General features: G+C 55.4%; 5 protein-coding genes and 1 pseudogene across 19 annotated transcripts in view; 4 read left to right on the top strand and 2 right to left on the bottom strand.

Moving 5' to 3' along the window:
* Positions 1 to 14693: 14693 nt before the first annotated feature.
* Positions 14694 to 16379, top strand: CDK2AP2 (cyclin dependent kinase 2 associated protein 2). Of its 2 annotated transcripts, none has more exons than XM_002755588.6 (4): positions 14694 to 14855; positions 15167 to 15264; positions 15359 to 15491; positions 15855 to 16379. In XM_002755588.6, exons 1-4 carry the CDS (start codon positions 14774 to 14776, stop codon positions 15920 to 15922), a joined length of 381 nt encoding a protein of 126 aa, XP_002755634.1. In that variant the 5' UTR covers positions 14694 to 14773; the 3' UTR covers positions 15923 to 16379. The 2 variants fall into 2 exon arrangements, with proteins under 2 accessions (XP_002755634.1, XP_009006820.1); XM_009008572.4 differs by having other exon boundaries at positions 14694 to 14997.
* Positions 16380 to 17513: 1134 nt separating this feature from the next.
* On the top strand, positions 17514 to 31329 carry PITPNM1 (phosphatidylinositol transfer protein membrane associated 1). Of its 7 annotated transcripts, none has more exons than XM_035263497.3 (24): positions 17514 to 17689; positions 18669 to 18790; positions 20159 to 20373; positions 20463 to 20584; positions 20789 to 21013; positions 22457 to 22783; positions 22867 to 22962; positions 23049 to 23153; positions 24115 to 24176; positions 24270 to 24520; positions 24796 to 24985; positions 25093 to 25200; positions 25424 to 25581; positions 25667 to 25872; positions 26747 to 26917; positions 27494 to 27658; positions 27869 to 28017; positions 28134 to 28244; positions 28737 to 28853; positions 29017 to 29165; positions 29251 to 29400; positions 29493 to 29676; positions 30023 to 30151; positions 30800 to 31329. In XM_035263497.3, the coding sequence occupies exons 2-24, from the start codon at positions 18713 to 18715 to the stop codon at positions 31061 to 31063; spliced, it is 3732 nt and encodes a 1243-aa protein (XP_035119388.1). In that variant the 5' UTR covers positions 17514 to 17689; positions 18669 to 18712; the 3' UTR covers positions 31064 to 31329. The 7 variants fall into 7 exon arrangements, with proteins under 7 accessions (XP_035119388.1, XP_009006818.1, XP_035119386.1 ...); XM_009008570.5 differs by having other exon boundaries at positions 23046 to 23153; XM_035263495.3 differs by having other exon boundaries at positions 22855 to 22962.
* Positions 31330 to 32057: 728 nt separating this feature from the next.
* Positions 32058 to 40950, bottom strand: AIP (AHR interacting HSP90 co-chaperone). Of its 2 annotated transcripts, none has more exons than XM_002755586.7 (6): positions 40818 to 40950; positions 36791 to 36970; positions 34871 to 35059; positions 33334 to 33510; positions 32654 to 32795; positions 32058 to 32373 (listed from the first exon to the last, which is right to left on the bottom strand). In XM_002755586.7, the coding sequence occupies exons 1-6, from the start codon at positions 40914 to 40916 to the stop codon at positions 32168 to 32170; spliced, it is 993 nt and encodes a 330-aa protein (XP_002755632.1). In that variant the 5' UTR covers positions 40917 to 40950; the 3' UTR covers positions 32058 to 32167. The 2 variants fall into 2 exon arrangements, with proteins under 2 accessions (XP_002755632.1, XP_009006816.2); XM_009008568.5 differs by having other exon boundaries at positions 32662 to 32795.
* A 3980-nt stretch (positions 40951 to 44930) lies between these two features.
* Positions 44931 to 45550, top strand: LOC144578190 (large ribosomal subunit protein uL15 pseudogene; annotated as a pseudogene).
* Positions 45551 to 51552: 6002 nt separating this feature from the next.
* TMEM134 (transmembrane protein 134) lies at positions 51553 to 56404 on the top strand. 5 transcript variants are annotated; one of them, XR_013523535.1, is made up of 7 exons: positions 51553 to 51779; positions 52687 to 52751; positions 53203 to 53292; positions 53406 to 53482; positions 55570 to 55694; positions 55895 to 55948; positions 56059 to 56404. XR_013523535.1 is itself a non-coding variant. In XM_009008565.5 (7 exons), the coding sequence occupies exons 1-7, from the start codon at positions 51606 to 51608 to the stop codon at positions 56377 to 56379; spliced, it is 792 nt and encodes a 263-aa protein (XP_009006813.1). In that variant the 5' UTR covers positions 51553 to 51605; the 3' UTR covers positions 56380 to 56404. The 5 variants fall into 5 exon arrangements, 4 of the variants coding, with proteins under 4 accessions (XP_009006813.1, XP_002755629.1, XP_009006814.1 ...); XM_009008565.5 differs by having other exon boundaries at positions 55650 to 55694; positions 56093 to 56404; XM_002755583.5 differs by having other exon boundaries at positions 55650 to 55694.
* A 5286-nt stretch (positions 56405 to 61690) lies between these two features.
* Positions 61691 to 64244, bottom strand: part of CABP4 (calcium binding protein 4) — a 7182-nt gene continuing 4628 nt past the window's right edge. For 2 of the 3 annotated variants that reach the window (XM_035263494.3, XM_078341571.1), the window contains 3 exons: positions 63173 to 63282; positions 62681 to 62828; positions 61691 to 62567 (listed from right to left, as the gene is read on the bottom strand). In XM_035263494.3, the coding sequence (XP_035119385.3) occupies positions 62539 to 62567; positions 62681 to 62828; positions 63173 to 63282 (287 nt within the window). In that variant the 3' untranslated portion in view covers positions 61691 to 62538. The remainder of the gene's footprint in view (positions 62568 to 62680; positions 62829 to 63172; positions 63283 to 64244) is intronic. The other variant, XM_078341572.1, reaches the window with a different exon arrangement.

Genomic DNA, 64244 nt, shown 5'->3' with positions numbered 1-64244 from the left:
TCTCGGCATCCACCTCCTGGAGGACCCTGGACACGCACAGCATACCCCAGTCTTCAGGACCCTGTTTTCCAGATTGAAAAAATTGACAGGCTGAGTGCCCTCATGCATTCCTGCTGCTATAAGAAAATACCTCAGACTGGTATTTTATAAACCAAGCTCACAATTATGTAGGCTAGAGAGTCCAAGGTCAAGGTACTGGCAGTTGAGTGTCCGAAGAGGGCCAGGTCTCTGCTTCCAAGACAGGGCAGGAAGGGCAGGAGGGTCCAGCTACTCCCTTATCCCAATGCCACCCCTAGCCCTTCTATAAGACACTAATCCCATCTGTAAGGGCAGAGTCCTCGAGGCCTGATCATCTTCTGAAGGCCCCACCCCTTACTGTCCTTGCACTGGGGATTGAGTTTCAACGTGCATTTCAGACGGGACACAAACATCTAGGCCACAGCACAAGGGCTGGGCGCAGGGGCTCCTGCATGCAATACCAGCACTCTGAGGCCAGGAATCTGAGAACAACCTGGGCAACACAGTGAGACCCCATCTCTACAAAAATAAACATTAGCCAGGTGTGGTGGTGCATGCCTGGAGTCCCAGCTACTTAGGAGGCAGAGGTGGGAGGACCACTCGAGCCCAGGAGGTGGAGGCTGCAGTGAGCTGTATGATTGCACCACTGTACTCCAGCCTGGGCAACAGAACAAAACTCTGCCTCTAAAAAACCTTTTTAACTAAAACAATAATAATAACGCCAGGCGCGGTGGCTCATGCCTGTAATCCCAGCACTTTGGGAGGCTGAGGTGGGTGGATCACAAGTTCGAGACCAGCCTGACCAATATAGTGAAATCTTGTCTTTAAAAAAAATAAAATTATTATAGTATTAAAATAATAATAATAATAACATAAACAATAGCACCAAGTCCAAGTGACCTGCTAGAGGTCGCATGGCCTTACTGCCCTCTATCCCCACACACTGCCAGGTTATTCTTCCTAAAATGCCACTTGCATTTTGTCACACCCCTGTTCAGGACCTGGCCATGATTCTCCATTACCCCCAGCTTAATCCAGGGCTGTGCCTGCACCAGAGGCCCCAAGAGAACACGGGACTGACATAAAGCGACACACAATCAGGACGAAGGAAGGTGGGACTTGTACCCAGACCCAGGGACTCTAAAACCACAGTGCCGACCAGGGAGGGTGCCTCAGGGCCAGGACTGGCCAGGCCAGATCTCAGCCTCTTCTAGCTATGGCGCAGGCCTCATCTGCAGCTCCTGCCTGCTGAGAGCCAACGAGCCCTGACCTTCCTGGTCACGAAGGGGTCCCTGGGGAGCTCCCAGTGCCTGCGCTGGTGCTCACATTGCACCTGCAAGATGGCCCTCGGACAAGGCAGGCAGGCAGCCTGGGACAAGCCCTGCACGGTCTGGAGCCCGGCTGCCGAGGTGCCAGGGCTGGCTGCAGTGGCCTGAGCACCACTCTCCCGGCAGAGCTCAATTAATCCTTAATCCTCAATTAGGTGATCGCCCCTGCCAATCTGGCAGGCCTGGGGATGAGGATGAGTTGTTCCAGCCCCAGTGGCTTCTCTGGGAGCCAGGATCCACACTCCCACCCTCCCTTCCACCACCCTCACAGCTGGTACAGATGGTATTGCTGTCTGAGAAGATGTCTGTCCCCACCGCAGGGGCTGAGGGGTAGTGATGGCCCTGAGGAAGAGGGAAATCAGAACCCCACTCAGGGCCAGCCTCCCACCACCTCCCCAGCCCTCAGCCTGGCAGGCTCTGTGGCAGGAGAACTGGGAGTGGCTGTGGGGTGGTCTGAAGCGGGGCACTGTGTGTCCGCTGGCAAAAGAAGTGCTCCCAGCTCCCCCAAACCTCATACACACCCCAAACAGACAGCAGCTGGGGCAGGGGATCACTTGAGCCTGTGAGATCGAGGCTGCTGTGGGCTGGGGAAGGAACAGCAGGCAGGCTCGAAACCACGGCGAGTCCAGACCCCTGCCCCCGCCACAGGGGGCACCTACTACCCAACTCCTCCTACTCTTGCCAGTCAGAGCAGCCCCACGCTGTAAGATCTTCTGATTTAGACTGGGCACAGTGGCTCATGCCTGTAATCCCAGCACTTTGGGACACCAAGGCAGACGGATCACCTGAGTTGGGGAGTTCGAGACCAGCCTGGCCAACATGGTGAAACCCCGTCTCTACTAAAAGTACAAAAATTAGCCAGGCATGGTGGTACATGCCTGTAATCCCATTACTTGGGAGGCTGAGGCAGGAGAATCACTTGAACCCAGGAGGCGGAGGCAACAGTGAGCCAACATTGCGCCACCATACTGCAGCCTGGGCGACAGAGTGAGACTCTGTCTAAAAAAAAAGAAAGAAAAAAAAAGCTATACATTCGGATTCATGCTTTAAGTATTTTGAGTATAACATGCATTCAGTAAGCGTATAAATCCTAAGCTCACAGCTCAACAAATGTTACATGTGCATGCACCCAGGTAACCATCACCCAGGTCAAGACATTCCCTCCACCTACTTCATTTTAAAAGATTGTAGGAGCTGGGTGCAGTGGCTAATGCCTGTAATCCCAGCACTCTAGGAGGCCGAGGCAGGCAGATTACCCGAGGTCAGGAGTTCGAGACCAGCCTGACCAACATGGGGAAACCCCATCTCAAAAATTAGCCAGGCCTGGTGGCGGACATCTGTAATCCCAGATATTCAGGAGGCTGAGACAGGAGAATCACTTGAACCTGGGAGGCAGAGGTTTCAGTGAGCCAAGATCATGTCACTGAACTCCAGCCTGGGCAACAGAGTGAGACTCCATCTCAAAATAAATACAAATCAATCAATCAATCAACAAAAGGGCTGTAGACTTACAGAATGACTGTGAAGACAGCTCGGAGGGTTTCCAAATACCCCATACACAGATTCCCCTATGTATCAGTCAGCGTTCTACAGAGAAACAGACCAATAGGATATCTCAGTAGATGATTAATTGATTCATTCATTCATTCACTGAGATATCTACAGGGACTCTTTCAGCTGGCTTTGTGTCCCCATCATTGTGTGCGTTTGTTTGCTTTTAGCACACATCCTCTTGTATATTTCCTGCTCAAGTCCCAGAATCAGTCATTTCTCCAAGGAGCTCTGGTTCATTTTATCGAAGAATGGTATTAGACACCAAGATCTGGGGGATGGCATGGTGCCTAATGCCTGTAATTCCTACACTTTGGGAGGCCAAGGTGGGAGGATCACTTGAGCCCAGAGTTCAAGATCAGCCTGGGCAACATAATGAGACCCCCATCTCTATAAAAACATTTAAAAAATTAGCCAGGTGTAGTAGTGTGCACCTGTAGTTCCAGCTACTTGGAAGGCTGAAGTGGGAAGATCACTGGAGCCTGGGTGTTCAAGGCTTCAGTGAACTAGCCTAGGCAACAGAGCAGTGCCCTGTTTCTCTTTAAAAAAAAAAAAAAAAAAAAGTGGAGAGCTGGATGCAGTGGCTCATGCCTGTAATCCCAGCACTTGGGAGGCCCAGGCAGGCGAATCATTTGAGGTTAGGAGTTCGAGACTAGCCTGACCAACATGGCGAAACCCTGTCTCTGCTAAAAATAGAAAAAATTAGCCGGGCATGGTGGCATGTGCCTATAATCCCAGCCACTTCCCAGCTACTCCGCAAGCTGAGGCAGGAGAACAGCTTGAACCTGGGAGGCAGAGGTTGCAGCGAGCTGAGATCGCACCACTGCACTCCAACCTGAGTGACAGAGCCTCTGTCTCAAAAAAAAAAGGAACAAAAAAAGTAAAGTAAAAGAAACCAAGATCTGGGCACTACACGAGGCTGATTGTTGCCAGTAGGTGTGGGTGGGAAGGGAATGACTGTTTTCAGGTCTTCTCTGCTGATAGCATAAGAAGGGCATGCTATTCTGTGTATATTTACATTTATAAATATTCCTGTTTGTAAGCAACTCAATCTCTATTAAGCTGTACATGAGTTAATGCTGGTGCCTCCGACTCCAGTCCATTACCACACGGATCTGGTCCTCCCACTTGCTCATCTGTAACTTCTCATTCCAACAGTGACCCCATCATCCATCCTCTGTTTACCTAATTGTTCAATTTCAGCACAGGTGTGGTGGTTTTCGAAGTGCTAACGCAGCCTCCTGTGAGACGCCACCATGCAGTTCCTTCTGCCTTTAGACTTACAGACTCCCTCATTTCTAGGCCAGCACCTTATTCCCACAGCCCCCACAGTGAGGTTGTTACATACGTTTGTAATATAGCTAGTTTCTCTGGTCACATTCTGCATTCCATCCTGGTACCCACTGACTGTCAGGATGAAGGTTTTAAAATTGCTTAAAGTTTACTCAGCCCAGCACTACGGCTCATGCCCGTAATCCCAGTACTTTGGGAGGCCAAGGAAGGAGGGTTGCACGAGCCCAGGAGCTGGACGATGCAGTGAGCCATGATTGCACCACTGCACTCCAGCCTGGGCAACAGAGCGAGACCCTGAATCAAAAACACAAGTCAGCCAGGCATAGTGGCTCACACCTGTAATCCCAGCACTTTGGGAGGCCAAGGCGAGTGGATCCACCTGAAGTCAGAAGTTCGAGACCAGCCTGGCCAACATGGTGAAACCCCAACTCTATTAAAAATACAAAAATTGGCCAGGCATGGTGGCTCACATCTGTAATCCCAGCCGGGGCAGATGGACCATCTGAGGTCAGGAGTTCCAGACCAGCCTGACCAACATGGTGAAACCCTGTCTCTACTAAAAATGCAAAAGTTAGCTGGATTTGGTGGTGCACGCCTGTAGTCCAAGCTACTCTGGAGGCTGAGGCAGGAGAATCACCTGAACCCAGAAGGTGGCGGTTGCGGTGAGCCAAGATCACCCCATTGCACTCCAGCCTGGGCAACAGCAATGAAACTCCATCTTGAAAAAAAGAATACGAAAATTAGTTGGGCGTGGTGGTGCATGCTTGTAGTTCCAGCTACGGGAGAGGCAGAGGCAGAAGAATCACTTGAACCTGGGTGGCGGAAGTTGCAGTGAGCTGAGATCACACCACTGCACTCCTGCCTGGGCAACAGAGCGAGACTCTGTCTCATTTAAAAAAAAAACAGAAGACTTTCACTCCCCTATGCTTCACCTATTCAATTCTACTCCCGCCACCCCCAGATCCCCCACTATCAGTTGTATGTTCAACTTCTGTAGTTTTCCCTTTTCCAGAATGTCACAGAATTGGAATCATATAGTACGTAGCTTTTTCAGACCGCTTCCTTCACTTAGCAATACGCATTTAAGATTTAGCTATGTCTTTTCATGGCGAGATAGGTGATTTCCTTTCATTCCCAATAATATTCCACTGTATGGACATGTCAGTTTATCCATTCACCTTTGTTTTTTTGTTTCTTTGAGACAGAGTCTCACTTTGTCACCCAGGCTGCAGTGCAGTGGTGTAATCTCAGCTCACTGCAACCTCTGCCTCCCGGGTTCAAGCGATTCTCCTGCCTCAGCCTCCCGAGTAGCTGGGATTACAGGTGCCCACCACCACGGTCAGCTAATTTTTATATTTTTAGTAGAGACGGGGTTTCACTATGTTGATCAGGCTGGTCTCGAACTCCTGACCTCAGGTGATCCACCCGCCTTGGCCTCCCAAAGTGCTCGGATTACAGGTATGAGCCACCGCGCCCGGCCCCATTCACCTATTGAAGGGCATCTCGGTTGCCTCCAGTTTTGGAGATTATCAAACTTCTGTAAATATTCACATGCACATGTTTTTGAGTGTTCATACATTTTCAAATCGGTTGGGTCAACACCCAGGAACACAATTGCCGGATCATAGAGTAAGTGTATGTGTGGTTTTGGAAGAAACCACCCAACTGTCTTCCAAAGTTGGGGTGTACCATTCTGCACCCCCACCAACAGTGGATGTGAGTCCCTGCTGCTCACACCCTTGCCAGCAATTGAACATTGTCAGTTTCTGGATTTTAGCCATTCTAACAAGAACGTGGTGGTATCTTCTTGTTCACCCATTCATTTTTCAACATTTTATTGTAAAACTTTCCAAACAGGCCAGGCACGGTGGCTCCAAGCCTGTAATCCCAGCACTGTGGGAAGCCAAGGTGGGCAGATTACTTGAGGTCACAAGTTCCAGACCAACCTGGCCAACAGGATGAAACGAAAAATACAAATACTAGCCGGGTGTGGTGGCGCGTGCCTGTAATCCCAGCACTTTGGGAGGCCAAGGCAGGCCTGAGGTCAGGAGATCGAGACTAGCCTGGCCGACGTGGCAAAACCCCATCTCTACTAAAAATACAAATACTAGCCGGGTGTGGTGGCGCGTGCCTGTAATCCCAGCACTTTGGGAGGCCAAGGCAGGCCTGAGGTCAGGAGATCGAGACTAGCCTGGCCGACGTGGCAAAACCCCATCTCTACTAAAAATACAAATACTAGCCGGGTGTGGTGGCGCGCGCCTGTAATCCCAGCACTTTGGGAGGCCAAGGCAGGCCTGAGGTCAGGAGATCGAGACTAGCCTGGCCGACGTGGCAAAACCCCATCTCTACTAAAAATACAAATACTAGCCGGGTGTGGTGGCGCGCGCCTGTAATCCCAGCACTTTGGGAGGCCAAGGCAGGCCTGAGGTCAGGAGATCGAGACTAGCCTGGCCGACGTGGCAAAACCCCATCTCTACTAAAAATACAAATACTAGTCGGGTGTGGTGGCACACGCCTGTAGTCCCAGCTACTCAACAGCCTGAGGCAGGAGAATCGCTTGAACCCAGGTGACAGAGGTTGTAGTGAGCTGAGATTGTGTCATTGCACTCCAGCCTGGGTGACAGAGCAAGACTCCATCTCTAAATAAATAAATAAATTGGCTGGGTGTGGTGGCACACGCCTGTAATCCCAGCACTTTGGGAGGCCAAGGCAGGCCTGAGGTCAGGAGTTTGAGACTAGCCTGGCCGACGTGGCAAAACCCCATCTCTACTAAAAATACAAAAATTAGCCAGGTATGGTGACACATGCCTGTAGTCCCAGCTACTGGGGAGGCTGAGGCACAAGAATCGCTTGATCCCAGGGGGTCAGAGGTTGCAGTGAGCAGAGATCAAGGCACTGCGCTCCAGCCTGGCCAACAGAGACTACCATCTCAAAATGCAAAACTTTCAAACATGCGGCAGAGTTGAAAGGACCGTACAGAAATACAAGGCTGGTCACTAAAACAAGTTTTCATTCACTAAGCAAGCCGACAAGAGCCCATTCTATGGGCTGAATTTAGCCAGTGGGTCCCACTTTTCAACTTCTGATTTGGAGGCTTCAAGGGTGAAAGGCTCCAAAATCCAGGGGATGAGCTCTGGGGCTGGGGGCTGGGAGGAGGGGCGCCCTGAAGTGTTGTACCAAGGAATCTGTGCTATCTTCGCCTGAGGTAGACAGAGTCCTCTCTCTCAGACAGGCCACAGCTGTCACCACCTACCTCCCTCCCGCCACAGCCTACTGCTCCAAGGAGGAGGGACACCTAAAACGGCTTTAGGGCCAAGCCAGTGGCTCCCACCTGTAATTCCAGCACTTTGGGAGGCTGAGGCAGGAGGACTACTTGAGCCCAGGAGGCAAGACTACAGTGAGCCATGTTTGCACCACTGCACTCAAGCCTGACAGGGTGACAGGGTAAGACTCTGTCTCAAAAATAAATAAATATAAATGAATGAATAAATTGCTCTACAAGGTTCAGCCCCTCAGGCACCTCCCAACCAAGCCCCTTCCCCCAAACGTAGGTGTCATGGACTAAATGTTGTGTCATGCTGAAGCCCTAACTCCTAGTGTGGCTGTGTTTGGAGATGAGATGGGCAGCTAAGGAAGTAATTAAGGTTAAATGAGCTGGGCGTGGTGGCTCACTGTAATCCCAGCACTCTGGAAGACCAAGGTGGGTAGATCACAAGGTCAGGAGTTCGAGACCAGTCTGGCCAAGATGGTGAAACCATCTAAAAAACACAAAAAATTAGCTGGGCGTGATGGCAGGTGCCTGTAATCCCAGCTATGAAGGAGGCTGAGGTGGAGAATTACTTAAACCCGGGAGGTGGAGGTTGCAGTGAGCTGAGATTGTGCCACTGCACTCCGGTCTGGGCGAAAAAGTGAGACTGTCTCAAAAAAAAACAAAAAAAAAGGTTAAATGAGGTTGGCCGGGCGAGGTAGCTCACACCTGTAATCCCAGCACTTTGGGAGGCCAAGGCGGGTGGATCACAAGGTCAGGAGTTTGAGACCAACCTGACCAATGTGGTGAAACCCCATCTCTACTAAAAATGCAAAAATTAGCTGGCATGGTGGCAGGCTCCTGTAATCCCAGCTACTCAGGAGGCTGAGGCATGAGAATCGACTGAACCCAGAAGAAGGAGGTTGCAGTGAGCCGAGATCTTGCCACTGCACTCCAGCCTGGGTGACAGAATAAGACCTGGGTGACAGAACAAGACTCTGTCTCAAAAAAAAAAAAAAAAGGCCATAAGGGTAGGGCTCTGATTTGATAGGATTAGTGTCCTTTGTGTGTCTTTTTTTTCTTCTTGAGATAGGGTCTTGCTCTGTTGCCCAGGCTGGAGTGCAGTAGCATATTCACAGCTCATTGCAGCCTCAATCTCCTGGGCTCAAGCAATCCTTCCACCTCAGCCTCCTGAGTAGCTGGAACTACAGGCACATGCCACCATATCAGGATAATTTTTGTATTTTTTGTAGAGACAAGGTCTAACTATGTTGCCCAGGCTGGTTTTGAACTCCTGGGCTCAAGCAATCCTCCCACCTCGGCTTCCCAGTGTGCTGGGATCACAGGAGTGAGCCACCGAGTCTGGCTCTTTTTTTGTGTGTTTTGGATGTGGGGTCTTACTATGTTGCCCGGGCTGGACTTAAACTCCTGGGCTCAAGCAAGTCTTCACTGTGTGCCTCCCAAGTAGTTGAGATTACAGCCTTGTGCCTCCCTGCCCAGCTTCCATGATTAAGTACTTATAAGAAGATATACCAGAAAACTCGTTCTTTCTGCAAGAGGAACATCGGAAAACATAGTCAGAAGGTGGCTATTTGCAAGCCAGGAAGAGAGCCCCCATCAGACACCAACGGTGCCAGCAACCTGATCTCAAACTTGCAGTCTCCAGAACCGTGAGAAAAGAAATGTTCTTTGTTGAAGCCACCCAGTCTATGGTGGTTTTTTTTTTTTGAGATGGAGTCTTGCTCTGTCACCAGGCTGGAGTGCAGTGGCACAATCTCGGCTCACTGCAACCTCCGCCTCCTGGGTTCAAGTGATTCTTCCGCCTCAGCCTCCCGAGTAGCTAGGACCACAGGGGTGTGCCACCATGCCCAGCTAATTTTTTTGTATTTTTAGTAGAGATGGGGTTTCACCGTGTTGGCCAGGATGGTCGAGATCTCTTGACCTTGTGATCCGCCCGCCTCCCAAAGTGCTGGGATTACAGGCGTGAGCCACCGCTCCCGGCCAGTATTGTGTTTTGTTTGTGGAATTAGGCCAGTGGCTCTTGCCTGTAATCCCAGCACTTCGGGAGTCTGAAGCAAGAGGACTGCTTGAGCCCAGGAGGTCGAGGCTGCAGTGACTGATAGAATGGGCAGTGGAGAAAGTAGGAAGGTCTAAGATGTGGAAGTGGCAGAGGTTGTGAACTAGAGCCACTCCATCTTTTTTTTTTTATTTTTGATACTGAGTCTCACTCTGTCTCCCAGGCTGGAGTGCAGTGGCGGGATCTCACCTCACTGCAACCTCCAACTCCCTAGTTCAAGCAATTCCCCTGTCTCAGCCTCCCGAGTGGCTGGGATTATACGTGCATGACACCACGCCCAGCTAATTTTTTTGTATTTTCAGAAGAGACAGGGTTTCTCAATTTTGGGTCAGGCTGGTCTCGAACTCCTGAGCTCAGGAAATCTGCCCATCTCAGCCTCCCAAAGTGCTGGGATTACAGGTGTGAGCCCCTGCGCCCAGCCAGCCATTCATCTTGAATAAGAGCTGGGTAAAATGAGGCTGAGACCTACTGGACTGCATTCCCTATGGTTAAGGCATTCTAAGTCACAGGATGAGCTAGGAGGTCAGCACAAGGTACAGGTCATAAATACTTGCTGATAAAACAGGTTGCAGTAAAGAAGCCAGCTAAACCCCCCGAAACCAAGATGGCGATGAGAGTGTCCTCTAGTCATCCTCACTGCTACACTCCCATCTGAAAACTGATGCCACGACACTGTCAGGAAGTTACCCTATATGGTCTAAAAAGGGGGGGCGCGAATAATCCACACCTTGTTTAGCATATCATCAAGAAACAACCATAAAAATGGGCAACCAGTAGCCCTTGGGGCTGCTCTATGGAGTAGCCATTCTTGTATCCTTTTACTTTCTTTTTTTTTTTACACAGAGTCTTGCTTGTCACCCAGGCTGGAGTGCAATGGCTCGATCTCAGCTCGCTGCAACCTCCATCTCCCAGGTTCAAGCAATTCTCCTGCCTCAGCCTCCCCAGTAGCTGGGATTACAGGCATGCAGCACCATGACAGCTAATTTTTGTATTTTTAATAGAGACAGGGTTTCTCCATTTTGGTCAGGCTGATCTCGAATGCCCAACCTCTGGTGATCTGCTCGCCTCGGCATCCGAAAGTGCTGGGATTACAGACATGAGCCACCGTGCCTGGCTATTCTTTTACTTTCTTAATAAACTGTCTTTCACTTTATGGACTCGCCCTAAATTATTTCTTGCACAAGATCCAGGAACCCTCAGATGGGATATGGATCCAGACCCTGTTGTGAACTGAACGCGAGCCTGGGAATCTCGTCCAGCGAGAGGGTCCCAAACCTGGAAGAGAGCGTGCGCAGAAAAAAAGGAGAAAGAAAAGAGTGGGGTCTGGAGGACTGGATGGGCTATGCCCAAGCAGCAATTTTATTTGTGCAGCAGGTTCCATTATATCCTTTTCTACTTAATGTTGTTTACGTCAGATCAAAGCATTTCTCAAATAACAAAAGAAACAGAAAACAATTCTGGGGAACTAGTAAAAGGAACAGCACAAGGTAAGTAAGTTACGCCCAGTAAATACTTAACAATTGTAAATACTTAGGTTAAGTCACAAGGTAAGTAAGTTACGCCCAGTAAGTAAGTTACGCCAAGTAAATACTTAACAATTGTAAATACTGAAGTTAATATTTTACAACAAATGTAGCAAGGATCCAAAAATGAACACAATGAAGCAATAAACCATAAGGAACCGAAAGTGGACACAACTCCTCCCAAGTCCTCATATCCATAAAGTAATGTCTGTTAATTATTTTGAATAGCATAGTCCCTCTCTCAGTTCCTGCTTTCCCTCAGCTCGACTCCCCAAACTGGAGATCTGGTCCGGGCTCAAGCTCACCATATGGCGAGGCCCATTTCCCAGGGGCCTCACATGGGAGCGATCCCCACAGTTCTCCCTCAGGACCCCTTTCCTGTGACAGAAGGAGTGGGCGCTTGGTGGTGCCCAAAGGAGGCATAACCCTCCGTGGCTCCTCTTCACCTACTATCCACAGATTTCTTGAGAGCGCACCCTCAGTGCCACCACAGGGAGCGTAAGCCCTCGAGTGACCTGATCAGTACCTTTTCTTCTTAACGGTAGCTGGATCTGAATATGTATTCGAAACTATAAATGGTGAGTACACAATTGAATGGACATTATTTCTTTTCCTATCTAAGATTTTTTTTTTTTTTTTGAGACAGAGTTTTCGCTCCTTACCCAGGCTGGAGTGCAATGGCACGATCTCGGCTCACCGCAACCTCCGCCTCCTGGGTTCAGGCAATTCTCCTGCCTCAGCCTCCCGAGTAGCTGGGATTACAGGCACGCGCCACCATGCCCAGCTAATTTTTTGTATTTTTAGTAGAGACGGGGTTTCACCATGTTGACCAGGATGGTCTCGATCTCTTGACCTCGTGATCCACCCACCTCGGCCTCCCAAAGTGCTGGGATTACAGGCTTGAGCCACCTATCTAAGATTTTTTAAAGTTTGTTACTCCAAAGGAAATATTCAACAGATGGCAAGACCGGTGGTGTTTTTCTGATGGCCGGAGTTAGGGAAGCACTGGACTCTGTGGTCAACTCAGCTTCCTTACATCCAGGTCACCTAAGGTCCCCTCCTGCCCCTGTGGTTATTTCCACGGCTCCACCCCCACCCCCCAATGAACTCTCCAGCAGAAAAAACAAAAACAAACAAACAGGCCGGGCGCGGTGGCTCACGCCTGTAATCCCAGCACTTTGGGAGGCCGAGGCAGGTGGATCACAAGGTCAAGAGATCGAGACCATCTTGGCCAACATGGTGAAACCCCGTCTCTACTAAAAATACAAAAATTAGCCGCGTGTTTGGCATGCGCCTGTTGTCCCAGCTACTTGGGAGGTTGAGGCGGAAGAATCGCTTGAACCCGGGAGGCGGAGGTTGCAGTTATCGAAGACTGCGTCACTGGGCTCCAACCTGGTAAGACTCCGTCTCAAAAAAACAAAAACAAAACAAAAAAATAAATCGCCGCTTCTTAAACACATGTCGTGCTCTCCCGTTTCCCAAGGTTTTGCACATGGCAGGCCCTCTACCTGGACTGCTCCCTCCACCTCCACTTCTGCCCCCACCCACTCAAGTGCTACCTGCTCTGGAAAGATTTCTGTGATGACACCCCGCAGACACTCTCTCTGTTCCAGTACACCCTGTCCGCGTCTCCCCTGTGGCCACTGTCTCACTGCAGTGTAAGGAAGATGTTGCTTCCCTGTCTGTCTCAGAGAATAAGACCTCCTTGAGTACAGAGGCCATGGCCAGTTCATTTCTGTAACCTCAGCGCTCGGCACAAGATGTGGGACGGAGGAGGGAGTCAAGGGAGTTAGAACATGGTTTTTTTTGTTTTGTTTGTGAGACGGAGTCTCGCGCTGATGCCCAGGCTGGAGTGCAATGGTGCGATCTTGGCTCACTGCAACGTCTGCCTCACTGCAACCTCTGCCTCCTGGTTCAAATGATTCTCCTGCCTCAGCCTTCCAAGTAGCTGGGATTACAGGTGCCAGCGACCACACCCAGCTAACTTTTGTATTTCACCATGTTGGCCAGACTGGTCTCAAGCTCCTGACCTCTTTTTTTTTTTTTTTTTTTTTTGAGACGGAGTCTTGCTCTTTCGCCAGGCGCCAGGCTGGAGTCCAGTGGCGCGATTTCGGCTCACTGCAACCTCCACCTCCTGGGTTCAAGCAATTCTCCTGCCTTAGCCTCCCGAGTAGCTGGGACTACAGGCGCACGCCACCACACCCAGCTAATTTTTTGTATTTTTAGTAGACAAGGGGTTTCACCAATGTTGGCCAGGATGGTCTCAATGTCTTGACCTCGTGATCCACCCTCCTCGGCCCACAATTCTGGGATTACAGGCGTGAGCCACCTCTCCGGGCCGAACTCCTGACCTCAATCAGCCCACCTCCACCTCCCGAAGTGCTGGGATTACAGGCGTGAGCCAACACGGGCCAGAACATGTTTGTTGGATGGATGAATGAATGAACGACTGTCCTGGAGATGAAGATCTACAAAGCTGGGACCATGAAGGTACGTAAGGCCAGAGAAGTTTGAGCTTGGGGAAGGAGCCTGGGAGAAAGGGTTAGTGAGTGGATGAGGGTTTGAAGTCTTAAGTTTGTGGGGAGTGAGATTTGAGGGGAGGCGTCTGAGTGGTGGAATGGAAAGGTATGGGGGCCCTGGAGTGGGACAGGAAGGCGGGGAATGAAACAACAAGCACTTTATGACATTCACTTAATCCACACAACAACCCAATGAGATCGTCATTTTCCCCATTTTACGGATGGGAAAACTGAGGCATACTGAGGCGAGACACTTGCCTGGGGGAAATCGCCAGTGGGGGTGGTGCTGAGATTCAAACCCAGGCGGTTGGCTCCAGACCGTGCTCTTGATCAGTTTGGTACCGGCCCGCCACACAGTAATCTCGCAGGTTTGCCCTACGGCCATTGACACCAGCTGAGGCGGCGGCGCGGGGCCTTGGGGGTGCGGGCAAAGGGGTCTTTGAGGTCGCCCTTGGACCTGACGACCAGCCAAGCCACAGGAAGAGCTGCGCGTGGCGGCACTGAAGTAGGGCCTGTTGCCATGGGAACAAACGCAGGCCTCGGGCGGACGCATGCGCAGATCGGGGAGAGGGTGTTGAACCGGTGAAAGGTGACGTAAAAGCGCACGGGGTGGGGCGCGGGGCTCGGGACGTCAAAGCTCTGCGTCCTTCGGCCCCAGGAGCGGATAGGGACGCACAGCGGCGGCGACAGAAGCGACGGCAGCGGCGACAGCAACCCCTGCTGGGCCGAAACTGGGCAGAGCAGAGCCGACGTCTGAAGCAGCGCGAGTGAAGCGCGAGGGTAGCGCCCGCGTCCGGGAAGACCCCTCGGCGCGAACCGGCGGCCCAGCCCGGGGTCCGGGGCCTCGAGGCCCCGCCTCTAAGGCCTGGGGACTAATCGGATTGAGAGCGCGCCGGCCCGGGCGGCGAACTCGCCAATTGCAGAGGGCGGCAGCCACCGCCCAATCCGGAGCAGACAGGTGCGAGGTCCGGAAGGCGGAGACCAATCGGTGGCGGTTGCGACCTGCTGGGGCAGGTCTCGTCCAATAAGGAGGCTCGAGTGACATCTTCAGGCGCCAATCGGGAGTGAGGGAGCATTCGAGCCCGCTCGCCCTTCCGGCCAGACCTCTATTTACCAGAGGCGTGCAGCCCGCTTGCCAATCAGAGCGCGGCTGAGCGGCCCGGCGGCCAACCCCCGAGGAGCGGCTGGCTGGCGTCCGCCGCGCCCAGGAGTTGGGGATGTCCTACAAACCCATCGCCCCCGCCCCCAGCAGCACCCCTGGCTCCAGCACCCCTGGGCCGGGCACCCCGGTCCCTACAGGTGAGGATCCAGCTCCACCCCTGCTCGCCTGCCGGGCGGTCGAGGTCTCGAAGAGAAGACGGCCTGAGTTCTGCAATACTGGGCCTGCCGCCTACCCCTCGCTGAGCCTCAGTTTGCTGGCCTGTGAAATGGGCGTGGTCATGTAAGGGCTTGTAGGTGGAGCTCAGGGGGAGGGATTTGTCCCTGAAGTTAATCAGCATGGAATGAAGCATCCTTTGGAGGGAATCGGGCGAACGCGGTCCTGGGCTTGGAAAAGCAGGGAGGCGCGTCCCTGCCCAGCGCTGACCTCTTACTCGCGCCTGTTGCTGCAGGAAGCGTGCCGTCGCCGTCGGGCTCAGTGCCAGGAGCCGCCGCCCCTTTCAGACCGCTGTTTAACGACTTTGGACCGCCTTCCATGGGCTATGTGCAGGTGAGTGGGGCCAAAGCCTTGCTTATGGATGGGGACTGGAGTTTCCTTCCCTGCCAGGTGCCTGAGCTCACTGCCCTGTTCTCTTTTGACATAGGCGATGAAGCCACCCGGCGCCCAGGGCTCCCAGAGCACCTACACGGACCTGCTGTCCGTCATAGAGGAGATGGGCAAAGAGATCCGGCCCACCTATGCTGGCAGCAAGAGTGCCATGGAGCGCCTGAAGAGAGGTAAGTGAGGCCAGGCCGCCCTGCCCTGCCCTGCTCCCCTGCTCAGGAAGCCGACACTGCACTATCCTTCATTAGGGAAGTAAGGACATCTGGAGGCCACCCGAGCGACGCCTAGACTAGGGCCAGTATTACTATGCAGAGAGGTATTTTGAATTGAAATTGAGTCCGTTTCCAGGGAAGAGCCTGGGAATTTGTATTTCAACAGGGCCACCTTGAGGATTAGCCAAACCTCTAATCTCATCTCGCCATTATTAGATTTGAATTTCTCTTGCCGAAAGGAAAGGGAGTGGGGAGGCAGTGGTGGTCCTCTGGAGGGCGGAGGTGGGGCTATGGAGGGTTGCTGAGACCCCACCCTACCCCCAGGTATCATCCATGCCCGGGCCCTAGTCAGAGAGTGCCTGGCAGAGACAGAGCGGAACGCCCGCACGTAACAGGAAGCCTCTCGGCCTCAGCGTCTGGACCTTTCCCGGCCACTGCAGAGCACCCGCTTCTCCCTGGCCATCATCCCGAGTTGCACTAACCATCCTGGGCTTCCTGTCCTGTGTCCTTTGGTGGGTGCCCTCCAGGAACCAAAGGGTGGCTCTCACTCCAGGTGGCAGCACTAAGAACGACCCCCCCCACAACAAGAGTTTAGCAGCGAGGTCCCTGTGAGTCGCGCCCATGACCTGCCGACAGTGTTGCCCACCGGAACTTTCTGTGGCCCCCACTGCTCAGCCCCTCCCAGCACTTCTCCCACTTCGTCCCGAGCCTCCCTCTCTCCCAGCAGGGGCTCAGGCCTGGCACCTGCTTGCCTTGTGTCCTGGGCCATAGTGACTCTTTTCTCTGTGTGTCTTTTGCTAAATATGCCCTTTTTATATTAATAAAAGATGATTTGGAGTTGTGCTGTCAGCTCTGAGCCTTTCTGGGTCTGGTTCTTCAGTTAAGCCTGGGTGGGCCAGGCAGAGAAGGAAGAGGAGACTAGGGGTGGGGAGGGTGTGACTGAATGGGGTTTGACTTGCCTCTGTGGGCCACAGGCCTCCTGTGGGACCCAGGCCCTCTCCTGCCCCAGCCCTGGTGCTGAGAGCCCTGGGCCTTCCTGTGGTGCCACCAGGGGGCAGAGCAGGGCCTGGCTGCTTCCACAGCCCTTTGCGCTGTGGGCAGCCTGGGCCTGGAGGGCACTTCCTCTGGATTGGCAGTGATGCCTGGCAGCGTGGAAATGCCAGTTCACGTAAGCCACTCCCTTACACTCCCTAATGCCCTGACAACACCCCAGCCTCTGAATCAGCCCTGAAGGTCTCTGACACCGCAGAGAGAATGCACACTGCTGCTTCCAGCACTGGCCTCAGAGTCAAGCAGAGAGGCTGGCGGGTGCTGCCGTCACCGCCGCAGCACCTGTAGCAGGCTGGGCGTGATCCCAGGAGCCCAGCCTTGGGGTTCCTTAGGGTGCCTCGCCCTTTGCCCAGACTCCGGGTGGCTGGCTCGCCAGACTTGTGGACCCGGAAGGCAGAGGTGGGGGAGGCTTTGTGGCACCACGCAGTGGCTAGCCCAGCCACTCAGAGTGACAGCCCGCTTCTGCCTGGGTGTGTAGCTGGGTGTAGAGGCCCGGGGGCCCTGGAGGTCAGCCCTAGGTGGAGGCACATCAGAGCCACGAGCGTCTGCCTAGACTTTGGTGGGGAGGCATTTCCTCTACCCTGGGTCCCAGGTCCAAGGACTGCAGAGGGTGAGGAGAGGAGAGTGGGCCTGGGACACGCCCCCCCATATCAAACTCCACCCCTTCACTGCACACAGGAGGGCCGGACCAGGGTGGAGATAGGACCTACCAGTCTTTAGGGACCCCAAACAAAACAGAGGGACTAAGGGACTAAACAGAATTTAGGCAATGCCTCTTCCCCACTTCCCAGGGGAAGGAAGGCAGGGGTCTGTCTCCCTGCCTCCGCTGCAGGCGGGGCTGCCCGGACCCCGCCGGGGTGGGGAGGGCCAGGCCGGGCCCAGGAAGGGGGCGGGGCGGCCGCAGTGACGCGGCGGGCGGCGGGGAGGGACAGCAGGGGCGCCGGCGGGCGGATCGAGAGGAAGGTCGGGGCCATGGGCCGGCACTGCGCCTCGGGAGGGTCCGGCCACCGCTGGAACCCGAGGCCCGGGCTGGGGGCGCTCCGGGCTCCGACCCACGGGCCGGCTGGCCCTGCCCGGGCTGGGTGAGGGGCGCCCGCCTCAAGCTAGAGGTGAGCCGGGACGTCGGCAGGCGGGCCAAGAGCGCGGCAGGGGACCGGGAGGCCGGAGAGCAGAGGGAAGTGGGGACAACGGGGCCTCTAGCTTGCTCGCAGGGTGCGAGTGGGGGATGGAGGGGTGCCTGCAGCGGAACCGTGGTGCCAGCCCGGGGTACGGGTGGGCGGAGCAGGTCTCCAGGGCCAGGGCTCGTGGGATACCAAGTGGAGCCACTCTGACCTCAGCCTGAGGAGAAGTCACCGCCTGGGAGGAGGACGGGGTGGCTGCCTAGGCGCGCGGAAAGCCGGCAAGGGCCGGGGGTGCATGAAGGATGCTGGGAGGGGGAGGTCGAGGACCCGGCTGCCCTCGATGGTGAGGAAGACAGATTTGGGGGGCAGAGGGGATTCCTGGTCCCGGAAGGTAGCTTCGGATGCAGGGCGTGGGGGAACCTGGCAGAGATGCTGGGCGCACGGGGCCACTCCGCGCAGAGACACCCGGGGAACAAGGTTCTAGGTGAACGTCCGAGAGTGGGGGACCCGGGACCCTGTCGACTCCTCCGGGAAGGGGATGCAGGGGGCGGGTCTCCGAGGGGCGGCTCGTGGAAGGCGGGCCCGGAAGGAGGGGCCCCGGGGCTCCGGGGGCGCGCCCCCGAGGGATGCCGTTTCCCAGGATTAAGACACGGCTGCAGCGGGAGAGGCGAGGTGGCCCTCCCGCCAGCCGGCCGGAGCCTGGCGCTCCGGGGGGCCCGCGTCAGCGCGCGGTTGCCTTGGCGACGGGCGGGCGGGGGGCGGGGGCTGCGCGAAAAAGAGGTCAGCGCTCAGCCTCGCTGCGGCTCCGGGCCCCGGCGGAGCGGGCGGTGGCGCTGGGCTCGCCTCTGCCTTCCCCGCGGCGGGCCCGGGCATGGGGTCCCGTGTCCCGAGCCCCTCGGCGGGCGCGCTGGGCTCGGGACCGCGCGCCGCCTCTCGGCACTGACGGCCGCGCCGTGCCCTGCGCCAGGAGCTGGAGTGGAGGCCGCGCGCGGCCCGCCGAGCGCCTTCAGGATGCTCATCAAGGAATACCACATTCTGCTGCCCATGAGCCTGGACGAGTACCAGGTGGCCCAGCTCTACATGATCCAGGTGAGGGCCGCGGGGAGAGGGCGCCTGGGCAAGGGGTGGAACCCTACCAACCCCGCCAGCCCTGCCCCAGGGCTGGGACCCACTGGGAGCCTGGAGGAGGTGAGAGAGGCCCCCTTTCAGATGCAGGGATGGGGAAGGACTGTGGGTAGAAGGGCAGGAGGGCCGAGTGACGCTTCCCACCGGCCAAGTGCCCAGCCCTCCTCTGATCTCCTGTAATCTTCCTGAGGATCTGTAATCCCATCGGGGAAGGAAAAAGCGCCCAGGAGGCGGCAAGAATGAGGAGGGGGGCCTCTGCGGCAGACGAGGGTGCGAGGGGGTCTGGAGAGGTGCAGGGTCCCGGCCACACCTGGAGGTCAGGGAGATGTGGTAAGGACCAGGCGCCAAACCTGGGGCAGAGACAGGGCAGCAAGGACTAGAGGGCAAGGGGACTCTGGGCTTGGGCAGTGAGAAGAATGGGCCAGGGCAGGCCTTCAGCGGTGGCCAGGTTGGTGCAGTGTCTCAGAGTCCGCTCCAGATCTGTCCCCAGCACAGCAGGACCAGAGTCTCATAAAGCAAGGGGGCCTGGATGCCACCTCGGGGTTGAGAAGGCCAACAGTGATAGAAGGCAGGATTTGGGGGCTCTCAAGCTATGAGGGGTGTGGCAGAAGCTGGGATTCGGAGGCAGCTACGGCCTTCCAGAGAGGGAGGGGGCAGGGGCAGGGCCTCTGAGAACTGGAGACCCCTTTTCCTCTCCTTGTCCCTTCTCTCTTGCCAGCCAGCCCAGCCTCCTTGCCACCGTTGAGCACATGCAGGATGTGCTCCCACCTGAAGGCTGCACTGGCTTCCTCTGCCCTGAGAGCTCCCTCCCACCTCACCTCCTTAAAGTCGTGTTCAAGCCATAGTCGCATTATGTTCTTAGCAAGGCCTTCCCTGACTATCTGATCAAAACTGCAGCCCCCAACCCTGATCACCCATGCCCCACTAGGCTTCCTTTTCCCACAGCACTTAATACCTTCTAACACACCATATAATTTGATTTTTCCTTTCGTGTATCTCCTTCCACTAGAATGTAAGTTCCACAAGGAGAGGGGTCTTTGTTCTACTCATCAATATAGCTCAATTGCTATAATCCCAAACACCGCTGGGAGTGAGCAGACACTGAATGAATACTTGCATGACTGAGTTGAGTGCTGGGTTGCAGAGCCCATGCGGACAGGGCAGCGTCTGTGATTCTGATCCCAGGGAGCTTCGGTGGGGCGGGTCTGATTTCAGGGAGTCGAAAAGGCTGGGACCTGGGCCCCAGAGCTATGCAGAGCACCAGGCTGAACTGGGGGTCCCAGATGCTGAACTGGGGCTGAGCTCCCTGTTCTGCTTTGCCTTGGGCCACAGAAAAAGAGCCGGGAAGAGTCTAGTGGTGAGGGCAGCGGCGTGGAGATCCTGGCCAACCGGCCCTACACAGATGGGCCCGGGGGCAGCGGGCAGTACACACATAAGGTGTACCACGTGGGCTCCCACATCCCAGGCTGGTTCCGGGCACTGCTGCCCAAGGCTGCCCTGCAGGTAGAAGAGGAATCTTGGAACGCCTACCCCTACACTCGAACCCGGTGAGCGGGTGAGGCGGGCATGGTCCGGGGCCGGAGGGGAGCAGCCCTGGTGAGTACAGCAGTGAGCCTCACCCATGCCCTTTGCCCAGGTACACCTGCCCCTTTGTGGAGAAATTCTCCATTGAAATTGAGACCTATTACCTGCCTGACGGGGGGCAGCAGCCGAATGTCTTCAACCTGAGTGGGGCTGAGAGGAGACAGCGCATCCTGGGTGAGGCCTGGAGCTATGGGGGGACCCTGGCGCCCTCTCAGGCTCCCGGCTGCCTCATCGGGCAGCCTCTGAGAAGTCCCAGCCCTCTCCAGGCTTCCTGTCCTATCTGCAAAAGGACAGGAGCTGTTGCCCAGTCCCAAGAGGGTGCCGGGAGCAGGGGCTCAAAGGGACTGCCGCTGCTCAATACTTGCCGAACTCCCTCAGACACCATCGACATCGTGCGGGATGCGGTGGCCCCGGGCGAGTACAAAGCAGAAGAGGACCCCCGGCTGTACCGCTCGGTCAAGACAGGCCGAGGGCCACTGGCTGATGACTGGGCGCGGACAGCGGCGCAGACGGGGCCCCTTATGTGCGCCTATAAGCTGTGCAAGGTTGAGTTCCGCTATTGGGGCATGCAGGCCAAGATCGAGCAGTTCATCCACGATGTAGGTGAGCACCCAGCCACGGGAGGCCCTGCTGACCCAGCATGCCCCAGACCCCGTGTTGAGGGCCAGGGAGGCTCCCATCCACTGGGGACACAGAAGCCAGAAGCCGTCATTTCCATTTGCGGTAGGGAGCACTGGGGCAGAGGTGGCCTCATGGCCCAGCCGGGCATCCACAGAGCAGGAAGCTGGTAATGTGATCTACAAGGTCCATGCTGGCTCTGACATTCAGAAATGCTGCTGCTTGTATTAAGATTCTGAGACTCACCATCATCATCCTGTGAGTTGGGCAAGACTTAGAGACTCTCAGGAAGGTGACCAGCTCCACCTGGCAGCATGCTAAGGAGTGCAGGCTGAGGCTGTAACTCCAATGTCTTTCTTTCTGGGTTCTCCCCTCCGGCCCACTCCCAGTTTCTAGGATTCCAGCCTTTGGCCCTGGTGTCCAGGAGCCCCAGTCCCACACCTCCCCTCAACCTTACCCCATCATGCCTACCGCTCAGCCCTGCCTCAGCGCCCACGTCATCTGCACACAGAGGGATGGTCCCTAGTGGGGGAGACCAGCAGCCTGGCTTCTGTCCCACTACTGACCCCCATGGTACCTCCAGCAAGCCACTGGCCATCTCTGCACTTTCAATTTCTCTTCGGTAAATGAGGAAGAGGTTGGGTCAGGTCTGAAGAGCCGATACTGACAGTGATCGCAGCACTCAGACCCTTCGCTAACGGCTTCCTGTGCAAGCTCTCCCATAACACCCACACCACCACCAGGTAATGCCGATGATTATTCCCATCTTACAGGTGAGGAAATTCAGCTTAGAGAATAATGTGGCCTCCTTGTCTTGCATTTGGAAAAATACCGAAAAGCACAAATAAGAAAATTAAAATCACCCACATATAGCCAGCCACTACAAAGATTCCGATATATCTCCTTGCAGAGGTTTATAATTATCATTCAACCATGATTCCTTTATTTCCTAGATATTTAAGAGTTTCTAACTTTATTCTTCTGCTTAAGATAAAAATATCCCAGAATGGGTATCATCTTTCGCTACAACCTTCATTGAGAGCCAACACTTCCATTAACGATTAACACTTCATTAACCACCAACAATTCCTTCATTAACTGTTAACTCCTCAGAAGTCAACAGGAAGTCAGCCAAAAGCAAGAACAAGCATCCGTCCCCTGCTTCTGGAGTGATGGGGTGGGGACAGTGCTGAGAGTTAGGGTGTGCAGAGACACAGAAAAGGCAGTGGGCAGGAGGAAGTCAGGCAGGAAGACAGACGCCCCACTTTCCACTCCCATTCCTGGACTGCATTGGCCCTGCCCTACTTCGTGGCTCTGGGTGGGTGGTGTGCCCAGGGGAGCCATTACCCAACCTCAAGGCTGGGCATATGGCTGTGGTGGCAGGGAAGCAGGGGGAGGGGCACAGTTCTGATGCCTGGGCACCTGCAGGTCTGCGTCGGGTGATGCTGCGGGCCCACCGCCAGGCCTGGTGCTGGCAGGACGAGTGGACAGAGCTGAGCATGGCTGACATCCGGGCACTGGAAGAAGAGACTGCTCGAATGCTGGCCCAGCGCATGGCCAAGTGCAACACAGGCAGTGAGGGGCCCGAGGCCCAGCCCCCGGGGAAACAAAGCACTGAGGCCCGGTCTGGGACCAGCAACACTGGCACCCCCGATGGGCCTGAGGCCCCCCCTGGCCCGGATGCCTCCCCCGATGCCAGCTTTGGGAAGCAGTGGTCCTCATCTTCCCGTTCCTCCTACTCATCCCAACATGGAGGTGAGGCTGGGGCACAGGGATGGGGGGAGCAACCATCCCCAGGCTGGGCCCGGGCTGAGGCTGAGGCATAGCCGGCCCGGCAGGGGCTGTGTCTCCCCAGAGCTTGTCTGAGTGGCGCATGCAGAACATCGCCCGGGACTCCGAGAACAGCTCCGAGGAAGAGTTCTTTGATGCCCACGGTCAGCACTGAGGCCCTTTTTGGCAGTGGGGCTGTCCCCCAGCAGCTCCTCCCACCCCATGACACAGCCCCCTGTCCCCTCAGAAGGCTTCTCGGACAGTGAGGAGGTCTTCCCCAAGGAGATGACCAAATGGAATTCCAATGACTTCATTGACGCCTTTGCCTCCCCAATGGAGGCAGAGGGGACATCAGGTAAAGATCCTGATCCCGCCTAGGACAGCAGCCCCAGCACCCACGTACAGCAGGCCACAAGTTTAATGGCATCTTAAGATGAAAGTCCACCTGAAGAGGTGTTCATTAAATACACAGATGAATAATGAATGATGGGTGGGTGAATGGATAGATGGATGGGTAGGTGGGTGGGTGGATGGATGGATGGATGGATGAATGGGTGTATGGATGGATGGGTGGGTGAGTGGGTGGGGGGATGAATGGATGGAGAAATGGATGGGTGGGTGGGTAGGAGGATGGATGGTTGTATGGGTAGATAGATGGATAGACAAAATTGATGAATGGGTGGATAAATGGAGGGATGAATGGTTTGGTAGGGGGATGGATAAATGGATGGGTGGTTCGGTGGGTGGATGGATGGATGGGTGAGTGGAAAGATGGATGATTAGAATGTAGTCAAGATTCATACATAGCACAAAGACTGAAGGAATTCACTTGGACTCCCTAAACCTTCACGGGAGAGGTGTTTCTGCCGGCTTTGGACGGCTTGGGTGGGTGCTGTCCAGCAGAACTTCTAGGTCCGTGGTGCCCATGGTGATAGCCACCAGCCACACTGGCTCTCAGGCACTGAAAATGGGGCTAGTGTGACTGAAGAACTGAAGTTTTTATGCATTATATTTTAATTCATTTGAATTTAAATAGCCACTTTAATGGCTAATGACAACTTTGTTGGCCAGGGTAGGGCTGAGCAGTCTGCCAGGCAAACAGGCATTGTGTGGAGAGGCGGCTCTGACTGCAGTAGGACCATCGGAGCAAAGGCCGGGACATGCAGACTGACGTGGGAGGGTTAGTGGGAGAAGCTGAGAGGAAGGCAGCGACTTGAGGCCTCAGGCAGACACTGGAACTGGGGTGCCTGAGGTGCCAGATGGGGGAATCCCCATGGTCTTCTCCATCCTTCTCACTTGCTTTCCTTGCACTACAGAGCCTGGAGCTGAGGCAGCTAAAGGCATTGAGGACGGGGCTCAAGCACCCAGGGACTCAGAGGCGAGTATGGTCGGCCACCCTATGTCAAAGCTCCCCCTACTCACTGGCCTGGCCACTGCTGTGACACCCATGGCACCCCACTGTGCCCCCCAGGGCCCAGATGGAGCTGGGGAGCTGGGGGCTGAGGCATGCGCAGTCCACGCCCTCTTCCTCATCCTGCACAGCGGCAACATCCTGGACTCAGGCCCGGGAGACACCAACTCCAAGCAGGCGGATGTGCAGACGCTCAGCTCGGCCTTCGAGGCCGTCACCCGAATCCACTTCCCTGAGGCCTTGGGCCACGTGGCTCTGCGACTGGTGCCCTGTCCACCCATCTGCGCCACTGCCTACGCCCTTGTCTCCAAGTACTAGCCACAGGTGGAAGGGTGGGGAACTCCTAGGATCACGGAGGCCTTGGGGCAGGGGATGGGGGAAGGGGTCGGGAAGCCAGACACCTGGGTCAGTCACCTGCATGGCTGGACCTGTTCTGGGGAATGCCTCCATTTCAATTTCCTCTTGGGACTGATACTCCCCACAAAGGACCCACAGAGCCAGAGCTTGCCAGCAGGCCCATGGGACTTGGGCGGCAGGAGTGGGTCTGGAAGCCCGCCACCCACCACCACATTGCCTCCTCCTGCAGCCTGAGCCCCTACAGCCACGATGGCGACAGTCTGTCCCGCTCCCAAGATCACATTCCACTGGCTGCCCTGCCGCTGCTGGCCACCTCATCCTCCCGCTACCAGGGCGCCGTGGCCACCGTCATTACCCGCACCAACCAGGCCTACTCAGCCTTCCTGCGCTCACCTGAGGGCACTGGCTTCTGTGGGCAGGTCAGTGGTTAGGGACATTCCATCTGCTACCCTCCACTGCAGCCCACCCTGTAGCCTGCCCTAGGTGAGGATAAGCCTCTCCTGATGGTGCCTCTGCTCCCACCCAGGTGGTGCTGATTGGAGACGGTGTTGGTGGCATCCTGGGCTTTGACGCCCTCTGCCACAGTGCCAACGTGGGCACCGGGAGTTGGGGCAGCAGCCGCCGTGGGAGCATGGTCAGTATAGCCAAACCCAGCCTCTTGAGGAGCGGGGAGTCCCTTTCCATCTCTAGGTCTTTGCCCCCTGGAATGGCAACCCCTCTGCCAGCAGGCAGGTCCTCTGCTGCTCCACCAGTTCATGTCCTCTCCGGAATTCTGCTCTGCCCAATCCTTAAGCCTCCTCACTTAGAAATCGAATGGTCCCAGGCCTGAGGATGTTTCTGTCCCCTGTTCCATCCAGAACAATGAGCTGCTCTCTCCGGAGGTCGGCCCAGTGCGGGACCCCCTGGCAGATGGCATGGAAAGGCTGGGTCGGGCCAGCCCAGAACCCTCAGCCCTGCTTGTCCAGCGCATCACCAGCGACATGGCCAGTCCTGAGCCTGAGGGCTCTCAGAACAGGTGATGTCCCTGTCCCATCACTCCTGCCCTGGGCACATGCTGGACTACAGAGGCAGCAGCACTGAGCACCCCTCCTCCCCCACAGCCTTCAGGCAGCCTCAGCAACCGCCTCCGCTGGGGAGCCCCGGCGGGCAAGCACAGCCTCCTGCCCACCTGCTGCCACTTCCGAGGTGCCTGACGGCCCCAGCAGCGCTGCCCGCCTAGACTTCAAGGTCTCTGGCTTCTTCCTCTTCGGCTCCCCACTGGGCCTGGTGCTGGCTCTGCGCAAAACTGTGATGCCCGCCCTGGAGGGTGAGCCCCAGGGGCTGCGGGGGCACCTCTAGTCTCTGTCTGCCCCTTCCTTCCCCACCTCCCCGGTCTTCCCACTCATCCGAAGCACAGGCAGCTTCCCCACTGTACTAACTCAAAGGCCTGGCTAGAGAAGGGGAGCCTGAGGCCCACAAAGAAGGGACTCGCCAGGGGTGAGTCTCCCGAGGCCACTGGGAGGAGCTTCACACCCGAGCAATGTTCTGCATGAGAAGGGGTCCAGTGGGCACACAGGAAACACTTCCTCCTGGACCATGACGGCAAATTGAAGCCTCTGCCCTCTTCTCAGCACTTTTTTTTTTTTTTTTTTTGAGACAGAGTCTCACTCTGTCACCGGGCTGGAGTGCCAGTGGCCCAATCTTGGCTCACTGCAACCTCCAACCTCCCGGGTTCAAGTGATTCTCCTGCCTCAGCATCCCAAGTAGCTGCGATTACAGGCACCTGCCACCATGGCCAGCTAATTTATATAGTGTTTGTTTTTAGTAGAGATGGGATTTCACCATGTTGGCCAGGCTGGTCTCAAACTCCTGACCTCAGGTGATCCACCCACCTCTGCCTTCCAGTGCTGGGATTCAGTAGAGGCAGAATTTTGCCATGTTGGCCAGGTCTCGAACTCCTGACCTCAAGTGATCAGCCTGCCTCTACCTCCCACAGTACTGGGATTCTAGGCATGAGGCACCACGCCCTGCCCCCGTCTCACTTTAAGCAGGGCCCTACTGATTTCCTGGAGAGTACAGTTTGGGAAGTGCTGGCTCAGGGTGACACCGGACATCAGGGTGCTGCTCCCACACCCCTACCTCCCAGAGTGCCCAGCTGAAACCTCCACCCCACAATCTTTCTCTATCTTCTGGGTACCCAGTGGCCCAGATGCGCCCAGCCTGTGAGCAGATCTATAACCTCTTTCATGCGGCTGACCCCTGCGCCTCACGCCTCGAGCCCCTGCTGGTCCCACAGTTCCAGGCCATCGCCCCACTGACTGTGCCACGCTACCAGAAGTTCCCCCTGGGAGACGGCTCATCCCTGCTGCTGGGTATACCCCCAAACAAGATAAAGGGGAGGAGGAGGAGGAGGGCACCCACAGGGAGGGGGGAGGTAGCAGAAGGCATGAGGCAGCTCCCACAATATGGGAAACTTCTCAGGCCACCACTCCCAGGACCAGGAGCCCCTTCCCCTGTGAGGGTCTGGATCCCCAGGATCCTTCCACCATCTGGGCCCAGAAGTCGAGTGGCGGGGGTTAGCTGAGCTCGGGTGGCCCCTGGCAGCATGATGCTGGTGCGCTGCTATGTGAGCAGCCAGTGTGTGTGTCCTGCTGTGTCTGTGGGGGTGCACTGCAGGCATGTATTAGGGGGCATGCCCAGGAGTGCATGGGCCAAGCGGGCCTGTGTTGGGCACAGGTGTGCACTGTTTGTGGCAGTGGCAACAGGCATTCTGGCAGGAATGCAGCCAGCCACTGGTCTAGCTGAGGGGAGAGAATGCCACAGTGCAGCTTCAGCCAGGTCCTGGCGTGAGGGGCCACAGGGAAGATGGTGAAGTTGCGGGGAGCCCCAGGTGAGAAGACAGGAGAGCCACTGGCCGGCCCCTGCTGAGCTCACCCTCCCTCTCCCAGCCGACACGCTGCAGACGCACTCCGGCCTCTTTCTGGAGGAGCTGGAGATGTTGGTGCCCTCAACACCCACCTCTACTAGCGGTGCCTTCTGGAAGGGCAGTGAGTTAGGCACTGAGCCCCCAGCCCAACCAGCCGCCCCCAGCACCACCAGTGAGGTGGTTAAGAGTAAGTTAAGACGGCCTGGGCAGTCCAGCCTGGGGGTGGGGGAGGCCTGGATACCACCTCTCAAGCCCAGCTGAGAAACCCTTTCACCCAGCACCCAGCCTGGACTTGGCAAAGAGCAGGCTGGGTGAAAGGGAGGGAGGAGCACCCAGCCCCCAGGCAGATGGGTACCGGGCAGGAGGCCATCCTGACTCGCTGCCCATGGCCTCGCAGTCCTGGAGCGCTGGTGGGGGACCAAGCGGATTGACTACTCACTGTACTGCCCCGAGGCGCTCACCGCCTTTCCCACGGTCACTCTGCCCCACCTCTTCCACGCCAGCTACTGGGAGTCTGCCGACGTGGTGGCGTTCATCCTACGCCAGGTGGGCCTGGGAATATGGAATGGGAGATGAGAATGGGAGGAGGATGGACTACTGTGGGCCTGGGGAGGGGTAGTCCTCCCTCCCCTCAACGAGGCCTTGCCCACTGGCCCTCGCAGGTGATCGAGAAGGAGCGGCCACAGGTGGCGGAATGCGAGGAGCCCTCCATCTACAGCCCTGCCTTCCCCAGGGAGAAATGGCAGCGAAAACGCACGCAGGTCAAGATCCGGGTAAGTGCCCTGCCCCTCGCCCCCTCTCCCGCGAAGCCCTGCCTCTTCCCTCTACCACCCCGCCCCCTCAGGGCCCTGCCGACCCAACTCTCTCCCAGTCCTGCCCCGCCCCTGGGGTCCTGGCCCCACCTCATTGCCCCAGCCCCGCCCCTGGGAACCGCTGGTCTCCCCGCCCCCTCCCCGCCCTCTGCACACATTGGGGTCTGGGGTCTGGATCTGCGCTGGTCCTCACCTGGCTTCATCCTCTGCATCCCATCCTGTCATGGCCCTGCCCCTGGAGCCACGGCCCACGCACAGGATCTCAGGCCCGGGTCCACGAAAGTGTGCCTCCCCTTTCCCTCCTTCCCTGCCCCCATCCGCCTTCACCCTTTCCCCTCAGTACCCTGTGGCCTCAGGCCCCAACTCCGATGTGTGCGCGGATCCTCACCTGCTCCTTCCCCGAGCATCCCCATCCTATCCTGGCCGCTGACTCGCACCCTCTCCTCCTAACAGAACGTCACTTCCAACCACCGGGCTAGTGACACGGTGGTATGCGAGGGCCGCCCCCAGCTGCTCAGCGGGCGCTTCATGTACGGGCCCCTGGACGTGGTCACGCTCACAGGAGAGAAGGTCAGGACCCAGAGGCCCCCTGGCCCCGCGGCCCCACCTCCTGTCCTTGGAATAGCTCCAGGTCCCTGGTCGTTGAGCTCCCAGACCCACCCATCCCTGACAGCCCTGCCTCTGCCCTCCTCCACATGGGGCCCATGGACCTCCTGCCCCTTCCCCCTTCCAGGTGGATGTCTACATCATGACGCAGCCGCTGTCGGGCAAGTGGATCCACTTCGGCACCGAGGTCACCAACAGCTCGGGCCGCCTCACCTTCCCAGTTCCCCCAGAGCGCACGCTGGGCATCGGTGTCTACCCGGTGCGCATGGTGGTCAGGTGAGCGCGGCTGGCCGGGCCTCTGCGGGGGGGGCTCTGCTAGGACTCGCCCCGCGCCACTCACGCCCCGCCCCGTGGGCCACAGGGGCGACCACACCTATGCCGAATGCTGCCTGACTGTGGTTGCCCGCGGCACGGAGGCCGTGGTCTTCAGCATCGACGGCTCCTTCACCGCCAGCGTCTCCATCATGGGCAGCGACCCCAAGGTGCGCGCTGGCGCCGTGGATGTGGTCAGGTAGGAGCCGCCACCGCCACCACCACCCAGCTCAACGGGGTGACCGGCCCCCAACCCCGGCCGGCGGAGCTGACTGCTGCCCCACCCTGCAGGCACTGGCAGGACGCGGGCTACCTGATCGTGTACGTCACGGGCCGGCCAGATATGCAGAAGCACCGAGTGGTGGCCTGGCTGTCGCAGCACAACTTCCCCCACGGAGTCGTCTCCTTCTGCGACGGCCTCACCCACGACCCGCTGCGCCAGAAGGCAATGTTTCTGCAGAGCCTGGTGCAGGAGGTGCGGCGGCTGGGGAGGCTGTGGGTCCTGACCCCGCCCCCGCTTCTCCTTCCCCCCCTACCACCACCACCAGCGGAGGCCCATCTGGTCCCACCCCATCAGCCCAGGCCCTGCCTGACTGCAGCGGCCCCTATGGTCCTGCCCGCCTAGTTTGAGGGGCCCCATGTACTTAAGGGCAACTAGAGAGACGCAGCTGGTCCCGCCCCTGTTCCCCTGGTACTGGGACCTTTCCTCGCCTCCTTCTACCTGGCCCCACCCTCAGAACAATATGGGGAAGCCCAACAGACCCCACCCCCAGTTGCATGGCTCCACCCCTGGGACTGCTGATTGGCGTCTACTGCCACAGGTAGAACTGAACATCGTGGCCGGTTATGGGTCTCCCAAAGATGTGGCTGTATATGCGGCGCTGGGCCTGTCCCCCAGCCAGACCTACATCGTGGGCCGCGCAGTACGAAAGCTACAAGCGCAGTGCCAGGTGAGGGCCAAGCAAAGGCCTGGAACAGGAGGACCTCAGGGAGCAGGAGCCTGAGTCCCAGGCCTTAGGGACCACCTGCTCTGGGACAGCTGTGAAAAGGCCTAACCAGCCTCTGGGGCACCTGGGATCCTCCTAGGACAAGGGCCAGGAGCAGCTTGAGCTACTGGCTGCCAGGCAGGCCAGAGGGGACAACCCATGCTGCAGTGTACTGAAAACCCTGGGCGCTGCTTCCACTCCGCCATGGCTTTGGGCAAGGGCCTGACCTTTCTGAGCCTCAGTTTCCCTTCTGTAAATGGAAATGATCATGGCACTGCCCATGTCAGCTTATAAAGATCACATCATTTACTACACATCAACAGGCAGAGCTGGGCACAAAGCAAGTGCTGGCTAAACACTGGTTGCTGCTTGCACTAAGACCCATTTTCCAGATGAGGAGAATGAGGCCCAGAGAAGAGCAGAGGTGGGAGCACAGCTGAGATGCCCTGGCTCCCAGCCCAGGGTCCTACCTATTGAGAAGGCTTTGCCTTAGGCTGTGCCGAGCCTGCCACCAGTCCCCCAGCCCGCCTCAGGTGCCTCTGGAGGACCGGGGAGGGCAGCGTGTGGGCCCCTGGCCGGCACCCCCTCATCCCTGCCCACCTGTGCCCACAGTTCCTGTCAGATGGCTACGTGGCACACCTGGGCCAACTGGAAGCGGGCTCGCACTCTCATGCCTCCTCTGGACCCCCGAGGGCTGCCTTGGCCAAGAGCAGCTATGGCGTGGCTGCCCCTGTGGACTTCCTGCGCAAACAGAGCCAGCTGCTTCGCTCCAGGGGCCCCAGCCAGGTGGAGCGCGAGGGCCCAGGAACACCACCCACCACCCTGGCAAGGGGCAAGGCACGGAGCATCAGCCTGAAGCTGGACAGCGAGGAGTGAGGCCCACACCACACCAGGACCTGGATTATTTATTGACACACCTGAGGGGCCCAAGGGGCTGTGTGTGGGAGGCTGGGGGCCCAAACTTTTGGCCCCAATGCTGGCCCCCCAACCCCATACCCTGCATTTCCGCGTGCCCCCTCAGTGTTACTTCCCTTTCACATGAGGGGACCCAGCACCGGGGTGAGGGAGGAGGGCGTGGGCACAGGCACAGAGGCTTTTCCAGTGTGTATAAATCCATGAAAATAAACGCCACCTGCATCCCACCCACTCGCCCTGTGCCTGGCACCACAGGGCAGCCAGCCCAGTTTCCAGTTCAACAGGGGACACCAATGTGCACGGAGAGGCCGACATGCGCCCAGGGCCATCCAAGTCACGGTCAGGGTCAGGATGGGGGCCTGGCCCTCAAAAGGTGTCACGAAGCATGCGCCCAGGGCCATCCAGGTCACGGTCAGGGTCAGGATGGGGGCCTGGCCCTCAAAAGGTGTCACGAAGCATGCGCCCAGGCCCTCAAAAGGTGTCACGAAGTATGCGCCCAGGCCCTCAAAAGGTCTCACCCTCTCCTCTTCCTGGACAGTCTGCCCACCCCAGCCCGACCCTGCTTACCTTGGCCCCAGTATGTCTTCTCATGGAAACCCTGTCCCAAGACATCAAGGCCAGGAGATCATGGGATCCAAGGCTGGAAGGGGAGGGCAGCACCAGGAGACTCCCTCCCTCAGGCACCCAGCTCCCTGGCCTGTACCCACTTCATCTTCCCCTTAAGATTGGAGGCTCCCGGGGCACCCCAGCCCTGGCCAGCGAGAGACACTTCCCCCTACCTTGGTGAAAGAGCCCATCGTCATAATTTCTCTCACAGGGACACTGCAGCCCCAGAGCTGGCAGGTGGGGGGCTAGGATTTGAACCCTGATTCTCTGCCTCCCAACAGCCACCCAAGTACCAGAAAATGCCAGGTGATGACCCAGCTCTCCCAGTGGACCAGCTCGGCAGACTGAGAGAGAGATAAATAAAGGATTTTATATACACAGAAGCATGACGGAGCGGGGGCAGGAGGGCTGGCGGCGGCAGCTGTGGCTTGGCAGGTAAGGCAGGGCCAAGCACTCCTGTCAATGAGAGAAGATGCCCCGGAAGCGGGCCTTGTCCTCTTCGTCCTTAAGCCGGATCCGAGCCTCCAGAGCCTGCAGCTCTCGGCTCACAACGGGTGCCAGGGCCGGGTCCAGCTCCAGCACTTTGGCAAAGTCGGCCTGGGCCTCCCGGGCATTCCACACGGCCGCGTGGGCCTTGCCCCGCTTGAAGTAGGCCTTGACATTGTCTGCAAGGGACGCAGGGGCATGAGGGGGGTCCCAGCCAGCTACCCGGCACCATGGGCCCACAGGGGAGAGAACCCTCCCTGACCTGGGGATGCCACCCCCAATACACCTTTCATGCTTCATTGGCAAATGGGGCCCACAGCCCCGCCGAGGAGGCGCATTGACTCAGGCCCCTGTGGGAGCTCAGAATGGGGGGTGTGAGAGGCTAGGTCTTGAGCCCCAGCAGTGACAGGAGAAAGGCCACTCTCTGAGCACCCGCAGCCCCGGCGGCCTGGCGCTCACCGTCATACTTGTTGAGGATGGAGGAGCAGTGGTCCAGCACCTCGTAGTACTCCTGGGCCACCAGCTTGCACTGGCAGTAGTTGAGCAGCAGCGGCGTGATCTGCTGATCCAGCCGGATCCAGTCAGAGGACCCAGGCTGTTCCTGGGGACATGGGAGCAGGGAGAAGCTGTGGACCTGGACCCCTGGCCCCGCACCCCCTCCACCCTCCCCCCGGCCCCACACCCCCTCCACCCTCCCCCCGGCCCCGCACCCCCTCCATCCTCCCCCGGCCCCACACCCCCTCCATCCTCCCCCGGCCCCGCACCCCCTCCATCCTCCCCCTGGCCCCGCACCCCCTCCATCCTTCCCCCTGGCCCCGCACCCCCTCCATCCTTCCCCTGGCCCCGCACCCCCTCCATCCTTCCCCCTGGCCCCGCACCCCCTCCATCCTTCCCCCTGGCCCCGCACCCCCTCCATCCTTCCCCCTGGCCCCGCACCCCCTCCATCCTTCCCCCTGGCCCCGCACCCCCTCCATCCTCCCCCTGGCCCCGCACCCCCTCCATCCTCCCCCTGGCCCCGCACCCCCTCCATCCTTCCCCCTGGCCCCGCACCCCCTCCATCCTTCCCCTGGCCCCGCACCCCCTCCATCCTCCCCCGGCCCCGCACCCCCTCCATCCTCCCCCTGGCCTGCAGGCAGCACCTTCATCTGCAGGTTCTTGAGGCAGGCAATGGCATCGTAGTACTTGGCGGCGGCCTCCTTCACGTGCCCCTCGCGGTACAACCGGTTGCCCTCTTGGTGGATAAGCGGCACTGCCTTTGCCTTCTCTTCATCCGTCATGGCCCATGGGTCCTGCTGGTATGTGCCAGGGCTCTCCACCTGCGGGACATGGGGCATATTACAGCAGGACTCCGGAATGCCACAGCTGCTTCAGCGGCAGACCTGACTAGCATCTGGGCTGGCTGGGCACCCAATCATCACACAGCAGCAACACAGCCACCTGTTACTCAAATAGCATTCAGGCCCGGTGCAGTGGCTCACTCCTGTAACCCCATCACTTTGGGAAGCCGAGGTGGATTGATCACCTGAGGCCGGGAGTTCAAGACCAACCTGATCAACACGGAGAAAATCCGTCTCTACTAAAAATATAAAATTAGCCAGGCGTGGTGGCACGTGCCTGTAATCCCAGCTTTCCGGGAGGCTGAGACAGGAGAATCGCTTGAACCCAGGAGGCGGAGGTTGCAGTGAGCTGAGATTGCGACACTGCACTCCAGCTCGGGGCAACAAGAGCCAAACTCTATCTTTAAAAAAAAAAAGCATTTGGCCGGGCATAGTGGCTCACAACTGTAATCCAAGCACTTTGGAGGCCAAGGCGGGCAGATCACCTGAGGTCGGGAGTTCAAGACCAGCCTGACCAACATGGTGAAACCCCATCTTTAAAAATAATAATATTAAAAGAAAAAAAAAGCATTCAACAAATATCAATGTCACATCTCCTGTGTGCCCGGCACTGTGCCAAGTGCTAAGAATAGAACAGTGCGGTGGCTCACGCCTATAATCCCAGCACTTTGGGAGGCCGAGGCGGGTGGATCACGAGGCCAAGAGATCGAGATCATCCTGGTCAACATGGTGAAACCCCGTCTCTACTAAAAATACAAAAAATTAGCTGGGCATGGTGGCGCATGCCTGTAATCCCAGCTGCTCAGGAGGCTGAGGCAGGAGAATTGCCTGAACTCAGAAGGCAAATGTTGCGGTTAGCTGAGATTGTGCCATTGCACTCCAGCCTGGGTAACAAGCGAAACTCCATCTCGGGGGAAAAAAAAAAAAAACAGTAAACGAAACAGTGAAAAACCCTGCCCTCAAAGAAGTCATGCTCCATGGGCAGATTCCCTAAAAGGACAAGGAAATATTCAAATTCCCAGGGACTTCAGGACAAGGAAATATTCAAATTCCCAGGGACTTCAAGATGCGGCAGAAGCTGGGAAGAAAATAAGCCTCTCTAAGACAGAGAACCAGGAGGTCAGATAGGCTGGGCCAGCTTCCTGGAGGAGATGATATCTGAGACATGAAGGAGGAGGAAAGAAGACTGGGGGGTTGCCAAGGGTCCCATACAGGATTTCTCATCCCTGTCTGCTCCTCCAGCAGTCTACCCAGGGATCCCACCACCCCTGGGCAGACAGGCCAGCGCCCTGAGGCTGGGCAGTGGGGGCCTGTCGAGGCCAGGCTCAGTGCCCCTCACCTTCAGCATCTCCATGTGGAAGATGAGGGGCTGGGGGTTCTGCTGCAGGGCGTCCAGGTCGGCGTGCCCCAGGGAGCTGTGCTCTTGCATCTGTGCGACGCCGCAGCAGTGCCGCTGACCCTCCAGGGGGTCCTTGCCTGCCGCGATGTTGCGGAGACTCTTGGCCACCAGCGGGTACAGGACCACATGCTGCAGGAGGGCAAGGGTGCCAGGGGCTCTGTCATTGTGGGCTGGATGGTCACCGGGTCCACAAGGCCCAGCCCCCTTCCCCACCGCCACCTGAGAACACCAAGGCCCAGAGAGGGACAAATGGGCCCTCACTCTATTTACGCGCAGGAGGCTTTCCCTCAGGACTCCTCCAGCCACTCAGCCCTCTCTTGGTGAAGCCCCAGCTTCTGCCACATTCTCTGGCCACCAAACAGCACCGACCCCCAACCCCCACCCGCACCACAGACACACACCTCCCATCAACCTGTCTTTCCGGTCCTTACAGGCCGGGTGGAATTCTCACCTCCTCTCCCTCCTGAGGACAAGGCCCACAAGCTGGACTATGCAAAGCACTCGGGCCCCCACATTCTGTTCCCAGGAGAAGCTCCTCCTCCTGCCCCACCCACACCCCACTGAGGGCCTACCTTAGAGCCAGGCCCAGGGCAGCCACTTCAAAACCCTCAGGGAGACAGGCATAGGGGACCTAGCCTCTAATCTCCTGCTTGGCAAAGCTGCTAGGCTGATGGGAACCAGATTACTCCCACCTAGGGCTCCCCTACTCTTCCCACTGCCCTACGGTCTGGACACGGGCTGAGGGCTGCCATTTAGCAGGCATTTCCCAAGTCTTGACTCTGGGCTGGCCCATGCTGGGCATCCCAAAGCTAGAAGTAAACAGGCCAGATCCCTGCCCTGCAATAGCCTAGGACAAGGCAGAAGAGCAGATTCTGGCCATGCAGAGCATGAGGGCTGGAGGACCCAAAGGCAGGAGTTGAGCCAACCACTGGCAGTCAGGGAGGGCTTCCTAGAAGTGGTGACCCAGGAATCAGCTTTGAAGGAAGAGGGAAGATCTTGGCTAAGAAGGGGAATGGAAAGAAAAAGCAGGGAGGTTAAGGAAGAGGAGGAGATGGCAGGGGCCAGCCCCCAAAAAGCTTTGTGAGCAGCTACAGCTTATACAGTTTAAGTCCTCACTTAACGTCCTAAGTAGGTCTTGGAAACTGTGCTGTAGGCGAAACAATACATAACGAGACCAGTTTTTCTTCTCATCAATGTTTTAAAAAAATTATGCTGAGAGAAACGACGGTGGCTGAGAACCTGATGTATGTTTTCCCTCTTAGTCACAGTTTCCGAGAACGTTGGGGCAACATAAGTGAGGACTCACTGTGCTCTGTCCTGACAGTGACCAGGAGCCACAGAGGTTTGAAACCAAGGGATGGGCGAGTCCCCTGGCCGTTGTCTGGCTAACAGGGGAAGGCGGAACGGAGGCCAGGATGCCATCAGCAGGCTGGTATGGTAGTCTGGAAAGAGTGGGTGGGCCAGGTGCGGTGGCTCCCACCTGTCATCCCAGCACTTTGGGAGGCCGAGGAGGGCGGATCACCTGAGGTCAGGCGTTCAAGAACAGCCTGGCCAACATGGCGAGACCCTGTCTCTACTAAAAATACAAAAATTAGCCAAGCGTCATGGCGGGTGCCTGTAATCCCAGCTACTTGGGAGACTGAGGCAGGAGAATTGGTTGAACCCAGGAGGGGGAGGTTGCAGTGAGCCAAGATCACACCACTATACTCCAGCCTGGGTGACAGAGTGACGACACTCCATCTCAGAAACAAAAAGGAAGCGTGGGTGGCAGTCTAGCGGAGGGTGGAGGGAGGAGGAGCCCCGGGGACAGGGAATGGGGCGTGGCTGGACAGCCACCACAGACAGGTGCAGGATCGACACCTTGATGTCACAGAGGAACTGGGCAATCTCCCCCTCACGCATGGTGCACACGATGGTCTCCCACACGGGCAGCTTGAACTTCTTGCCAATGATGAGCTCCATGGGCTTGCCGCGCGCCCGGCTGTCATCCAGCACGGTGCCCTCGTCGTCACTGTGCAGCGTCCGGTAGTGGAACGTGGCCTGTGGGCCACATGTGAGGTCAGGCAAGGGCACAAACCCTCACCCTGACCCCCAAAGACAAGTCCAGTCCCTGACCCGCTGATGGCACAAAGGACGGGGCTTCCCCAGGGACACCACCTGATGTGACACCTGGCTTTATCGCCCCACACTGGTGACAAAACAGAGTCACAAGGAGGGGAGTAAGAGGCCCAAATCACACAACCAGTGGGTGGCTGGGTGGGAACAAGAATCCAAGAGGTCTGACTCTAGTCGTTCCTCAACACATAATTACTGAGCATCTACTACGTGCCCAAGCTCGGTGCTGGACACCAGAACATGGCAGCTGGCAAAACACAAACACGTCCCTGACGCCCTGGAGCTCGCATGGAGCTTCCAGAGGGAGGAGATGGGTGTCAAACAAAACGGTGTGTCATTGCAGCTGAAGCCATGTGCTTGGGAAACATCAGGGCAAGCAGGGGGGGGGGGCTGGATTAAACAGAGCGGGGTGAGGGAGTAAGGAAGAGAGCAAGCCAAGTGGACCCTGGGATAGGAACTTTCTAGGCCAAAAGAACAGCAGGTGCCAAAAGCCTTGCAGTGGCGCAATGTGATAGGGAAGTGCTGGGAAGAGGAGGGCGTGGTCCCTGGCTAGGGCTCCACCCCCGGGAACTAGGTGAGGACAGACCTTTCCCGCCCAAATGTTACACTTCTCAACACCCCCCTGGCCTGCCACGCCCCCATCCTGTGCCTATAAAAACCTGAGACCTGGTCAGGCACAGTGGCTTATGCCTATAATCCCAGCACTCTGGGAGGCTGAGGTGGGCAGATCATGAGGTCAGGAGATCAAGACCGTCCTGGCCAACATGGTGAAACCCCAACTCTACTAAAAATCCAAAATATTAGCCAGTTGTGGCGGTGCATGCCTGTAATCCCAGCTACTCGGGAGGCTGAAGCAGGAGAATTCCTTGAACCTGGGAGATGGAGGTTGTAGTGAGCTGAGTTCCAGCCACTGCACTCCAGCTTGGGTCACAGAGTGAGACTCCATCTCAAAAAACAAACAAACAAACAAAAAACCTGAGATCCTAGTGGGCAGACACACAGCCGGCCAGATGTTAGAGGAGCACATCAGCAAAAGACATGAGCAGCTGGTCACTGAGAGGACGTCAGGAAAGCCCGCCTCCAGAAGAACACACCGACAGGCACCGGTACGCCCGCAGGCCATTGCCCGCCAGGATGAGGCAGAGTTTGGCCAGGGCAGTCAGAGGAGAGCTGGGGCCACCACAGCCCCAGGGGAAGACCATCACCCTTCCAGCTCTCATATCAGCTGAGAGCTACTTCCACTCAGTAAAACTTTGCATCAGCCCGGCATGGCTCATGCCTATAATCCCAGCACTTTAGGAGGCCAAGGCAGGCAGATCACTTAAGGTCAGGAGTTAGAAACCAGCCTTGGTCAAGATGGTGAAAGCCTGTCTCTACTAAAAACATGAAAAAAAAATTAGCCGGGCATGGTGGCAGGCACCTGTAATCCCAGCTACTTGGGAGACTGAGGCAGGAGAATCACTTGAACCGGGGAGGCAGAGGCGGCAGTGAGCTGAGATCGCACCATTGCACTCCAGCCTGGGCAACAAGAGCGAAACTCTGTCTCGGAAAAAAAGAAAACAACCTTGCACTCATTCTCCAAGCCCATGTGTGGTCTGATTCTCCGGTACATCAAGGCAAGAAACCCCAGGCTACAGAAAGCCCTCTGTCCTGTGATAAGGAAGGGGGTCTAATCAAGCTGGTGAGCACAAGCCACCTATAGACAAACTAAGAGAGCTCCCTGGGACACACGGAGCTGTAAACGTTCACCCCTGCACTGCCATGGGGTTGGAGCCCCACAGCCTGCCCTTCTGTATGCATTTTGAGAGGTTTGAGCAGCAGAGCACCCAAGAAGCAAGCCACACCCCATCACAAGCCCTGTGAGGGGGACAAGGGAACTTTTCTTGTTTCAAACCCATGGTGCGTTCAAGAGGAGCAAGGACAGTGTGGCGGAGCAGAGTGAAGGAGGAGGTGGGGTCAGCAGCGCGGCTCACCCAGATCAGCAGGGGTGGACCTCACAGGGCCTGCAGGCGATGGTGAGGCCTCTGTTTTCTACTCTGAGATGGAAGCCACTGAGTGGCTCCACGCAGAAAAGGAACTGAATCTAACAGGTGTTCTGCTGCTGGAATGAGAACAAACCAGAGAGGGACAAGAGAGGCAGGAGGAGAGTCAGAGGTCGCTGCACTAACCCAGGCCGGAAGTGAGGATAGCCTGGACCCAAGCGGCAATGGCAGAAGTGGTGAGAAGTCAGATTCCAGCTGGAGACTGAGGATGTGATGTGGGCTATGAGAGGCTGGGAGGAACGTGGAGACACTCAAGTTTTTGGCCTGAATAATGAGAAGTCTGTAGATTCCCCTAACTGACATGGAGAAGGCGCTGGTGGAGCAGGTTAAGTGTGAGTTGCCACTTCCCAAGTGGAGATGGTGAGTCGGGAGCTGTATGTAAGGTTTAAGAGACAGGTAATGACTGGACATCTGCATCTCAGTGTAATCCAGGCAGGGAGAGATTTTAGAGAGGACACTGCGGGTGGGTGCAGAGAAAAGAGGTTTGAGGACTGAACCCTCGACAGGATATGCTTAAGGAGTCCAGGCTCTAACTGCCACACCATGCTGCATCCCTCAACTCAGTTTTGACCTCAGGAAAATGGAATCCACAACAGTATCTAACTCACACTGTGGGAAAGAAATAGACTTGTGAAGCAAGGAGCACAGTGCTCACACAGTGAGCCCTCTGTCGGTGCTGGCACCTGGTTATTTAACCACCTGTTCCTGATCTTGGGGTGCCATGTGTTCCCATCTCTCCTGGTGTCTGTTCCATCCAGGATCACCTTTGCCAGGCCCTTCTTCCAACACCACCAACCCCCCAGTCCTTGGGGGCATGAACCCACGCCACACATCCTGTCTCTTCTTAGAGATCTCTTTTCATACAGTGGCTCACTCCAGCCATGCAGCTCCCCTCTGCTCTCAGGGCACTTCCACTGCACTGGGCTAGGATGCTTAGCTGCCCGATTCAGCACAGCGCTGGCCCGGGGGCATGTGCTTATTTGCTCAATGTGCATGTCCTGCCTAACTGCTCTGCTGGACACAGGGGCTGCCCCTGGGAAGGTCCCTTCTCTGCAGACAAATGGTAACTGGGAAAGGCACTCCGGGAGGGGTCAACTGCAGGAGAAGCAGGGAAGCTTAGAGGTCCCTTAGGGAAGGGACCAGAGGGGCTGGATCTGCGGACCTGGTTGTAAAAAGGAGGAAAGTGGGAGGCTCCTTACTTCCCAGCCCTCATCTGTCCCTAACAAGCCACTAACGCAGTAGGAAGACTGCCAAAGCGTCCCTGAATGGAAGACCTGACCTCTGGACCCGTTCTCTGGCTTTGCATGTCCCAGGGCCTCGGTTTTCCATTCTAAATAGTGGCAGTTGGTCTAAGTGTTTTTGGAAGGCCCTTCCATCTACAAAGAATCAAGAACCTTGTAACCCAGATGCCCCAGGACCACTCTTCTCCCGGGCTTTCCTCTGTCGTGGGGTCTTCTACCCAAGCACTGAGCTCAACCCCTAACCCCAAGCTTGTGATGACTGATGGCCTCCTCTACTAATGCTGCTGCAACGCCGGGCCAGGGGGCGGAGCAGAGAGGCCCGAATTCACCCCCTACTTAAATTCAGACCAATCAGCGTCGAGCTCCGCATGTGAGCTGTAGGGTCACTGAAGGTGTCCTCTGGGCATGCGCAACCTCTCGCCTAAGGCCTCCTCCCGCCTCGCATGCGCACCACGCCGCAGAGGGGCGAGGGGAGGGGGAGACACGAACCTTGGTCCCATCCTGAAAGTCGGGGAGGTCTCCTCGGCCTTCCTGTATCACACGTTTTTGGATCCCGTCCTCCCGGAGTCTTGCGATGATATCCGCCATCCTCCTTCCCCGCTGCTCCCTTTCGGCAACTTCCGGACTCACTCGGTGGCTTCCGGACTTGCTTCGGCAACTCCTAGAGCCTCGGCAGCATCCGGACTAGCGCCATTTTGGTTGAGGGCAGAAGCCAAAAAGGACTGAGCGTGGAAACGGATGGTGATTGGTTCTCTGCGCTGCGGCTGAGCGCGCGCGTCTGCCTGGGGACTGGGCCTGGGAATGTCTCGGGGCGGGACCCGAGCCGGTCAAGGAGGCTGGACCGGGGTCAGCTGTATGGGCGGGAGGAGGATGTCTCTAACAATTGTGTCTTTGAATTGATTGGGACTGCGGCCGTGTGGCACTTCGTTTGAAGTTGTGGATGTAATATAACAGCATTGCAGAGTTAGGAAAATTTACAAAATAACTCCACTCGTAAGCCACACCCTCAAAGCGTTGTGCTTTTTGTGTATTTTCTTCCGGCTTTTTTTTTTTTTTTTGAGACAGAGTCACTCTGTCGCCCAGGCTGGAGTGCAGTGGCGTGATTTTGGCTCATTGCAACCTCCTCCCCGTGGGTTCAAGCAATTCTCCTGCCTCAGCCTCCCTGTTAGCTGGGATTACATGTGTGCACCATCACGCCCGGCTAATTTTTGTATTTTTAGTAGAGACGGGGTTTGGCCTTGTTGGCCAGGCTGGTCTCAAACTCTTGACCTCGGGAGATCCACCCATCTTGGCCTCCCAAAGTGCTGGGATTACAGGCGTGAGCCCCCATGCCTCGCCGATATGAAACATTCTAAATAAAATACTAGGCGAATTGAATTCACTAATGTCATGTAAAAATGCATCTGCATGGGCCAGGTGCGGTGGTTTATGCCTCTAATCCCAGCACTTTGGGAGGCCAAGGTGGGTGGATCTCCCTGAGCTCACACGTTCAAGACCAGCCAGGACAACATGGAGAAATATCACCTTTACCAAAAATACAAAAAATTAGGCGGTGTGGTGGTGCATGCCTGTGGTCCCAGCTACCCAGAAGGCTAGGGCTGGAGGATTCCTGGAGGTTGTAGTGAGCCGAGATTCTGTCACTACACTCCAGCCTGGGTGCTGAAGTGAGACCCCATCTCAAAAAAAAAAAAAAAAAAAATCAATATTCTTAAGTGAAATATCAGCCACATAGAGAAAAAGACTGTATTATTCCTCTTATGCAAGGTACCTAGAGTAGTCAGATTCATAAAGACAGGAAGCAGAATGGTGGTTGCCAAGGGCTGGGGGAGGCGGAAATAGAGAGTTGTTCTTTGATGAGTGTAGAGTTTCCGTTTTGAAAGACGAAAATGTTCTAGAAATTGCTTGCGTAACAGCGTGCTTATACTTAAGGCCACTGAGTATATCCTTCAAAATGCTTAAGATGGCAAATTTGATGTGTATTTTACCACAATTAAGAATGTTTTTTTTTCAAAATAATGCATGATCAAGTAGAGTTTATTCCAAGAATGTCAAATGGTTCAACATTATAAACATCTATTACCGTAATTCACCACATCAGTGAACTAAAGGAGAAAATGCATGTGGTTCTCTCAAAACAAGCAGAAAAAGCATTTTATGAACTTATATAACTATGATTAAAAACGAGAGTTAGCAACAAAGAGGCATTTTCTCAGGTTGATGAAAGCTATATACAGTTAAGTACGGTGGCATCAGTATCCACTTCTTCAAGATCAGGAATAAGACAAGGAAGCCCCCTATCAACGGTTCAGCAAGTGTTAGAAGTCCCGGCCGGGCGCGGTGGCTCACGCCTGTAATCCCAGCACTTTGGGAGGCCGAGGCGGGTGGATCACGAGGTCAAGAGATCGAGACCATCCTGGTCAACATGGTGAAACCCCATCTCTACTAAAAATACAAAAAATTAGCTGGGCACGGTGGCGCGTGCCTGTAATCCCAGCTATTCAGGAGGCTGAGGCAGGAGAATTGCCTGAACCCAGGAGGCGGAGGTTGCGGTGAGCCGAGATCGCGCCATTGCACTCCAGCCTGGGCAACAAAGAGCAAAACTTTGCTTAAAAAAAAAAAAAAAACTAACAAAAATTAAAACAATTTGTTTGTTTTATGGAGATGGAGTCTTGCTCTGTCACCCAGGCTGGAGTGCAGTGGCGCAATCTCGGCTCACTGCAGCCTCTGCCTCAGCCTCCCAAGTAGCTGGGACTACAGGCATCCAGCACCACACCTGGCTAATATTTTTGAGACTTTCTCTCAAAAGAAACAACTTGGAACAGAGGCGAATGTACAATAGCTACCCTTGCCCCTCCAGAGGTCACAGTCTGTAACCCCATAAGACCCAAGATCACCAGAAGTGAGTGAGCAATAGGGTTAATTTGGGCAGGAATCAGGGCAGCAATAGGACAAGTGGCACCCTAGGGTGGCTTTGCTTACCACGAATCAACCGAAAGAACTTAACTCAAACCCTGGAATCCTTAGTCACCAACATGGGTCAGGCGTTAAAGAGAATTCAAGAATTCCTAGACTCACTGGCAAACATAGTTCTCAATAACAGATTCACATTAGATTATTTACTAACTGAACAAGGTGAAGTTATTAACAAACCTGCTGCATGTATATTACCAGCTCTAAACCATTGAGGTTAACAGTCAAAAGATCTATGAGCAAGTTACTTGGCTACATATATATAACCAGGGCACGGACCCCAACTATATATGGTCAACTACCAAAAGTGCCTCCCCGAGTCTCACTTGGTTTTTACCTCTCCTGAGACTTCGGATAGCTGTCTTGTTATTCCTAATCTTTGGCCTTTGGTTGTTTAGCCTCTTAGTAAAGTGTGTGCCTTCTAGTTTACAACAGTTTCAGGTAAATACGATGCTGGCACAAGGCTTCAGACCCATCCATCTACTGACCTGGAGAATGAAAGCATCCTGTCTTTTGGACCCTTAGATAAAGTATCTGGAGATTTTTACTGCTCCAGCACTTGGCAGCCCATAAACCCAACAGGAAGAAGTTACAGAAGATGGATCTCTGCCTTTCTGCTGCCCCATTAAGATTAAGAAGGAGTATCTAATCTCAGCGGGGAGTGGGGTAGGTGGTAGGACTCAACCCTGGAGTTGTGGCACAGACACCAGACCAGATTGAGGACTAGCTAAAACAAGGAATGCTGGGCATGGTGGCTCGCACCTGTAATCCCAGCATTTTGGGAGGCTGAGGCAGGTGGGTCACTTGAGGCCAGGAATTTGAGACCAACCTGGACAACATGGTGAAACACTATCTCTATTAAAAATACAAAAATTGGGCCAGGCAAGGTTGCTCACGCCTGTAATCTCAGCACTTTGGGAGGCCAAAGCGGGTGTATCACGAGGTCAGGAGTTCAAGACTAGCCTGGACAACATGGCAAAATCCCATCTCTACTAAAAATCCAAAAAAATTAGCTGGACATTGTGGCAGGTGCCTGTAATTATAGCTACTCGGGAGGGTGAGACAGAGAATTGCTTGAACCCAGGAGGGGGAGGTTGCATGCAGTTAGCTGAGATCACGCCACTGCACTCCAGCCTGGGTGACAGAGCGAGATTCCATCTAAAAAAAAAAAAAATACAAAATTAGAATAAGACCAGCGCATGTCAGTTTACCGTTGCCATGGCAACACCTAGAAGTTACCACCCCTTTCCATGTCAATGACCAGACGACCCAAAAGTTACTAGTTTTTTTCCTAGAAATTTCTGGGTAAATGACCCCTCAATTTGCATGTAGTTAAAAGTGGGTATAAATGTGGTTGCGGACCTGCCTCTGAGCCGCTGCTCAGGGCACACTGCCTGTGGGGTAGCCCTGCTCCACAGGGAGCGGTACCTGTGTTGCCCCCTTGCACTGCCACTTCAATCAAAGTTGCTTTCTAAAAAGTAAAAAATAAGGCCGGGCATGGTGGCTCACGCCTGTAATCCTAGCACTTCGGGAGGCTGAGGCGGGGAGATCACAAGCTCAGGAGACCAGCCTGGCCAATATGGTGAAACCCTATCTCCACTAAAAATACAAAAATTAGCCAGGTGTGGTGGCAGAGGTTGCAGTGAGCTGAGATCACGCCACTGCACTCCAGCCTGGGTGAACAGAGAAAAACACCATCTCAAAAGATAAAAATAAAATGGCCACCAACGTGCCATCCAGACTGAGGAAGACCTGGAAACTTAGGGGCCACGTGGGCCACAGCCACATTGGCAAGCCCCAGAAGCACCCTGGAGGCCTCGGGAATGCTGCTGGTATGCATCGCCACAGGATCAACGTTGGCAAATGCCACCCAGGTTACTTTGGGAAAGTTGGTATGAGGAATTACCACTTAAAGAGGAACCAGAGCTTCTGCCCAACTGTCAGCCTTGACAAACTGTGAACAGACACAGGTGAATGCTGTTAAAAACAAGACTGGGGCTGCTCTCATCACTGATGTGGTGCGACCAGGCTGCTACGGTGGGAAAGGGAAATCTCCCAGAGCAGCCTGTCACGGTGAAGACCAAGTTCTTCAGCAGAAGAGCCGAGGAGAAAATTAAGGGTGTCCGCGAGGCCTGTGTCCTGGTGGCTTGAAGCCACATGGAAGGAGGTTCATTAAATGCTAACTACTTTAAAATAAAGAACGAATTTAAAATTAAAAAAACAAATTTAAGTTGCTAATGCCACCAGCTCACCGTTGAATTCTTTCTCAGGTGAAGCCCAGCATTCTCTTGGGCTAAGCCCCAGTTTTGGGGATCGCCTGCCCTGCATCAGCCTTGCTATGCTGAGGCTGACCTTGAACTCCTGGCCTCAAGTGATCCTCCTGCCTCAGCTTCCCAAAGTGCTGAGATTACAGACATGAGCCACTGTGCCTGGTCTGAAAAGGAGTAATTACTCTTTAACTAAGAGCCTGCTGGCCGGGCTCGGTGGCTCAAGCTTGTAATCCCAGCACTTTGGGAGGCCGAGGCAGATGGATCACGAGGTCAGGAGATCGACACCATCCTGGCCAACATAGTGAAACCCCGTCTTAAAAAAAAAAAAAAAGAGCATATTAAACAAGGAGACAAAGACAGACAGACAGGAAATATGTGCCAGGTTGTAAACCAGCAAGGGGTTAATGATCAGATGTGTACATATATGCAAATTAGCAGAAAAAAGGCTAGAAACCCAATAGCAAAAAGAAGTCAGGAAGAGGCAGTTTACAGATGAGGAATCCCAGTGTCTGACGGGCACAGAGAGCTGCTCAAACTCTCCAGCCAGCAGAGAGCCCAGAGGAGCCAGAGGCACCACTTTAAATCCATCAGATCAGCAAGCCATTAAAAAGTTGGATGGTATCAGGCCGGGCACTGTAGCTCACACCTGTAATCCCAAAACTTTGGGAGGCTGAGGCAGGCAGATCATGAGGTCAAGAGATGGAGACCATCCTGGCCAACATGGTGAAACCCCGTCTCTACTAAAAATATAAAAATTTGCAGGGCATAGTGACATGCATCTGGAATCCCAGACACTCAGGAAGCTGAGGCAGGAGAATTGCTTGAACCCAGAAGGCGGAGGTTGCAGTGAGCTGAGATTGCACCACTGCACTACAGCCTGGCAACAGAGTGAGACTCCGTCACACACACACACACAAAAATTGGATGGTACCATGTGCTGAGACCGAACCAGAAGCCTCCAGGTGGAGTGTCAACTCTCACAGCTCACAGCCACTCAGGAGAGCATCTGTGGTACTGTGTGAAGTCATGAGTGCATGTGCCCCATAACCTGGAAATCCCACTCCAACAGGAGTTCCCTTACACTCCATAAGAGGACAGCAGGAAGATGTTCACGGCAGGGATGCCTGTGCTGGCGGGGCTGAGGCCAGTTTGAGTGCGCCACACTGTACAGGTGAGGTGGATCATAAAGGTGCTAGACACTGTAAGAACCTACCCTGTGCTAGCATCACTGACTCCATCTTAGCTGTAAGCTCCAACCTAGCTTCCCCCCTCCCTACCTTTGGGTGCATAACTGGGCCACACTGACTGTGTGCTTATGTCACGCTGACTCTATGCTTATCCCACCATATGACCAATGAATCTGCATCCTGCTTGGCAGGCACACCTGCTATTGTGTATAACTCTCTTTGAACCCCCCTTGGTGATTGTGTGGAAATACCCTTAGCAACCAAAAATCCTGGGAACCTCCTCCCCCTGGTTACTAGCTAACTTGCCTGTTCTGCTTCTGTAAAATTTCACTTCAGCTAGGCTCCCCCTCCCCTACCTAAATCAAGGTATAAAGGGAAATCAAGCACCTTCCTCCCGGGGGGCGGGGGCCAAGGGAAATTTGTGTTTGTGTTAGCCGTCTCTCGGTCACCAGCTAATAAAAAGGACTCTTAATTTGGAACTCAGAGTGTGGCCCGCTTCCTTCTAACTCGCTCAGTTATTACATTTGGAGGCCCCAGAGCAATATTTCGCCACCGGGTGCAGACAGGGCTCGTTCAGGGCCACCCTGAGTTGGGAGGCGGACTATAGGGGCAGTGCCCCCTGAGATGTTCCAGGGCCCCGTAGGCCACCCCTTGCCAGAGGAGAACGGATCAACTCCCAGCGCCCTCCACCAAATTATTCTTCAGAGTCCCTGGTTCTGCTCCGTGGAGAAGGTAAGATCAAGTCAGCCCTGATCTGGTTAGTCGTGGAAGTTACAGGGATCATCTGATTACCAGGATGCCAGAATTAACTATGGTAACTCCTGTGACCTTGGGCCCTGGGTGCCCCAGAGCCCCTGGTCCTGGTTCCAGGTTCTGGACTCTGGAAGAGTGCTGTTTCTGGGTTTTTGACTCTGGAAGTGTCCTGGCTCTGGTTTTTCTGTCTTTAAATTCTGGGGGTCTAGGGTTCCTGGTTCTGTCGGCTTCTGGCTGTCTGCTTCTGGACTCCAGGGTCCAGGGTCCCTGGTCCTGTCCTTCTGCCTGATCTAGAGGAGCTCAACCCTGTTAAGGGAAACCCCCTCAACTCCGTCGCCACTCCAGGACGCTGGAGGACGGAGTCCCTGGTTTCTGTCTGATTTGAAACATTTACAAACAAGATAAAAATTTCGTCAGGGTTCCAACTGTTTACAAAGTGTAAAAGACTGTGATAACCTCTAAATGACTGTGTGCACGCATGTGTGAGTGCGTGGGGACCTCAGAGGCTTGCATCTAAGGACCCAGTCCTTTGTCCTTAAAACTGCCACCATCATTTATCTACCTCAGTGTCAGTTGTCCTGTTTTGTTCCTGACGTCTGGATTTGTATGTCTCGTGTCTGTTGTCCTGTCTGTCTCTAGCGTTTGAATTTATATGCCCCGATGTGCTTATTGCCCCAGACGATGGGGTAAAAAAACTTTGTCAAGGTCCTAAGTGCAGACTTCTGTCTCATGAAGTCAAAGCCCCCATTAGCCATTCGGGCTGGCCATCTCAGTCCTGTCTTTTCTGTCAAAAACAGATCATGTGTTGTCACGGGAAAAACTGTGCTAAACATCCACCAATCTGAAATTGCTGGCACCTTAGAGGTTGTTGGCGCCTAGATTGTCACACCTCACACCCCAACGACTGGTCTAACCCTCCTTGACTGAGCCGGACTTCTCCTTTGCTCTGACCCTCAGCCTCCTGCTCCCCTGGGATTCCCCTCCTCTCCTCCTCCTGGTCTCCTGTGGTCTCTCCGCCTATCGCCTCCCGACTGGCCCCACTCCTCCCCTTAAGGGGGACACCACCCCGCCAGGTAGTGAGCAAGCTGTCCCGTTTTTGGTCTATGTCCCTTTTTCTACTTTTTTGTTTGTTTGTTTGTTTTTAAAGACGGGGTCTCAGCCAGGCGCGGTGGCTCACGCCTGTAATCTCAGCACTTTGGGAGGCCGAGGCGGGCGGATCACCTGAGGTCAGGAGTTTGAGACCAGCCTGACCAATATGGTGAAACCACATCTTTAAAAAAAAAAGACAAGGTTTCACCATGTTGGCCAGGCTGATCTTGAACTCCTGACCTCAGGTGATCCGCCTACCTCAGCCTCCCAAAGTGCTGAGATTACAGGCGTGAGCCACCACGCCTGGCCCCTTTTTCTACTTCTATCATGTACTACTGGAAGGCTCAAAACCCACCTTTCTCTGAGAAATCTCAGGTCCTAACCTCACTGGTTAAGTCCATACTCCGGACTCACCGGCCCTCCTGAGATGACTGTCAGCAGCTTCTCCTGACCCTTTTTTACATCTGAAGAAAAGGAGCCGTATTCAAAGAGAGGCCAGAAAGCTTTTCCTTAGTTCAGTCAGTATGCCGGAGGAGGGAGCCCAAGACCTCAAAGAGAAAGTTTTCCCTTCTACTCGGCCTAACTGGAACCAAAAAACCTCGGGGGCGGTGGGGGGGGGGGGAGGGAGGAGCGGGGGAGTAGAGCTTCGGACAATGAATTGTGGGAGCGGGACGTGCTGCCTCATACTGTAATCCCAGCACTCTGGGAGGCGGAGGTGGGTGGATCACCTGAGGTCAGGAGTTTGAGACCATCCTGGCCAATATGGTTAAACCCCGTCTCTACTAAAAATACAAAAATTAGCCTGACGAGGTGGCCTGTGCCTGTAATCCCCACTCCTTGGGAGGCTGAGACAGGAGAATTGCTTGAACCCTAGAGGTGTAGGTTGCAGTGAGTAGAGATCACACCACTGCACTCCAGCCTGGGCAACAGAGCACAACTTTGTCTCAAAAAAAAAAAAAAAGTACCTTGGTGGGTGGTGGGGGTGGAAGAGTAGAAGTACCTCTGTGAAGTAGGTGGAGCTGGGTTCAAATCTCTGTTCTGCCATTTGCAAGTAGTTGGGACTTTGGCAAACCCCTCATTCATTTCTGCCACAAGTATTTATTAAGCATCTACTTAGGGCCAAACACTGTTGTGGGCACAGTAGATACAGTGGTGAATAAAACAGTGCAAAATGAGGTAATTTCAAGTGCTGCGTGATGCAAAACTGACTTTAGATTGTGCAGTCAAGGATGGCATTTCCAAGAAGTGACATTTGAGCAGAGATCCCCAGGATGAAGGGAGCCAGCTATGATAAAACCAAGGCTAAGTGTTTTCCTGGCACCAGGGGACAGCAGGTACAAAGGCCACAAGGCGGAAAGCAGCTTGGCCTGTGGAGGAAGAATGCGAGAAAGCCAGTGTGGCTGAGCAGGGAGGAAAGGGGCAGCGGGGGACCCTGATGAGCCTGGGAGGGGCAGGCAGTTCCCACAGCCTTCAGAGCTTTATGGACCTTAGTCAAGAGTTCAGATTTTTTTCTTTTTTTTGAGGGAGTCTTGCTCAGTTGCCTGAAATGGAGTGTAGTGGGATGATCTCAGCTCATTGCAACCTCCTATTCCTGGGTTCAAGCAATTCTCCTGCCTCAGGCATGTGCCACCACACCCAGCTAATTTTTTTTTTTTTTTTTTCTGAGACAGTCTCTCACTCTGTCACCTAGGCTGGAGAGTGCAGTGACGTGATCTTGGCTCACTGCAACCTCTGCCTCCTGAGTTCAGGCGATTCTCCTGTCTCAGCCTCCTGAGTAGCTGGGATTATAGGCGCCCATCAGTCACCACGATCGGCTAAGTTTTGTATTTTTAGTAGAGACGGAGTTTCACCAAGTTGGCCAGGCTGGTCTCAAACTCCTGATCTCAGGTGATCCGCCCGCCTCGGCCACCCAAAGTGCTGGGATTACAGGGGTGAGCCACTGTGCCCATCCTAACTTTTGTATTTTTAGTAGAGATGGGGTTTCACCAAGTCAGCTACGCTGGTTTCGCACTGCTGACTTTAAGTGATCTACTCGCCTTGGCCTCCCAAAGGGCTATGATTACAGGCGTGAGCCACTGCGCCCAGCCAAGAGTTCAGATTTTATTCTAAGTGCAATGGAAAACCAAGGGAAGGTTTTAAGTAGAGAGACTTAGCAGCATTTTTTTCTTTTCTTTCTTTCTTTTTTTTTTTTTTTTTTGAGACGGAATTTCGCTCTTGTTACCCAGGCTGGAGTGCAATGGCACGATCTCGGCTCACTGCAACCTCCGTCTCCCGGGTTCAAGCAATTCTCCTGCCTCAGCCTCCCGAGTAGCTGGGACTACAGGCGAGCACCACCATGCCCAGCTAATTTTTTGTATTTTTAGTAGAGACGGGGTTTCACCATGTTGACCAGGATGGTCTCGATCTCCTGACCTTGTGATCCACCCGCCTTGGCCTCCCAAAGTGCCGGGATTACAGGCGTGAGCCACCGCGCCCGGCCAAAAGATTTGTTTTAAAAGATCACTTTGGCTGCTGCGTGGGGATCGGACTGGAGAAGTGTAAGCTACAAAACCTCTTCGAGCCTCAGTTTCCACATCTGCAAAAATGGGGCGAGCACCCCTCCCGTGCTGGGCTGTGGTGAATAGGTGGGGAAACAGTTCTCAGGAGTCTCCTGGCACTCGAGGAACAGGGGTGCAAAAGGCCTTGTACGAGACCTGGAGGTTGAGGCGTGGAAGCCCCTATAGGCCTGGGGAGTGTGTCCGAGCGCGAGACGATGTGTCGCTCGCCACGGCGGCCGCTGAGCGGCGTCACGAGCCGAGCGAGCTCCGTCTAGAAGAGTCCCCACCCATCCGCCCGCTCGGCGCTCGGCAGCTCTAGCCTGCTGAGGGCAGACGGGGACCAGGACGGGGACGGCGCGTGGGGCGGAGCCAGGACCTTCGCGGGCGGGGCTCGCGGGGGCGGGGCCGTGGCGACGCTGGGCGTGCGGGCGCAGATGGCGGTGGCGCAGGGCGCCTGAGCGGGCCGGGGCAATGAGTGCCGCCCGGCCCCAATTCAGCATAGATGACGCCTTCGAGCTGTCCCTGGAGGATGCGGGCCCTGGGGCGGAGCCCAGCGGGGTCGCGCGCTTTGGGCCACTGCATTTCGAGCGCCGGGCCCGGTTCGAAGTGGCTGACGAGGACAAGCAGTCCCGGCTGCGCTACCAGGTGAACCGCCCGGCCCACCTCACCCGCTGCCCCCGGCCGGACGGGACCCCAGGCCGGGCCTCAAAGGCCTCAACTTGGGGTAGAATCTGCCTAGAGTCCCCAGCTGGAGCGCGAGACCGCCCCCCGGACGTGACTCCTGATCCAGAGCCCTGCCCAGGCCCTCCCAGCACCGATACCCGGCCCCAGCCAGCCGGGAAGAGCCCGGAGCCCTGGCCCGGGAGCTCATCCCTCAGCTCCAGCTGGAGAACCCAGCGGGAGTCCCCACCCAGTACTCGCTCTTGGCCCCCACTGTGCTGGGGGACCTCCTCTGTATCTGAACCAGACCTTGCCCACACGCAGGAGCATCCCCTGTGCCCCAGGCCAGCTAAGCTGAGGGGAACCCGCACACCTTTCTCTATTCAGACAGCCCTCACCCCAATCCCGGCACCACCCGCAAAAGCTGAAGCCCCTCTCACATGACCAGTCCTTGCCCACCCTTTGGCTCCCACTAAACCGGAAATCCGCATTTTCCCAGAAAACCTCCACGAACCCTAGGCTCCTTTTCTTGGAGACACACAGGGACCAGATCCCTGTGCCTTGAACCTGAGAATCCTGGGCCTGCTCTTCCCTGGCACCCCAATCCCCCAGCTCCCATCCTAGGCCACTGAATGAGATTTCCACCCTGACTCCCAAAGTTGGGAGTTCTTTCCCTGGGACCCGTGCAGCTCCTGCTCCCCAAAGCCCCCGAATCCACCCACCTCCTACCTAGTTTCGGTTTCTGTGAATCACCAAACCCGTTCTGCGGGGAGGGCAGAAGGCCTGGTGAGCAGCTGCCAGGCAAACGGTTATGTAGACCTATTTTCTCCCCCGGAGAGTGAGGAAGGGCCCCAGCCCAGCAACCCCCCCTGAGCCCTGTGTTCTGCCACAGAACCTGGAGAATGATGAGGACGGAGCCCAGGCCTCTCCGGAGCCGGATGGGGGAGTCAGCACCAGGTTAGAGCCAGGTGGGGACCCGCCCCTGTACCCCAGCTTCGTGCATCAGGCTCCTGTCCTCGGACCCGGCTCAGTCGCCCACCCGACTTCACTCACTCTCTTCTACTGATTCCTAGCCTAACTCTCACTCCCCTGGCCGGGTCCCCTACACTGCAGGGCCACTCTACCCTAGTGCCCAGCCACACTCACCTCTTTCAGAAACCCGTCTGGTCTGGCCCCCATCGTCATAGAGGTCACCTGTCCTACAGAAATCCCAAGCTCATTCCTCACCTCCCCCAGCCCCTGAATTCATCCTCACCCACCAGGGCCTCTCAGGGCCCAGCCCCAGTCCCTGTACCACGCCTTGCACTTTATAGGACTCCTGTCCCAAAGGGACACCTGTCCTTGCCCCCTGCCCCTCCCTGGGCACCTGTCCTTGCCCCCTGCCCCTCCCTGGGCACCTGTCCTGCAGGGATTCTGGCCGGACTTCCATCCGAAGCTCCCAGTGGTCCTTCAGCACCATCAGCAGCGGCACCCAGCGCTCCTACAACACCTGCTGCAGGTGAGCCCTGCCCGCTGGAGCCCCCAGCCAGGCAGCCCTGGCTCTGCCCCCAAAGCCTCCCACACACCCTCCGCCCACCTCCTTCACACCCACCCTGCTCTCCTGCCACTCAGCTGGACCCAACACCCTTTGATCCAGAAGAACCGCCGAGTGGTGCTGGCCTCCTTCCTGCTCCTGCTGCTGGGGCTGGGTGAGTGGCCCTGAGGGTTGGGGTCTGGAGGGGACCCGTGGGAGGCTCTGCCCTCCCCTTGACACAGCCTCCCAGCATCCTGAGGCAGCAGCTGGCTGCCATCACCACACCCCCATTTTACAGGTGAGGAGACAGAGGCCTTGCCACCTGGGCACACAGCCAGGAGATCACACATAGCTGAAAATGGAACTGGGCTTATCACTCCAAAGACTTTTCCTTTATTTTTAGGGGACAGAAGAGTAGCAGCTACCATTTATTGTGTGTCCACTTTGGGCCAGGCGGAGGGCAGTTTTATTTTCTCACCTTGCAGAAGTCCTACAAGTGAGGTGGTGCCCAGAAGCCAGGTGTGGGGGCTCAGGAATGCCAAGTGCCCGGCCAGTGCAGAACCACAGGGCACCTGGCACTTCCCCTTGTCGGGCATCTGAGCACTGACAAGCCCACCCCTCTCCTACCTCCTAACCATTACTCAGATGGGGGAACTTCTGGTCTTGCCAGAGCAGGCAGATCTCATACCAGGTGTTCTCTGACTCCAAGGTGCCTCATGCTTTGGGGCTGAGGATGCAGAGTCTCCAGAAAGGATGCAGGGTTGAGGTAACGAGTGATCCATAAGGAGGGACCGAGTGTGGCTGCCGCCCTGGCTCACCTTCCCCCTTCTCCAGGAAGGCCAAGGCTCCCCAGCCAGCCAGGCTCCCAGCACAGGGAGGGGGCTGCCATTTCCCAGGGCCGCTGTACACAGGCCCTGGTGGCACTGCCAAGTTCTTCATTTTTCCTCTCTCAAACCCAGCAAGGCAAGCCTGGGGTCACCAGAGCTCCTTAGGGGGCCTTTCTAGGGTGCAGGGAGTGAGTTTCAGCCCACATCATCCCCATCATACCCTATACCCTTTTTTTTTCTTTTTTTGAGGAATCTTGCTCTGTTGCTCAGGCAGGAATGCAGTGACGAGCTCTAAGCTCACTGCAACCTCCGCCTCCTGGGTTCAAGTGAGTCTCATGCCTCAGCCTCCAGAGTAGCTGGGATTACAGGCACGTGCCATCACACCTGGCTAATTTTTTGTATTTTCTTAGTAGAGATGGGGTTTCACCATGTTGGCCTCAGGTGATTGACCCACCTTGGCTTCCCAAAGTGTTGGGATTGCAGGCGTGAGCTACCATGCCCAGCTATTTTTTTTTTTTTTTTTTTTTTTTGAGACAGGGTCTTGTTCTGTTGTCCAAGCTGGAGTGCTGTTATGATCACGGCAGCCTCAAACTCTTGGACTCAAGCCATCCTCCCAGCTCAGCCTCCCTAGCAGCCGGGACTACAGGCATGTACCACCATGCTTGGGTAATTTTTTTTTTCTTTTTTAATAATAATAGAGACAAGGTCTCACTAGGTTGCCTAGGCTGGTCTTGAACTCCTGAACTCAAGTGATCCTCCCAGCTTGGCCTCCCAAAGTGCTGGGATTATAGGCATGAGCCACCATGCCTGGGCTGGGCTCATTTTTTTAAAAACTTTTTATAGATGGGACTCTTGCTATGTTGCCCAGGCTGGCTTCAAACTCCTGGCCTCAATCAATCTTCCTGCCTTGGCCCCCTGAAGCACTGGGATTACAGGCATGAGCCACCGCACCCAGCCCATCATACCCTTTTTGAAGTGGTCTGGGCAATGCACAAAGCACACAGTAGTCCATGTTAGCCCCCAGGCTTACTGCCCCCGCTTGCTGTACAGCGCACAGTCCAGCTCCCCGTTCCCCTATTTCTAACTGGGGACCCAGGACTCCTGCACTCCCCTGTTCTTACCCCCCATATCCCAATCACCTGGACTGTAGCTTTCAGCTTCTTAGTGGTTCCTCCGCTAAGGACGGGCCATGAGGGCAGGGGCCTTATCAGCCCTTAAAGGCGTAATTCCTCGTACCAGGCACGCAGGAGGTGCTCCACAAATGTTTGTTGAAGGACTCAAAGCCCAACCCAAGGAGCAAATAAAAATCTCTCCTTTCACACACTTCCCAGGGCCTGCTCAGTGCCCTGCTCTGTAAAGAGAGCTTGGTGAGCTTCCTTGGTGGGTCTCTGCCTGGGGACCTTCCGCTCAGGTGGTGGGGGGCATCATTCCTTAGGGCTGAGCCGGGCTGGGGGTGGGAGTCGCCGCCCTCACCCCTGCTCCTGCCCCCACCCCCGCGGCTCCATCTGTGTGCAGTGCTGATCCTGGTCGGCGTGGGACTGGAGGCGACCCCCTCTCCAGGTGAGCGCCCCCTCCCGCCTCCACAGGCAGTGGACACCCCTTCTTGTGTCCACGGGTCCATGGCAAGCCCTCCCACCTCCCGGCAGGACACGGCCCCTTTTCAGCCGAGAGTGAGGCTTGGCCGGGCAGTCAGCGGCAGCCCGGAGGGCCTCGCAGCCCCGCGCCCCCTCGCCCTGACCGGCCTCCGGTCTCTCCCGCAGGTGTCTCCAGCGCCATCTTCTTCGTGCCTGGCTTCCTGTTGTTGGTACCTGGAGGTGCGAGAGGGCGCCGGGGCGGGGAGGGGCGGAGCGGAAGGGGCGGGGTAAGGGGGCGGGGGGGCCACACAGGGGGCGTGGCCCAGGCACTCACAGGCCCCGCCCCACAGTTTATCACGTGATCTTCATCTACTGCGCGGTCAGGGGCCACCGGGGCTTCCAGTTCTTCTACCTGCCATACTTCGAGAAGTGACTGTGGCGCAGCGTGGGCTCCTCCCGTCCACGGGGGCGCCCCTGGGACCCGCGCCCTGTTCCGTTCCCCTCATCTCAAGGGAAGAGGCTCTCCAGGACCCTCGAAACCCTGGCCACTGGGGAGTTTGCTCAGGAAGTTTGGGGCATGCAGGCCTGGCCCTGGGAAAGCCGCCCCGCCTGCTCTGTGCCTTAACTTATTCTCAGGCCCTGCGGCCGCTAGGTCTGTTATTTCGTGCTAATAAAGGAGTAATTAGTTCCACCGGAGGCAATTGCTCTCCTGTCCTGCCTCCGCTGGCTCAGCCCACCAGCCTGACCACAGCCCCTCCCACGAAGGCTGAGAAAAGGACTGACCCTGAGGCTGAGGGGCTTGAGTACCACCGAACACGTGGCAGCCCTGATGCTGAGGCTTGCCCAAGGGCATGGGGCATGTTAGAGGTAGAGCAAGGCGGAGGACTCCTGCCTTGCCCGCCTGGAGGAGGCTAGAACAGCCTGCCCCGCCCCCAGCCCTTAGACGACTCAACCAGCCCGACTCTGTCTGGTGGCCCTGGCTGAGAGCACTCCGAGATGACGCAGGCCTGGGGCCTGGAGGCTGGTATCCTAGTTCCAGCCTGGCTCTGGGGCCCTGGGCTGCCACAGCCAGCCCTGAATGTGGGCCATGCCAAGGCAGTGGTTCAGCCCCCCTCCACCCACTGCCCTCCTTCCCAGTCCCAGAGATTGGGAGAACCTGGGGGCAGAAGGCCTGGGAAGCCAGGCCTGACAGGCACCCTTAGTGATCAAAGATTTAGAAATGCAGAATGTTGGAAACAAACCATCTCAGAATTTTGGAAAATCAGAGCATTTCAGAATCTTAGGAATCAAGAAACAGAACCTTTGAGAAGACTGAAATCTGAGATCATAGTAGCTAGCAGTCATTAAGTTTTTAAAAGACACCAGGATGACTGGGTGCAGTGGCTCAAGCCTATAATCCTAGCACTTTGAGAGGCCTAGGTGGGAGGATCGCTTGAGCCCAGGAGTTCGAGACCAACCTGGGCAACATGGCGAGACCCCAGTTTCTCTTTAAAAAAGAAAAGAAAAAAAAAAAAGGTAACAGGTCCGGTGCTAAGCACTGAACATGGATTATATCTTATAATCTTCACTACCTCAGTCCCATTTGACAGAGGAGGACTGACTTGCCCAAGGACAGCCAGCGGGTGGTAGGTAGAATTAGGAACATAACCCAGGGTTCCATCTCTCTGGCCCAGGGCTCTTTCCATGACACTGCGGGAGAGGGAGGAGGTGGACACTGAGCAGCTGATCTCCCCTACCGGCCACTCAAGAGGCTGGTCGACTGAGCGCAGGTTGGGATGCCCTGTTGATGCACCTGTCTGAAGTCTATCTCCCCACTGAAACATGTCCCACAAACCACTGTCTGCGGCAGCCAGCATAGCAGGGCCTTCAGGGTTCTGTGAGTTAGGTGAATGGACACCCAGGCCCCGGCTCTTGCTCCCACCTTTCCAGCCTCTGCAGACTTCCCATCCTCATTCCACATTCAAGGCATTTTGGGGGCACCCATTGGATGCAGGAACTCCTAAACCAGTGGTCCCCCAACTAGCTGTGGTAAAGGGCCGTTTTCATTTCTAACCCATCATGGTCCAGTACTTTCATAAGAACTAGCCAAGCCTGGTGGCTCACGCCTGTAATCCCAGCACTTTGAGAGGCCAAGGTGGGAGGATCACTTGAGCCCAGGAGTTTGAGACCAACCTGGGGAACATGGCGAAACCCCGTCTCTACAAAAAATACAAAAATTACCCAGGCATGGTGGGGCGCCTGTAGTCGCAGCTACTTGGGGGCCTGGGGTGGGAGGAGCACTGAGCCTGGGAGGCTGCAGTGAGTCATGATTGCACCACTACACTCCAGCCTGGAAGATAGAGTGAGGCCTATCTCAAAAATATAATACAGTAACATACAAATTTCAAAAACTAGAAAAATGAAATATACAGAGGCCGGGCGCAGTGGCTTATGTCTGGAATCCCAGCACTTTGGAAAGCTGAGGCAGGCAGATCACAAGTTCAGGAGTTCAAGACCAGCCTGACCAACATGGTGAAACCCCATCTCTACCAGAAATACAAAAAATATTAGCCAGGCATGGTGGTGCGCACCTGTAATCCCAGCTACTCAGGAGGCTGAGGCAGGAGAATTACTTGAACCCGGGAGGCAGAGGTGGCAGTGAGCTGAGATCTCACCACTGCACTCCAGCCTGGGTGACACGGTGAGACTTCATATCAAAAAAAAAAAAAAAAAAAAAACCCATAGAATACAAGTCCACAGTTTATCAGATTAATTAGCCATAAAATTACATTTCAATAAATATAATCAGAACAAACATGAAAAAGGAAAAATGACAAAAAGCATGCATTGAATATGAGCAAACAATTTTACACAACACAGAATCACAACTATATTTAACAACTTTTTATTATTCCAGTTTTTTTGTCTTTTTTTTTGAGACTGTGTCTCTCTGTCTCCCAGGCTGGAGTGCAGTGTCACAATTTTAGTTCACTGCATTCTCTGCCTCCCGGTTTAAGCAATTCTCATGCCTCAGCCTCCCCAGTAGCTGACACTACAGGTGCATACCACCATGCCCAGCTAATTTTTGTATTTTTTAGTAGAGACAGGGTTTCACTATGTTGGCCAGGCTGGTATCGAACCCCTAAGCCACCTCACCTGACCTCATTCCACAATTTAACAGAACGTGATTTCAGAAGTGATGATTCCCATCGTTAGAAGTCTGCATTAGGAATCAGCAAGGTGGGCCGGGCGTGATGGCTCACGCCTGAAATCCCAGCACTTTGTGAGGCCAAGGCGGGTGGATCACTTGAGGCCTGGAGTTCGAGACCAGCCTGGCCAATATGGTGAAACCCCATCTCTACCAAAAATACAAAGAATTAGCCGGGCATGGTGACATTCACAGCTACATGGGAGGTTGAGGTTAAAGAATTGCTTGAACTCAGGAGGTGGAGGTCGCAGCAAGTCGAGACAGCGCCACTGCACTCCAGCTTGGGCAACAAAGCCAGACTCTCTCAAAAACCAAAAATAGGAGTCAGCAAAGTATAGTCCACAAAATGCACAGAATGGTTTTTATATTTTGTAATGGTTGGGGAAAAGTGAAGGAATAATAAGATTTTATGATATAAAATTATATAAAATTCAAATTTCCATGTCAATAAATGAAGTTTTATTTATTAAATTTCTGACATGGCCACTCATTCGTTGATAACTTTGCTTTGCACTACAAACTTCGACAAGAGTTGCGTGGGCAGCTGCAACAGAGACGGAAGCCTCAAAGCCTGAAATAATTACTGTCCAGCCCTTTACGGAAAGTGTCCTGACTCTAGTCTACATGAACACTTTGATGGAACACCATGAATCTGACTTTTCACTCCAGTTATTTATAAGATTTTCTTTTTGTATTCTGCAGTTTCAGTGGGATGTATCCAGATACACATTTATTTTCATTTACCCTACTCTGACTTCAGCTTGTTCCTTCAATCCGGGGACTTGAAGTCTGTGGAAGTCTTTATGGAAAATCTTCAGCCACTGTCTCTTTGATTATCGCTTCTTGCCTAGTCTCTAAATATTTCCTCCTCTGAGACTCCCAAGGACTTCCCTTTCTTTTTCTTTGAAACAGGTCTCACTCTGTCACCAAGGCTGGAGTGCAGTGGCCCAATCACAGCTCACTGCAGCCTCCAACTCCTGGGCTCAAGTGATCCTCCCACCTCAGGCTCCTGAATAGCTGGGACTACAAGCATGAGCCACCACACCCAGCTTTTTAAGTTATTTATTTATTTGTTTGTTTTTATTTATTTTGTAAGACAGGGTTTCACTGTGTTGGCCAGGGTGGTCTCGAACTCCTGACCTCAGGTGATCCGCCCACCTTGGCCTCCCAAAATGCTGGAATTACAGGCGTGAGCCACCTCGCCCAGCCTATTTATTTATTTTAAATATTTTTGTAGAGGCAGGGTCTTGCTATGTTTGCCCAGCTGGTCTCCTGGCCTCAAGTGATCTTCCTGCCTCAGCCTCCCAAAATGCTGGGATTACAGGCATGAGCCACCACACCCAGTCTTCCAGTGACGTTTAGTTACCCTTAAATGTTTCCATCTTTTTGTTTCTCAGTGTTACATTATAAGTCATTTCTCAGATCTAGCTTCCAGTTCATTAATCTTCTTTAAATTGTGTTTAATCTGCTCTTTAGCTTATCCATTAATTTTTTTTTTTTTTTTTTTTTTGAGACGGATTCTCACTCTGTTACCCAGGCTGGAGTACAGTGGTTCAATCTCTGCTCACTGCAACCTCTGCCTCCTGGGCTCAAACGATCCTCCCACCTCAACCTGCAGAGTAGCTGGGACTACAGATGCGAGCACCACCACGCCCGGCTAATTTTTGTACTTTTAGTAGAAACAGGGTTTCACCATGTCGCCCAGGCCGGTCTCAAACTCCTGAACTCAAGTAATCCACCTGCCTGGGCCTCCCAAAGTGCTGGGATTACAGGCGTGAGCCACACGCCTGGCCTGTTGGGTTACTTTTTAAATCTTCTGGTTCTCTCTGTACCATCCTGTTACTGCACGCTGGTCTCTTCCCCTTTCAGCCCTCTTTTCTTTGCGTGTGTCTTGTGGTCTCTTAGGCAGCTGTGTGATGGACACGGAGACGCCAGTCCTCTTGTTTTTGTCTCTGCCTCCGCTCCCTCGTGGTGGTTCTTTACTTTTATAATCTGTAGGTTGGTTTTGTTTTGTTTTTGAGACAGAGTCTCTCTCTGTCACTCAGGCTGGGGTGCAATGACACGATCTCAGCTGGCTGCAGCCTCCGCCTCCCAGGTTCAAGCGATTCTCCTGACTCAGCCTCCAGAGTAGCTGGGATTATAGGTGCACACCACCACGCCCAGCTAATTTTTGTATTTTTAGTAGAGACAGGGTTTCACACCATCTCACCTGGGTTGGCCAGGCTGGTCTCCAACTCCTGACCTCAGAAGGTTCACCTGCCTTGGCCTCCCAAAGTGCTAGGATTACAGGCGTGAGCCACCACTTCTGGCCCAGTAATCTGTAGTTTTCATCACGAGTTCACCCTTGGGAACAGCAGGGTTTTTGGGGTTTGCTTTTGTTTTTAGAAGTTCCATGTGCCCAGGTGGGTTGAAAGTGTACCTCTGCTCAGCAGGGGGTTTTCCAGTCGTTTTCAGCTTTTCACACCCGAAGATAGACGATGCCCTGCTTGAAGGGCAGACCCTGGAGTTCCGGGCTCTCTAGAGCAGCTCTTTCCACTCCCGACCCTGAACGTTTGTATCCTCACTCCTACTGGTCGGTGCAGACAGATTCATATCTTAGCCTTTAGAGACCGTGGAATGTTTGTTTCTTTCTCCCCAGTTCTTCTGTCACTTATGGGTGTAGGAGCCTAGGCGCCCAAGGCCCTCTCTGCATCTGAAACCCCCACGGGATCAGCTCCTACAGTCCCAGCTTCAGTTTCTCTCTTTGTCTTTGATACATTGGGCCATCCCTTTCTTTCAAGTTCACTTGTTTTTCCTTATTTTTTTTTTTTTCTTTTTTGTTGAGAATGGGTTTCGCTATGTTGTCCAGGCAGGTCTCTCGATCTCCTGGGCTCAAGGTATCCTCCCACCTCTGCCCCTTAGTAACAGCGGGGATTACAAGTGTCAGCCACCACACCTGGCTCAAGTTCACGAAAAAAAAAAAACATGTATAGGCTGGGCATGGTGGCTCACACCTGTAATCCCAGCACTTTTGGAGGCTGAGGCAGGCAGATCACGAGGTCAGGAGTTCGAGACCAGACTGGCCAACATGGTGAAACCCCGTCTCTACTAAAAAATACCCAAATTAGCTGGGCATGGTGGCTCATGCCTGTAATCCCAGCACTTTGGGAGGCTGAGGTAGGAGAATTGCTTGAACCAGACCCAGGAGGCGGAGGTTGCGGTGAGCTGAAATTGCACCACTGCACTCCAGCCGTGGCTACAGATCAAGACTCCATCTCAAAAAAAAAAGTTTATAAACATAAGTAGCAGGAGGGGTCCAGCCACCCTCTCAGTTCATCATGCCACTTGGCGGGGGAGGCACTGAACGCTGCCACTGCCAGGGAACTCCCTGTTTCAGGGCTCTGGAGGGACCCAAATCTTGCTCACACTGAGGAACGGTGGGCAGCTGAGAGCTGAGGCAGCTTGAGTCGGGGGAGGTGAGGATGAGGCTGTGTGAATGACATAACAAGCAGACCTTGAGGCCAGGTGTTTTCAGGGATAGAAGAAGTCTGGGGGCTGTTGGGTCCCCTCCATCTCCATCCTGGCACCTCCTGGGAGAAGGGGCGCAGCCTGGGTCCTGCTGGTATCTGGGGTCCGGGGGCAACAGATACACCCTCCTGGAGCCTCAGTGGCGGGAGAGCATCATCACAAACTCTGCGGGAGAGAAGGGCAGGGCTTGAGCCGGTCCACGTCAGGGGTCCCAGGAGGTGCTGGGCTCAGCCTGGGCCCTGGGAGGCTGTCCAAGGTTTTCCAGAAAGGAGACTCACCATCAAAGTCTACGGTGCCATCCCCATTGAGGTCCACTTCTCGGAGCATCTCGTCCAGCTCAGGACCCGCCAGTGGCTCCCCGAGCAGAGCCGGCACTGCCTCCCGCAGCTCTGGCACGGTAATTCGTCCATCCCTGTCCCTGTCAAACTAGGGTCCCCGCAAGGCTCAGCCCCTCCCACCCAAAGCTGCCTCAGCCTGCAGACAGCTCCACTCTTACCACTGCCTGTGCCTAGATGCTCCCCTGTCCACCGTCTCCGCCCATGCACACCTTCCCCAACCTCCCACGCCAAGGTGGTTTGCCGCCTGGTCCAGGAAGTCCCCTGGATGGATCCCCTAGCTGGGAGTGAGCTGAACCCTCTCTGACCCATTGCCAGGCCCCAGTCCCACCGCCTGCAGGGCTCTGGGCCTTCCTGAGGCTGAGACCTGAGTGAGAGGCCAGCAAAGATGCCACCCAGCCCTGACCCCCTCTGCCCACCGCACCACGCTCCCACCTCTCGGAAGGCGATGCGCAGCTCCCGCACCCCCAGCATGTGCGCCGTCTCCTCCCTCAGCTTTGGGCCTATCAGTTCCACAAACTCCTCAAAGTCCACACGGCCACCCACTGCGGACCCAGGCAGAGTGTCACAATGGTGAGGGCATGAGGGCTGAAGCCCAAGGAGGGACACCCCCCAGGCCAAGCACCCCCACCCCCAGGCTCTGCACCTAGGAAGAAACAACCAGGTTGGCGCCTGCAGCAGAAAGGAGGCTGGAACCCCCATCCTCGGCTGCTGGGATGCCGGGGCTGCTTCTGCTCTTAGCGAAGAACCCTAGTGTGCTAGGAAGAGACCAGGCTTTGGACCAGATAGTCCCAGGTTCAGATCTTGACCCTGCTGCTGTGTGTGGTACTGGCTGACTTACCCTCCCTTCCTCATCCTAGGGGCAGGGTGGGGAGCCTACTCCGTGGGGGTGCTGCTGGGGTTCAGGTTCACAGCCACGAAGTGCTGGAGCCCAGTGGGCAGCAATCAGGGCCACTTCCGGACACACCCTTGTAGTCTGTGCCTCAGTTCTAAGATGCCATCAGTCACACAAACACCCATGGTCACGCAACAGCTTTGCCACAACACCAGATATCCACATCAGCTATAAATCACATCCCCATGTTGGAAATTGTATGGAGAAAATGCAGGAGTCCCGGAATGAAGTGAGTCTGAGCTTTGCCTGAGGACAAACCGTCGAAAGGTAACCGCACCGTGCCTGCCATCAGACACCTAGTCGCAAGGCGCAGCTGGGGTCCTCTCCCGCCAGAGCGACCCCGATTCAGGCAGCTGCCACCAGGGAACAGGAATGGGGCAGAGTCACAGAAAGAGAGAGAAAGAGAGAGGGTGCCAGGTGACTAGTGTCAGCGGAGAGCACTTTATCGCTGAGTCGGGGCCCCTGGGCCAGCGAGGCAGGAAGGGCTCAGGTGGAAGGAGTGAATGTGCGCACGGGCCATGGCAACAGATATCCCCAGCAAGGTCCTCAACCTGAGCCCCAAGGGGCCCTCCTGGGTCTCTAGGGTGGCCTTCCTGGCCTGCCTTCCCACAC

The sequence above is a fragment of the Callithrix jacchus genome, chromosome 10 (genome assembly GCF_049354715.1).
Source record: "Callithrix jacchus isolate 240 chromosome 10, calJac240_pri, whole genome shotgun sequence".
Taxonomy (NCBI): domain Eukaryota; kingdom Metazoa; phylum Chordata; class Mammalia; order Primates; family Cebidae; genus Callithrix; species Callithrix jacchus.
Note: the sequence above shows the minus strand (reverse complement) of the source record. Positions and strands in the feature narration are given on the sequence as shown.

Bases quoted from the DNA above. Each gene is read 5' to 3' on its own strand.
- CDK2AP2 (XM_002755588.6), top strand. From the start codon at position 14,774: ATGTCCTACAAACCCATCGCCCCCGCCCCCAGCAGCACCCCTGGCTCC. The intron at 15,265-15,358 runs GTGAGTGGGGCC...CTTTTGACATAG, and splicing joins CTTCCATGGGCTATGTGCAG to GCGATGAAGCCACCCGGCGC. The intron at 15,492-15,854 runs GTAAGTGAGGCC...CCCTACCCCCAG, and splicing joins CATGGAGCGCCTGAAGAGAG to GTATCATCCATGCCCGGGCC.
- PITPNM1 (XM_009008569.5), top strand. From the start codon at position 18,713: ATGCTCATCAAGGAATACCACATTCTGCTGCCCATGAGCCTGGACGAG. The intron at 25,873-26,746 runs GTGAGCCCCAGG...CTGGGTACCCAG, and splicing joins TGTGATGCCCGCCCTGGAGG to TGGCCCAGATGCGCCCAGCC. The intron at 28,018-28,133 runs GTGGGCCTGGGA...TGGCCCTCGCAG, and splicing joins TGGCGTTCATCCTACGCCAG to GTGATCGAGAAGGAGCGGCC.
- AIP (XM_002755586.7), bottom strand. From the start codon at position 40,916: ATGGCGGATATCATCGCAAGACTCCGGGAGGACGGGATCCAAAAACGT. The intron at 36,971-40,817 runs GTTCGTGTCTCC...TGTGGCCCACAG, and splicing joins ACTTTCAGGATGGGACCAAG to GCCACGTTCCACTACCGGAC. The intron at 35,060-36,790 runs GTGTCGATCCTG...GCCCTCCTGCAG, and splicing joins AGTTCCTCTGTGACATCAAG to CATGTGGTCCTGTACCCGCT.
- TMEM134 (XM_009008565.5), top strand. From the start codon at position 51,606: ATGAGTGCCGCCCGGCCCCAATTCAGCATAGATGACGCCTTCGAGCTG. The intron at 52,752-53,202 runs GTTAGAGCCAGG...CCTGTCCTGCAG, and splicing joins GATGGGGGAGTCAGCACCAG to GGATTCTGGCCGGACTTCCA. The intron at 55,695-55,894 runs GTGAGCGCCCCC...TCTCTCCCGCAG, and splicing joins GGAGGCGACCCCCTCTCCAG to GTGTCTCCAGCGCCATCTTC.